General features: G+C 37.7%; 1 protein-coding gene, 2 non-coding genes and 2 pseudogenes across 3 annotated transcripts; 3 read left to right on the forward strand and 2 right to left on the reverse strand.

Annotated features, from left to right (window-relative positions):
* Nucleotides 1–15575: 15575 nt before the first annotated feature.
* LOC147940132 (small nucleolar RNA R71) lies at nucleotides 15576–15682 on the reverse strand. Its single transcript, XR_015564804.1, has one exon. It is a non-coding gene; the product is annotated as a small nucleolar RNA R71 (small nucleolar RNA).
* Nucleotides 15683–35774: 20092 nt separating this feature from the next.
* On the reverse strand, nucleotides 35775–39378 carry LOC104773271 (alkaline/neutral invertase CINV2). The gene is made up of 6 exons (XM_010497848.3): nucleotides 39019–39378; nucleotides 38016–38437; nucleotides 37069–37500; nucleotides 36788–36978; nucleotides 36339–36706; nucleotides 35775–36262 (listed from the first exon to the last, which is right to left on the reverse strand). Exons 2-6 carry the CDS (start codon nucleotides 38406–38408, stop codon nucleotides 35970–35972), a joined length of 1677 nt encoding a protein of 558 aa, XP_010496150.1. The 5' UTR covers nucleotides 38409–38437; nucleotides 39019–39378; the 3' UTR covers nucleotides 35775–35969.
* Nucleotides 39379–43623: 4245 nt separating this feature from the next.
* Nucleotides 43624–44212, forward strand: LOC104773275 (putative acetyltransferase At3g50280; annotated as a pseudogene).
* A 39-nt stretch (nucleotides 44213–44251) lies between these two features.
* LOC147940133 (BAHD acyltransferase DCR-like) lies at nucleotides 44252–45177 on the forward strand (annotated as a pseudogene).
* A 26163-nt stretch (nucleotides 45178–71340) lies between these two features.
* Nucleotides 71341–71447, forward strand: LOC147940134 (small nucleolar RNA R71). The gene has a single exon (XR_015564846.1). It is a non-coding gene; the product is annotated as a small nucleolar RNA R71 (small nucleolar RNA).
* The last annotated feature ends 642 nt before the right edge of the window (nucleotides 71448–72089 follow it).

Raw genomic sequence — 72089 nt, forward strand, 5'->3', positions numbered from 1 at the left:
GATTCGATTATGGTTTTGATACCAACACCGACAAGTTGTCGGAGTTCAATGGTATGACCGATGGATCAACTAATGGTACATCTGGTGCCAAGCTTCGGGAACATGAGTGGTTCAGGAAGTCAATAGCGCAACGGATCACTGTGCAAGGAAGGGACTATAAGTCCCCATCCCTGATGTGTGCAAAGCCTATGGAGTTGATTGGTTGTATGGCTAAGTCACAAAGGGATGGTTCAAGGGTAAAGATTATATTCCGCTGTGTATAAAGGTTTACAAAGCAAGGACACGAGCCAAAGCTAAGTAAACGTGTTAAATCAATGGATGTTCGGCAAGGAATGGGGCCGAACGAAAGCTGTGATTACGGACGACGAGACGTCCGGGTCGGGGTCTTTCAAGTTGGCATCAAAGCATGGTGAGGACGTACGCGATTATGCTATGTGTTCAGACGAAATGGAAATCTCTGATAAGATCGAAAACATGCTTGGGAATGGGAAAATGTTCGCCACGATGCGCTCGTGAATCGAGCGATTGTTCAAAATGTCGAACACATAGCATATCGACAAGAAGGTCGGGAAAACATAGTTTAACGACCAAAGGTCAGAAAAACGTTGACCAAAGGTCGGGAAAAATATCGAACAAGGGTAGGGAAGTGACGACCAAAGGTCGTGAATGACGATCGCGTCTGGGAAGGACCATAGTCGGGAAATTGTCCTAGTTGGGATGGAACTAGGATGGGAAAGACTTGATCTATTCGGAGACTGACCAAGATCAAGGGAAATAGATTGCATCGGAAAAGACGCAAATCAAGAAAAAATGACCAAGTCCCAAAAATACAGAGTTCAACTAATGATATGTCTAGTGCCAAGCTTCGAGAACACGAGTGGTTCGGGAAGTCGATAGCGCAACCAATCATGGTGCACTGAAAGGACTATAAGTCCCTATCCCTGATGTGTGCAAAGCCTATGGAGTTGGTTGGTTGTATGGCTAAGTCACAAAGGGATGGTTCAAGGGTAAAGATTATATTCCGCTGTGTATAAAGGTTTACAAAGCAAGGACACGAGCCAAAGCTAAGTAAACGTGTTAAATCGATGGATGTTCGGCAAGGAATGGGGCCGAACGAAAGCTGTGATCGCCCTTGCCAGTGAGAAGATCCTGAAGATGATCCTTGAGGCTTCCAAGTCCATACCTCGTGAATCCTTTTTAGTGGACTGAGAAAAGAAAAAGTTAAACTGTAAATAGAGAAAATGAAAGATTTGAATATAGATTGTGAAAAGTGTTACTTTACCTAAAGATAGATGGCTCAAGAGCTCCTGAGCTCGTGAAGGATCTGACTCAATCTCAGATATCTTAGCTTGTAATTTTTTCTCATGAGTTGTAATGATCTTCTCGGCCTTTCGATCCACATACATACCATTTGGCTTTGTATGTGTCTCTTTGAAAACCTCACCAAGACTCACCGGTCTCCCCAGTTTGTCTTCCTGTTTCAATAACAAAAAAAGGGTTATGACATAAGTTTAAGGTTGCAAAGGTGTAAGAAAAATACATAAGTTACTCACCAAGCGTTGTTTGACTTGTTGATATGATGTTGGCCCAGATAAGTGCATGTAAGGACTAAGAACATTATGGTCAGACATACGAGCACTAGAATAAATTCTACTCCTTTCCTGTGCTTCTTTAGTATCCCACTGCGCAACCATTGTTTTCCAGAGAGTATCGTTGATCCATTTAGGCCGCAGTCGACTATTCCTAGCATCGCTAACCATGTTTTTCATCCGGCGTTGACATATCTCATAGAAAAACTGTTGCACTGTCTCTGTTATCAAAGGATCCCAAGTGTGTGTTTTTTACCAAAAAAAGGAAAATAGAATTAAGTTATTGAAAAACAACACAAGTAAAACCTATCTATGAAGGATATATGACAGAAAACTATACCGCAAAACTCAAGGAAGTATATTTCTAGTCTCTCCGGAGGCACACATGACCAATAGTATGGACCATCAAATTTGTTTGTAAAAACTTTAGTAATCTTCTGACCCAGTTGTGACTTGACATCACGAGTAAACCTCCAATACACATGAAGTGAATACAGACCTCAAAACATAAAAATCAAGGCATAAGCAAAAATCAAACAAGGTGAAAACCAACAAAAAAAAATGAAATTATACAACAAAAATCAAGCTACTAAATAGAAGACGGTTGTTAAATTAGGACAAAAATCAACATACCAAGTCATTTTAGGCTACGGTTCCGGAGAGAGGACGGTGGTAAAATTATGACGGTCTGGCACCATAAGTATAGCGCTTCGAGCCCTAACATGTCCTCTTGGAGTTCCGGCAACACTGTATCAGACTCGTCGAAGTAGTTACCTTGAGAAGAAGAATGACTTTGAGTGTGAGAGTTCTGAACTGGAGATGAACAAGTTGATTCGATTGAATCGGTGGATTTTTTTGAACTTCTGGTGATGAACAAGTTGGTTTTTCTTCAACTTCTCGATTCACGAAGTTCTGAAATATCATATGTAGTGGTGGATAGTTTCTGAACTGCAGTGCGGCTGATGTTGATAGTTGGGGAGAAATGCGGATTTGTTCTTGAGGTATCTGAGGCGTCTGAGGCATAGGATTTTGAGCCGCTGATGTGAAGTTGTATTGAGCCGGTAGGGGGTTGATTCTTCTCACCTTCACGGGAGGGTTAGAGCTACCGGGTCTCAGAGAAACATTGGGGACAACATTTCTCTTTCGTCTAGGCTTCTTAACTAGAGGCAAAAGAGAGATCGACGATTAAGAGAGAATCGGCGATTGAGAGAGATTGAACGGCGAAGAAGAATGATTATGGTTAGATAATGTTATGGGCTTGTTTTGAACTGCGTCAATGGAATTCCGGGTTTAAGTAACCCAAATATTTTGAATTTACTCGCTTATTAGTCGCTAATTAGCAGGTATATATAAATTCAATTTTATTTGGAAAAGTTGGGCTTGTTTTGGACTCCAACTTTGGACCGCGTAAGTATTCAGTTTAATTAACCCAATTTTTAAAACTTAGTCACTTGTTAGTCGCGAATCAGTAGCCAAAATGAACTTTTTAAAAAACATATAATTTAGATTATATATTTTAAACATATAATTCAGTTTAAATACTATTTAAACATATAAGTGTAATTCAATTACATATTTTTATCGTACAAATTTTACATAAGCATAATTAGCAGGGTTCTTCGTCATCTGGTTATTCATCATCCGAAGATGATAAATTATACAAGAATTCATTTTCAGGTTCACATCTTCGACACCGTAATCAAGATTTATTGGGTTTACTCCCTCTTCCAAATTGTCAAGTACAAGATCTTCAATTGTAGTCATCAATACAGCATCATCATTTTCTGTTTGCAAAGATTCAGCTTTGATTTGTTTTCATATTCTCGAGAAATGTTTCCCCTCGAATTCACTTTTACAACATTGAGCCATATTTGCTTCGGTTTTTTTGTGTATGAGTACGGAATATAACAAACTTGTTTTGCTTTAGAGGTTGCATGTGCACATTATCAACATATAAAAAGTTACACCCACATATCGACATGAATGTTTTATACATATAAATATATTATAGACTTATCTAGAATAAATGGTTCGTATTTTTTTTTTACTTTCTTGATGAAAGAACGTCTACGACGCCACCATTGCTGATCCGAGTGCTTCTACCGATAACAGGGTTATACCATTTGCACTTAAAAAATGTTATTCTCAAATTAACCATCCCCTCATACTAAAGCTCTATGATATCAGTTAAAGTTCCGTAGAAATCCACTGCATCAGATTCATCCGTGTAATTTTCACCCTATAAGTACATGTCTTTCGTCCAGCGCTGTGATTCTATGTATGAAACAAATAGCCTCTTGTAAAATACAATGACCATGTTTTAACCTTGTTCAAAGGTCCATGCACTATCTCTTGAACCCAAGTAAGAAATGGATTTATGGCGTTCCAGTAAGTAACCTGCATATATATATGTATATAGTTATGTTCATTAATATCAATAAGTAAACATGATTACAATATATAGCATAAGTATTGTTGTCAATTACATATTTTTTAACCCATAAATGATATTTGTATGCTCTTTTGGCGGAGAGTTCTTTTTCGGGAAGTCCAGGATATTTTTCTGAAATAAAATCCTCGAACATATTATATATACAAGACAAACACAAATGTATATGAGAAATCATAGCAAATTATATATTAGTAAATATAGAAGGCACTCCAGGCACATGATATACAGGATTTTCACCTTCATCAAATCTTGTTAACTTGACCAAATGATTGAAAATTAAATATTCACATAATATACCACACTTCACCGAATCTTGTTAGCATTTACCTTGATTTTTTTTGTATGTTCGCGGCAAAGTAGTGCTCTGAGAAATATGCAATCTCGTCATTGATAAATGATTCAACAATTGATCTTGCCGCGTATCTTTTGTTCTCTGCTTTTCCTTTCAATTTTTTTTAAAAATCTTTCAAAAGGATACACCTACCTATATTGGACAAGGCCTCCTAATTCAGCTTCGAAGAGGAGATGTATAGGTAGGTTCTCCATCACATCGAAAACAGATGGTGGAAAGATCTTTTCCAAGTTGCATAGGATTAGAACTATTTTTTGTTTTAGAATTTGAAGGCGACTTGTATGCAAAGTTCTCGAACATAAGTCCCAAAAAAATGCTCCAATCCCTACAATATATATTCAGACTTCATCACATTAAGAACTGTATAATTACTTCATAAGTAAATAGAATTTTGATTTATTAATTAATTAGTACCTGATAACACAAGGTGGACGTTCCGGTGTAGGAGTTCTGCAAAGATAAATGGAAGTAACTTCTCCATAAAAATATGGCAGTCATGGCTCTTCATGCCTGAAATCTTTTCATTTTCTATATCAACATAACTAGCTAAGTCTAATGAATAACTATCTGAGAATTTAACTGAGTGTTTCAGACATTTCAATAAGCTTATTTTGGATTTGTCTGTCAATGTATAGGCCGGAAAAGGTGCTTTACCCCTAATATCAAGATGTAAAGGTGGCGAGAACAGAACTTTACTATATCCAATCTTGACATGATGGTATCTTTTGATTTACCCTTCACACGCATAAGAGTATAGATGATGTTGTCAAAACAATTCTTCTCTATATGCATCACATTAATATTATGTCGAAGATTGTGGTCCCTCTAGTATGGCAGCTGTCACAATATGCTTACTTTTTGCCTGTTATGTTGCTTCTCATATCCCGACATCTTTCTTTCATGACCATTTCCACCGACTTCCTTGGTTTTTGGTGGATTTACACCATTCAACCGCTCAGAATAAACTTGTTCACCGATCAAAGACTCAGGTGGATACTCTCTCATAGCATCTTTTCCTTTGAAGAAGTCTTTTTTATTCCTCCTAAGAGGATGACCATGAGGAAGAAATCTCCGGTGACAATCAAACCAACATGTCTTCCTTGCATTAGGTAGATAAAAAGACTTTGTATCTTCCATGCAAACTGGACAAGACAATTTACCATGTGTTGTCCATCCAGATAACATGTCATACGCCGGGAAATCGCTGATCGTCCACATCAGGCCTGCTTTTAGATTAAAATTTTGACTTAAGGACACATCGTACGCATCAACTCCAGTAGACCACAACTATTTTAACTCCTCAATAAGAGATTGGAGAAATATATCGAGACTAGCACACAGATGATTTAGCCCAGAATTCATAATTGTAAGAAACAAGTACTTTGTATTCATGCACATACTAGGAGGTAGATTTTATGGCGTCAAGATCACATGCCATAAAGAATGATTACGAGACATGCCAAATGGATTGAATCCATCAGTACATAATCCAAGATACACGTTACGAGATTCTTTGGCAAACTGAGGATTTTGTTCTCGAACGTACCTCCACTCTGATGCATCAGAAGGATGATTCATTTCTCCCTCCTTTGTTTGGTGCTCGGCATGTCATCTCATTGATGTTTCAGTCTTGTGGCTTTGATACATTATCTTCAATCTATCAGCAATAGATAGATACCACATACGACTATATGGTACTTTGGTTCTACGACGGCCCTCCTTAGGCTTCCATCTCTGTGCACCACAAAATAGACATTTATCTTCCTTTTCGTCATCTTTCCAAAATATCATACAATTGTTAATACAAACATCAATTGTATGATATGGGAGGCCTAAATTGCGCATCAATTTTTCTGTCTCATAATGTGAACCGGAAGCATGGTTTCCTTCTGGTAAATAATCAGTCAACATTTCACAAACCGAATCCACTAACTTCTCACTCATATTATAATGTGTCTTATTTTGCATGACTCTAGAAGCTAAGGATAATTGTGAGTGACCTTCATGACAACCATCATATAATGGATTTTCTGAAACTTCGAACTAGTTGTAGAATTTCTCGGAATGGTTAAATATTGGTTCCTCTATATTTTGATAACTACCATCCTGATGATAGTTATCATCTAAACTTATGTTATAGCGAAATGCAATATCCACATATCTTTCTTCTACCACATTACTCACTTCTTCATTCCCACTTATAAACGTCGGATCAACATAACTCGTTCCTATGCCCATATTGATTTCTTCCCCATGTGTATTCCAGGCATAATAATCTAGCATAAACCCATAACAAAAAAGATGATTCTTAATTGTACCCTCCGGAAGACGCCTACCATTTTTGCACTTATCACAAGGGCAGTGAAACTTACCACCATTATTTTGTGCTTAACGCTGGCTATTTGCAAAAGCCATGAACTCCTACACCCCGGTGATAAACTCTTCCATGAAATTTTCCGTCACTTCATCAAGCCTCTTATACATCCATTCCTGTAAATGACTATAATTATAACTTCCCGACATTATTAAAGACCTCTCACACTCGCTTTTATTTTTCTCTCACCGTCGTTTATTTTTCTTCTTTAAGCTCGTGTTTCTATGAATGGGAGAAGACACGACGTGTTTTGTATATATAGACATATAGGCGACTATTTACCGATTATACAACGACTGCTCAGTGACTACCACTAGCAGTCGCCAAAAAATCGGCTCACCAACACCCCAAAACGAATAAAACATGTTTTCTTTTGGCCAACATATTTACGACTCGCCACATTAGTCGGTGAGTAGTCGCCAAATTACCGATTTACCGCAACAGTCGCACTATAGTCTCCAAATTACCGATTCCCCGCAGTAGTCCCTAGGTAGTCACCAAATTACCAACTCCCCTCAGTAGTCCCTAGGTAGTCGCCAAATTAGTTACTCTTAGGCGACTAAATTAATGTCTTGTCATTTAGTCATAAAATTGTCGCTAATTAACGACTATTGTACCAACTACTGTATTTTGTCGGAAAACAACGTCTGATTTACAACTAAGTTTGAGCAGTTGTAAATTGGTCGTTACGTAATCGGTAAATAATCATTAAATTAGGCAATTATGTATTTAGTCGCCAATTGTAGTTATAAATCTTCTGATTTCTTGGAGTGTCAGTTCACAAAACCAAATATAAAGTAAACAAAAAAAAAATGAAAATTACACTTGGTATTCTTCAATTACAAGTTGTTCCGACAAAGCTCATGCATCTTTTTGGAGGGTATAAATTGTCGGTCAAAGATCTCCTGCTAGTTCAACCCCTAATGTAACGTCTAAGAGCTGATAGAATTACCCAATCAAATGTATTTTTATCAGTACAACTTAAAACTCAAAAACCTAGGAGGATCCGACTGTGTGACTTACTTGGTCACCCCATTTCATACGATTCTCCCAAGGGTTGACATGAGCAATTTCGTCACATAATTCCTCTGTCACTTCTCTAGAGAGGGCATTAATATCATCAGGATTCTCTCATTTTCTCTTGGGGAATAAACCACTGCACAACCCAAAACATAATAAAACTCATTATATTAGCCTTGTTCATGGCAGCGATAGTTCGCTTGACAGTCGTTGGATCTAGCAACCAATTGCAGTGACTAGCGACCAAATTTTTTAGTCGCTTTTTTTCAGCAAATTACAACTTCGTGTGAAACAAATAACCCATCAACTACAAATAAATAGATAAATAATAATAATAATAATAATAATAATAATAATAATAATAATAATAATAATAATAATATAAATAATTATAATATGAATTAAATAATTTAAATTAAAATTAACCAATTAGAAAATTTATTTAACCTCATTAATAAAATAAAATAAAATATATACTAATCATATATAAAAGTAAATTAATTTTTTCTATCAAAAAAAAATAAATTAAATGTGGAAGTCGGGAGCAGAAACGTTTGGAAACGTGAAAGCGGATTTAGAATTAAGCAAGTGGGTATGTATTAGAAGTGTTTATATATATATATAATATAAACATAATTCATACTAAAATAAAATTCTCCAAAAATGCATTACATTGTTTGAACATAAATTCACAAATGCGCTTTGTCATCTACATAGAGTAATAATATTAATGATATATTTATATCATGTATTAAAAGTAAAATATTAAGGAAAAAACAACACAAACAACGCGATGAAAAACAGACTACAATTAGATAATTATTCATAAAACAGATTTGAAGTTATCATGAAGCTCACCGGTCATCTTGGAAAAAAATCAGAAGTTTATTTATAGGAAAGATGAAAAGAGCAAGGAGTGAGTCGTGTGGCTTTTCATTTTTCAGTTTTACTCTTTAGGCTTTTGTTATTGGGCCAAGTGGACCACAAAACAGATTATAAGCCCATGACTGTTTATCTTATTTAGAATTAAGAAACGGGAACATCGAGAACACAAACCACCGTCGATGGTTCCGATCTTCATCATCACTCTTTCATTTCTGAATCGCACGGTTCCACGGCGCTTCCAAACACCATAATTCACGAATCGCGATTCCAAGGCGATTCAGATCGATTCCAAACCCGCTTCCATTTCAGGAGCGAGAAACGTGTCATCACTGGCGATTCTATGCAACTCTTTGGTCATGTGGTTCACCAAGGATTCATTAATGCTTCTACATGTAGTGAATCTAATAAGCTATGAAGGAACTGCCTAGAATAATATGTAATAGATATCATAATTTGCAATCAATAATAAATTCAAACAATTAAAAACAATCTAATTAAATAAACTTAACTTTTAATTTTCTCTCTTTTTTCTCTCTCCACGATTCTGTTCGCCCTAGCCGCCCCCAAAATCCTTAAACCCCCCGGTGACTGGTGTCCGATGGCTTCCACAGCACCGACGCCAGACTGCCTTCCCCTTTCTTCCCTTGTATCTCTTTTCTCTTTTGCTTCTTCTTCTTTCGCGGCAAATTAGTGAGTTCGAGGCGGAGAGATCTCAGATCTGATTTTGTGTAGTCATCGGCTGAAAAAGGATGGCTTCCACAGCACTGACGCCAGTTTGCCTTCCCCTTTCTTCCCTTGTATCTTTTTTCTCTTTTGCTTCTTCTTTCGCGGCAAATTAGTGAGTTCGAGGCGGAGAGATCTCAGATCTGATTTTGTGTTGTCATTGGCTGAAAAAGAGGACATGACAGAGCTTGAAGACGACCCCAGATCTTCTTCTTTTAGCCTTCGGTTTGGGTTTTCCCGGCGCGGTTTTGGTCTGGATGGATCGATTTTACCCCTCTCTGCGGCTCTTCGTGGTGGCAACTTTCTGGTGTGGAGCTTCATGGTGGGGAGTTTCTCAGTAGCTGTTCAGAGCGGCTGCGGCGGTTGTGTTGTGGAGGTTTCAGAGCGGATCCGTTTGAGCCTTTGATGTGGCTATGTTGGTGGCTCAGTTTATGTTGCCTTGTGTGTAGCAGGTTTTTGTTTGTTGTTTTTTTGTTCAGGCTGCGACTTTGGCAAAGTGTGGAGGAGTTAATGAGACATGGTGATTGAAACCATGAAAGACGATTTGCTCGGCCAATTTGGTTTTAGCTTTTGTCTACCCTTGGGGAAGTGTGTAGGGGCGTATGATGTTGTGAGTAAGGTGGAGTCGGCTTATTCATCTCTCGTGCTAGCAGCAACATTGGATTCTGATGAGCATTTCCCAAGCCGTTAGTGTTGTCACTTGATTGATCAATCGTGGTTCTAGTCTATGGTTTTTAAACCAAAGTTTTCGAGTGTTTTCGTGATCAAGAAAGCTGTAGGTACTAGGTTTGAAGACTATCTTGATAGCGTACGCTCGCGGCTGCGCTATGGATTTGTCTTTCTCTATGGTGGTTTCTTTTGTTTCATCTTACCATGATTTGTTGTGTGTGCTTGCTTGTTGTTGTTCTGTTTTTTTTTGCATTGTAGTTTTTTGGTCTTTTTTCTGCTACTTGTATTTCTCTGTAAACTTCTGTCACAAACGAATATCATATATATAAAAGTAAGGTTTCACTCATCCTTATTGGTCCACTTGGCAATGCAATTTTAATAAAAAAATATATTCATAACACAAATTAAAAAAACAATTAATCTTCACATTTTACTCACATAATATAAAACTGAAATCATATAAATTCCCCCTGTAAATTATGCATTAACTTTATTTCTCCACTAAGTTGTATTAATCAATTGTATTATACAAAAAAATAAATTAGAATTGTAATTCTCATTTTTCTAAATGTAATTTTTCATCATTTTTCTTCCTATAAATACTTATTATCTCATTCTCTTAGTCTGTCACTCTTTCATTCTCTCATCTTCTTCCACTATATCTCAAATCTCTTTTTTTGTTTTTGTTTTGTTTTGTTATTGTTGTTGTATGGGTTAAAAAATATCAAATCAAATATCATTGTAAAAGCTTAGTTTTAGAGTTTGTATGATATGTATATCTTATATTGTTTTTTAAAAATTTATTAAAAGGTTTATCTCCATTGTCTATTTTATATTAACATCTTATAAGTCATTATTTTCACACTTTCTTACAATATTCACCACACAATAAGATCATGAAGTTGAAATTATTCATATCTAATTATCTATTATGTCTCTAGTTATCTCACATATTCATGTATCATTTTTAATAATTTATAAAGATCAATATTGTAACATTCGTGTTCGGGGACTAGAATTTGAGATATGTTGAGTAACCAAAAGAGTGGATTTTAATTAATTTTAGTTTAATTAAATCCTGGTTTAATCTAATTAAACCAAAAATCCCTAATCTCTTTCTCAAAATCATGCCTCCTCTCCTGTTTTTGCTATTGTCGACATTGTTATGAGAGAGAGAGAGGAAGAGAAAGGTAGAGAACTCTTGGTTGTTTAGTGTAAAGGAGGAAGAGACGGGATGAAGCTTTTTCTTTAAAGTAATGAGAGAAACAGAACTGTCAGGGTTTGGGAGAAGGAAGATCCAATTACTCAAAACGTTTCGAAAGGTATTGATTTTTGGTAGGGTTGTAGCTAAGAGATTTTCGTACACTCTCCTTTTTCAGAAGTGAATTTGAGTTAATATTCTAGGAGATATTAGTAGTTTCGTGGGGCGTTTTGTCTCAGTCGCGGATTGAGACCATCGGGTGTTTTGGGACCGATTACGGTTTCATCTAAGATCTGATCGTGCTGAAATTTTGTGGGAAGCTTCGGGACGTATAGAACTTGCTTTTCACTGGAGAGATTAGAAAGTTAACGGTTCATGTTGGTTTCGTTGTTTCACTTGTGAGGTTGTTCTTTTCTGATTTTTCTGGCAGTTTGTTTTCAATGTTTGTTTATTGTTGTGATTGGTTGTAGGAGTGTGTTTGGTTGTTCTTGGATATTGGAGAGCCTCTCATTTGGTTGTTGTTATTTTCGTGAATCACTTGTTAAGGTGAGTGTGTGACCATGAGCTTATCCAAGCGATTGAGTTGTATGACTTGTTTTGTGTGATGATGTGTAGGTATGGTGAAAGTGTTATTGGTTGTTCTGTTTAATGGTTGGTTTGTTATATTTTATTTGGAGTTGTACTCTTTAGTTGCTTGTGTGTATAGCTCGTAGATGGGAGGATCGCCTCACTGGGTATTTCTGGTAATACTCACGCATCTCATTGTGTTTGTGGTGCATGTAGAGGGAAAGTGTGACCGTGGGATCATGGCAATGAAGAGGAGAATGTTCTAGTAGCTCACTTGGTTGTTGTCTGGCTTTTGTTAGTTTGCTAGAGTTGAGTCCTAGAATGTTGTTTAGGATTGTTGGTTTTCTGGTTTGTGTTGATTGGATCTTTAGTTTATGGTTTTGGAATTATTACGGTTTATTTGATATTGGTTGTTGGTTTATTGGTTATTTATTGGTTTTATTATTTCCGCTGTTTGGTGTGATCGTGGTTAGGTGGCTAGTGAATATGGGACCACTAGGTTAGATGTTTATTATTATATTATATTTATATATTTATTATTTATTAATTAAAAAAAAAAAAACGGGTCAGGTCGTTTTAGTTTGGTATCAGAGCCCTTACGGTTCTAGGTTTGTGTTCACTAGGCTTTGTGTTGTAGATGTTAGGATTGCATGTCTTGATTGATTATGTGAGTTAGTCAATTGTGTGTGGCATGGAGTCCTAGAACATCCTCTTCGAGCCTTCAGTGAGATTCCACGGTGAGTTATTATTATGTTTCTTTGTGTGGTTTTGTTTTGTTCTATGCCTGTTAGCCTATGTTCTTGGAAGATCAGTGGTTAAGGGTGGTTGAGTTTCTGGTCGTGGACGTGGGCGTTGTCGTGGTCGTGGTCGGGCGAGTTCCCGAGGCCAGCAAGTGTGTGGTCCAGAGTTTCACGAGGAGGTATGTCAAATGGTCGCAAGCGTATCAGGAGGGACCAGAGGGGGTTTCATCCGGTGAGCGTGCCGAATGTGCTGGGAACCCAGGTGTGGGGTTGCAGCAGGTGAGCCCAAGGTTGAGATGATCGCTTGGCGGATCTGTTGGCGTGCTGTTGGAGCGGTTACCGAGAGGGTAACAATGCAGGCTCCTGTTGTAATGCATGTGGCGGGGTGCAGCCGAGGGCTGCGGATGTTGAGGACTTTCCATCTTAGGTTAGGAGGATGGAGCAGTTGTATATGACTGGTGCGAGATTCTTCTCGAGAGGTATCAAGCCTAGAGAGGCGGATAGGTGGATATATGCAGTTGGAGCAGATATTTTGCTGCTTGGTGGTTAATCCAGTTGGATATTAGAAGTTGAGTGGGCAGGTGTAACATTGCAATGTTATACTCGGACCACAGGAGATACTTTTGGTCGGGAGATGTTTATAGTCGTTAAGGGTTGTTGCTCCTGAGGGGATGGCGATTCCCCTGAATACCGATAGCTCAAAGGGCTGAGGGCTCCGAGAGTGGTAGAAGGGATGATGTTCTCCTGAGGGGATGAGTAGTTCCCCTGATACCGAGATCTTGAGGATTGTTGTCCAAGAGTGAGACGGTATAACTCGAAGACGCTGGTCTGAGGACCTTGTACCCTGCAGCCACAGGGTGCAGTTTTTTAGATATTCTCAAACCTAGTATTTTACCCTTTTTGGGAATTTATGCTTTTTGCACTTTTATTTTCTTAGATCTTGTATATCTTTTGAAGGAGAAAACACAAGATTCTTCATACTTGTTTGTTTCATAACTTTCAAAGTATCAAGAATTCGAGTTTGATTCCTTCTCCAATATTGTAGATCTCTGTTTTATCTTTCTAATCATGCAAGTTTCGTGTTTTTCTGGGTTTATGACTTTGCTGTTCATCATGTGTGATTGTGAGTAGTTTCCTTAGCTCTTAGGGATGGTTTAGGTTGGATGCATGTTGTGGTTATTTGATTTGGTCAAGCTTGATTGTTGTAGATCTCTTCTAGGCTAGATGTTCTTAATGTTGATCCTATAACTGAGAGGGTAGGGTTTGGTCTCAAGCTTCTTAGCATCACACCAATGTCTAAGGTGCATAGATAAGGCTAGATCTAGAGATTATCATTAGGCTTGCTAAGAGATTAGAAGTCTTGTTTGATTCTTGACATATTGCTTAATGCTTGCTTGTATATATTCTTTACTTTGTGAGAACAAGTCTAGAAATATATGAGCTTGATTGTTTTTGCCATGAGAGTGGATTAACATGTTCTTAGAGATTAATTTCTAGAGATTAGCTCATGTTGATTGAGGTTTGTTGATCAAGTTAGATAACCACAATCTAAGTTCAGCCCATGAATCCATCCCTAAGACCTTCCTTGTCTATTGATTTCCTAGTATAAATCATGTTGTTTGATCGTTGTTTGATTTACTTTTGTCTTGCTCTGTTTTGTTTGCATTGCTCTGTTTTACGTTTTTGTCCAGCTCGACCCTGCACTCGATCTACACTCGATCGAGTGCTTGCTCGAGTTCATTCCCAGAACTCTTGTTTATGATTTGTGTTTGTCCTGTCTCGTTTCTTATTTCATTCTAGTTGCATTTCTGTTGCATTCATTTAGTTTCCTGTTCATTACTTTCCTTGTATTAGCTCATTACCTGCATTACTATAGTTTGATCTCTGTTCTAGTTTCATTATTGCCATAATCATTATGTTCCATTACATTTAGTATCTTGTCCATTCAGCTTTTACATTCTGCATTTTACATTCTGCTATAGGTTGTTAGTGACAAACACCCTCTATAATTGGCTTAACTTAAACAAGTATTGCACACCTTGATTGCTTCCATTCACTCATTTAGGATTGATACCTCTTATACTACAATTGCATAAGGGGAATTGAAACACCCTGCCTTCACCATTGTTCATCATCATCATCACATCATTCATTCACATTCCATTTCACACACACACATGGAAGGAACTCGTTTCAATTTGGCGTCGTTGCCCATTTGAGTGTTTATTTGTGACAATTAGGGTCAATATTTGACTAAGATTAAGTTCTTTCAATCACTTGTTCATTACTAATCTCGAATTTTTCTTCTGCTTCTCTGTGTTGCATTTCAGGTACCACTCGACCATCAACTCGAGCTCACACCCGACCGAGTGCTGATCGAGTGAGTGATTGAGCCACGTCCCGAGTATATTTGCACGTCTCCTTTCAGTTAGCTCGATCCTGTGCTCAACCGAATGCCTATCCGAGTTGCCAATCTGGTTGTTGATGCAAACAAGGTCAAAGGGTAATCACAATCTCCAAAGACTTCTTGACAACATCAACAGGCCACCAAGGGGTTTGAGACATCAGAGAAGAAGAGTAGTACAAGAACAGGAGGATCAAGTAATCATGGAGCAACAAGATAACCATGATTAAAGACCTAGACACATTGGTGCTGGGGATGCACCTAACACACACAACCAAAGAGCTGGTATTGTGCCTCCTACTGTGGCCAATAATAATTATGAAATCAAGAGTGGATTGATCTCTATGATACAAGCCAACAAATTTCATGGGTTGCCAATGGAGGATCCTCTAGATCACCTTGATGAGTTTGACAGGATATGTGGACTCACAAAAATCAATGGAGTGAGTGAAGATGGCTTCAAGTTAAGGTTATTCCCATTTTCCCTTGGAGACAAAGCTCATCTCTGGGAGAAGACTCTTCCTACTGGAGCAATAACCACATGGGATACTTGCAAGAAAGCTTTTCTGGCCAAGTTCTTCTCCAATGCAAGGACTGCTAGGTTGAGGAATGAAATCTCAGGTTTTGCACAGAGAAATAATGAAAGCTTTTGTGAGGCATGGGAGAGATTTAAAGGATTCCAAACTCAGTGTCCTCACCATGGATTCAGCAATGAGTCTTTGCTCAGCACTTTGTACAGAGGAGTTCTACCTAAAATTAGAATGCTCCTTGATACAGTCTCCAATGGAAACTTTCTCAACAAGAATGTGGAAGAAGGGTGGGAGTTGGTAGAGAATCTTGCTCAATCAGATGGTAATTATAATGAAGATTATGATAGAACCATAAGGATCACCTCCACTGATCAAGAGGACAAATACAAGAAGGATTTAAAGATGGTCAATGAGAAGCTTGACAAGATTCTCCTAAGCCAATCAAAGACCATTCACTTCATTGGTGAAGAAGAAGCTCCAGTCCAAGAAAGAGATAGGGAGTTTGCTGAGTTGTGCTACATGCAAAACCAGGGAGGATTCAAAGGTTACAACCAAGGAGGATTCAAGAATAACAATCTCTCTTATAGGAGTAACAATGTGGCTAACCCACAAGATCAATTCTACCCTCCTCAACAGCCTCAACAGCCTCAACAGCAACAAAACTATATACCCAAGCAGCAACAACAGGTGTTCCAGCCCCAATTGTGTCCCCCACCAGGGTTTCAAACTAACCAAGGCCAAGAACAAGACTTAAGAGCTATGATGCAACAATTGTTGGTTGGGCAAGCCAATGGGAAGATTGACGCAGCAAACAGATTTGCTGAGCTAAACAAGAGGATAGAAGATATTTACAGTGACCTTCATGCCAAGTTTGACACACTGACTTCCAGGATTATGACTATCGAAAATCAACAAGCTTCTGCCCCAAAGCATGACCATCACAAGGGCAAAGCTATTGAGCAATCTACTGAATTTGCCAATGCTATCAATCTTCACAGTGGAAGAGTCTTACCAACACGACTAGGAGCACATCCCAACACTGAGGACAGTGGAATTCAAGAAGGGGAGGGTTTTCAACAAGAAGAGACTCAGAATGAAAACACCGTTGAATTCGACGCACCACTCGACCACACACTCGACCGATTGAGTGATCGAGTACCCGATCGAGCACCTTCTCAGGAGAAAACCAAGCCAATTACCTCCAAAGAAAAAGAAGTTCGGTTCATTCCTCCTCCTTACAAGCCTCCACTACCTTTCCCAGGAAGATTTAAGAAACAGATGGTTGAAAAATACAAGGCATTGTTTGACAAACAAGTTAGAGAGATTGAGCTTAGGATGCCTCTAATAGATGCCTTTGTGATGATCCCTCCTTACCAAAATTTCTTGAAAGATGCTGTGATGGAAAGGATCAAAGAAGTTCAAGGGATGGTGATTCTCAGCCATGAGTGTAGTGCCATAATCCAAAAGCAAGTGAACCCTCAAAAGTTAAGAGATCTTGGTTCCTTTACTCTACCTTGCTCTATAGGGCCCTTAACCTTCAATAGATGCCTCTGTGATTTGGGAGCCTCAGTAAGCCTAATGCCTCTATCAGTTGCTAAACGCCTAGGGTTTACAAGGTATAAGCCATGCAACATATCCCTGATCTTAGCTGATAGATCAATAAGGTTACCACATGGTGTTTTGGAAGATCTACCAGTTAGAGTTGGAGCAGTGGAAGTCCCAACAGACTTTGTAGTCTTGGAAATGGATGAAGAACCAAAAGATCCTTTGATCTTGGGGAGACCTTTCCTGGCTACAGCAGGAGCAATAATTGATGTGAGACAAGGGAAGATTGATCTCAACTTGGGAGAGGACCTCAAAATGACATTTGACATTGTAGAGGCTATGAAGAAACCAACAATTGGAGGACAAGTCTTTTGGGTTGAAGAGTTAGACAAATTATCGGGAGAGTTGATGGAAGAGCTAGCAGAACAAGATCACCTTAGAACTGTTTTGACCAAAAGTGGAGAGGAAGGGTTCATCCATAAAGAAACCAAGGCCTATGAAGATATACTGGACTCTTGTAGAGAATCATACCATCCAGAGGTTTTTGAGGGGTTACCAGCATTAAGGGAGGAAGTCTGGTCAGTTCAAACAGCAAATACAGAGAGCTCGACAACCTACTCGAGCATACACTCGACCGAGCACCAAAACCACTCGACCGAGTGCACTACCGAGTCCTCCACAGATGACTGGTCTGAACTGAAAGCACCAAAAGTAGAGCTAAAACCTCTCCCATCTGGGCTAAGGTACGTTTTTTTAGGTGAGAACTCTACTTATCCTGTGATAGTAAATGCTAACTTGAGTAGGGAAGAGCTTGATTTGCTAGTTGTTGAGCTAAGGAAGTTTAGAAAAGCTATTGGTTATACTTTGGATGACATTAAAGGAATTTCACCTAGTCTCTGCATGCATAGAATCCACCTTGAAAATGAATCCTACTCTAGTATTGAACCTCAAAGAAGGCTTAACCCCAACCTAAAGGAAGTAGTCAAAAAAGAGATTCTAAAATTGCTTGGAGCTGGTGTGATCTATCCTATTTCTGATAGTTCTTGGGTCTCACCAGTCCACTGTGTCCCTAAAAAAGGAGGAATCACTGTAATAAAGAATGATCGTGATGAGTTAATTCCCACTAGAACCATAACAGGACATAGAATGTGCATTGATTATAGGAAGCTTAATTCTGCTACTAGGAAAGATCATTTTCCTCTTCCATTTATTGATCAAATGTTGGAAAGATTAGCCAATCATACCCATTACTGTTTCTTGGATGGATATTCTGGATTTTTCCAAATTCCTATTCATCCCAATGATCAAGAGAAGACAACATTCACATGTCCATTTGGTACCTTTGTATATAGGAGGATGCCATTTGGATTATGTAATGCTCCAGCTACCTTTCAAAGGTGCATGATGTCAATCTTCTCTGATCTTATTGAGGATGTGGTTGAAGTTTTTATGGATGACTTCTCTGTCTATAGAGATTCCTTTTCTTCTTGTCTTGCTAATCTATGCAGGGTTTTAAAGAGATGTGAGGAGACAAATCTAGTCTTGAAATTGGAAAAGTGTCACTTCATGGTTGAAGAAGGGATAGTTCTTGGTCATAAGATTTCAGAGAAGGGTATTGAAGTTGACAAAGCAAAAATTGAAGTCATGGTTCAACTTCAACCACCAATAACAGTCAAGGACATAAGAAGCTTTCTTGGTCATGCTGGGTTTTATAGAAGGTTCATCAAGGATTTCTCAAAGATAGCTAGGCCATTGACAAGATTGCTTTGTAAGGAGATTGAGTTCAACTTTGATGAAGATTGCTTGAAGGCTTTCAAGGAGATCAAGGCTGCTTTGATATCAGCTCCAATAGTCCAAGCTCCAAACTGGGATCTTCCATTTGAGATTATGTGCGATGCTTCAGACTTTGCAGTAGGAGCAGTTCTGGGATAGAAGAAAGATAAGAAGCTGCATGTTATTCACTATACAAGTAGGACCTTGGATGAAACTCAAGGAAGATATTCAACAACAGAGAAAGAGCTTCTAGCAGTGGTCTTTTCCTTTGAAAAATTCAAAAGTTACTTAGTAGGGTCCAAGGTAATTGTGTACACTGATCATGCTGCTTTGAGGCACATCTACTCAAAGAAGGACACAAAATCAAGGTTGTTGAGATGGATTTTGCTTCTCCAAGAGTTTTACATGGAAATAGTTGATAAGAAAGGGATAGAGAATGGAGTAGCTGATCATTTGTCCAGAATGAGTATAGAGGAGGAGATTCCAATTGATGATTCAATGCCTGAGGAGAAACTGATGCAAATTGGGACAACTCGGCCTCCAACTCGCCCAACTACTCGAACAAGCACTCGACCGAGTATGTTTGGGCACTCGACCGAGCAGGATGAGATGGAGGAGTGGATGGCACTTGAAAGTGAAGATCTACCTTGGTATGCTGACATAGTCAATTACAACGTGTGTGTAGAAATCCCAGCAGACATGGACCCTTATAAGAAGAAAAAGCTCCTCAAGGACATCAATGGATACTATTGGGATGAACCTTACTTATACAAAAAGGGATCAGATGGGCTGTTTAGGAGGTGCATAGCAGAAAATGAAGTTGAAGGAGTGATAGGGCATTGTCATGGTTCTGCTTATGGAGGCCATTTTGCAACTTTCAAGACAGCCCAGAAAGTCCTACAAGCTGGTTTATGGTGGCCTACATTATTCAAGGACACTCACAAGTTCATCACAAAGTGTGATGCTTGCCAAAGAATGGGGAATATCACAAGAAGGAATGAGATGCCCCAAAATCCAATTCTTGAAGTTGAGATATTTGATGTATGGGGAATTGATTTCATGGGACCTTTTAATCCTCCTTCAAATGGGAATGTCTACATATTAGTAGCAGTGGACTATGTCTCCAAGTGGGTAGAGGCTATTGCCAGCCCTACTAATGATCACAAAGTGGTTCTTAAACTTTTTAAGACCATAATCTTTCTAAGGTATGGAATTCCAAGGGCTGTGATTAGTGATGGAGGAACACACTTCATCAACAAGATCTTTGAAGGAATGCTAAGGAAGTATGGAGTTAAGCACAAGGTGTCTACAGCCTATCACCCCCAAAAAAGTGGGCAAGTTGAAGTGTCAAACAAACAAATCAAGGTCATTCTATCAAGAATAGTAGGAGCAACAAGAAAGGATTGGTCTAGTAAACTTGATGAAACACTTTGGGCATATAGAACAGCTTTCAAGACACCTATAAGAAGAACCCCATTCCAATTTGTCTATGGAAAGTCTTGTCATCTCCCAGTTGAAGTTGAGTACAAAGCCCTATGGGCAATCAAACTTTTGAACTTGGATCTAGAGATAGCACAAGCTAAGAGAAGTCTTGAATTGCATGAGCTTGAGGAAATCAGATTGGAAGCTTATGAAAACTCCAAAATCTACAAGGAAAGAACTAAAGCCTTCCATGATAAGAAGATTCTCATCAAGGACCTAAAGGCTGGAGACCAAGCTTAGCTTTACAATTCAAGACTCAAGTTATTCCCTGGGAAGTTGAAAAGTAGATGGGGAGGTCCTTTTGAAATAAAGGAGATCCTACCATTTGGAGCTGTCACACTTCTCAACAAGGATGGTAGTGAGTTCACAGTCAATGGTCAGAGAGTTAAGAAGTATTTGGGAGAAAAGGAAACACCTGAGAAGTACACAATGCTTCTTCAGGATGCTCCTCAAGCCTAAAAAGGCATCTAAAGTCAAGCTTAGTGACTTTAAACAAGCTCACTAGGGAGGAAGTCCCTAAGGTATCTCTGTTTATATTGCTTAGGATTTTTGGTATTTTGATTTGTGTTTTGGTGTTTTCATGGTCAGGGAAGCAAGGGAGTCTAATTAGAAGAAGAAAAAAAAAGATTCACAGCCCAACTCGACCCCCCCACTCGACCATGCACTCGACCGAGTGCCAGTCGATTGCCATCGTCGAGTTGCCTCCATCTCCCCCTCAAAGTCACCAACCAGACCTCAACTACACTTATGAGAGCATGAATGAGGATGTGGACAGATTCTTCCAGAATCAATGAGGTACCACTATCACCTTCCTTGTAAATACCATTGCATTTGATGTTGTGTTTTGTTTTTAGTCTTGAATCCTCTAACAAATTTCTTTCCCACAGAGGACTGTGTGATTTAAGTTTGGGGGAGGGTTTGAGATAGCATTTGATGTTGTGTTTTGTTTTCTTATTTCAAATTTTTAGCATCATCATGTTAGTATTTGCATAGCATCTAAAGCATAGAAAACCCCTACAAATTTGAAAAATTTTGCAAAAATCTTTATAAAAAGAGTGTTCATGTAGTTTGCATTGCATAATAGCATCTTGTTTAGCATGTTTCATGTAGGACTGTTAATTATTTGCATTAGGGAACTATGATGAGTTTTGCCTTGTTAGCTTGTTTAATTCACTAAACTAGGATCAATGCCCAAGTTAATAGTACTTTGATGTTAGTTGAGTAGTTAGAAGCATAAGATTGAACCAAGCCTTGAATTCCTGCATTGCATTTGGTCTAAATTGAAGCATGTTGTGATTTGATGCCATTTCCTATTTATATGAACCTAATATTGACTTGTAATTATCAGTTTGTGCATTGCTTTAAACTCATGGATACTATATACATATTTGGATCATCTTTCTCCTTTTTACCACTCTTGTTGATCCAAGTAGCTGATTGAATCATTAAAATCAGTTTCCAATACCCTTAACCAACCCTTCTTTCAAGCCACGTTTATTCTTGAGTGTGTAAGGCCTATTTTGGGATTGAGCTTTGTAGAAAGTTTTAGGTTTGAACTGACAAGAATATTGCCTTGTGAAGTTCTAGTTTGCAATTTTCAAACTAGATAGGACTAGGTGGTTTAATTGTTGGGTTTGGGACTAGGTGTTGATCGACACCAAATTGTGCGTTGCGTTTAATTGTTGGGTTTCCTGGTTGGTTGTGTTTATTTGTGGTTTGTTAAACATTGGATCTCAGTTGCTAGTGTGTATAGCCCAGTAGATGGGAGGATTGCTGATGTTCATATATTTTACCCTGTTTTCCCTTAATATATTCACATCTTTTTCATCCTTTGCTGTCCTTTTTGACCATTATTGCATAGTTTTAGGATTGTTCTTGCATTAGAGTGTAGTTGCATTGCATTTTCATCTTTTCTTGCATAAACAGGTGATTTTGGAGCCTAAGGAGCATGGAAGCAATGCTGAGGAGAAGTGAAGCAATCATGAGGAGAAAGCAAAGGAGTTAAGGCTGGAGAACCAAGGTCCGGAGTCCCACTCGACTGCCCACTCGACCAGACACTCGACCGTGTGCTGAGAGTGACTCGACCGAGTGGAAGGAGCACAAGAAAACCCAACTCGACCGGTCACTCGACCGAGCACTAGATCGAGTTGGCCGAGCCGCCTGGCTATTTTGTCTTTTAGCATTTTTAGGGCTTCCCCTCCTTTTTCCTATTTAAGGACCTTGTACCCTGCAGCCACAGGGTGCAGTTTTTTAGATATTCTCAAACCTAGTATTTTACCCTTTTTGGGAATTTATGCTTTTTGCACTTTTATTTTCTTAGATCTTGTATATCTTTTGAAGGAGAAAACACAAGATTCTTCATACTTGTTTGTTTCATAACTTTCAAAGTATCAAGAATTCGAGTTTGATTCCTTCTCCAATATTGTAGATCTCTGTTTTATCTTTCTAATCATGCAAGTTTCGTGTTTTTCTGGGTTAATGACTTTGCTGTTCATTATGTGTGATTGTGAGTAGTTTCCTTAGCTCTTAGGGATGGTTTAGGCTAGATGTTCTTAATGTTGATCCTATAACTGAGAGGGTAGGGTTTGGTCTCAAGCTTCTTAGCATCACACCAATGTCTAAGGTGCATAGATAAGGCTAGATCTAGAGATTATCATTAGGCTTGCTAAGAGATTAGAAGTCTTGTTTGATTCTTGACATATTGATTAATGCTTGCTTGTATAGATTCTTTACTTTGTGAGAACAAGTCTAGAAATATATGAGCTTGATTGTTTTTGCCATGAGAGTGGATTAACATGTTCTTAGAGATTAATGTCTAGAGATTAGCTCATGTTGATTGAGGTTTGTTGATCAAGTTAGATAACCACAATCTAAGTTCAGCCCATGAATCCATCCCTAAGACCTTCCTTGTCTATTGATTTCCTAGTATAAATCATGTTGTTTGATCGTTGTTTGATTTACTTTTGTCTTGCTCTGTTTTGTTTGCATTGCTCTGTTTTACGTTTTTGTCCAGCTCGACCCTGCACTCGATCTACACTCGATCGAGTGCTTGCTCGAGTTCATTCCCAGAACTCTTGTTTATGATTTGTGTCTGTCCTGTCTCGTTTCTTATTTCATTCTAGTTGCATTTCTGTTGCATTCATTTAGTTTCCTGTTCATTACTTTCCTTGCATTAGCTCATTACCTGCATTACTATAGTTTGATCTCTGTTCTAGTTTCATTATTGCCATAATCATTCTGTTCCATTACATTTAGTATCTTGTCCTTTCAGCTTTTACATTCTGCATTTTACATTCTGCAATAGGTTGTTAGTGACAAACACCCTCTATAATTGGCTTAACTTAGACAAGTATTGCACACCTTGATTGCTTGCATTCACTCATTTAGGATTGATACCTCTTATACTACAATTGCATAAGGGGAATTGAAACACCCTGCCTTCACCATTGTTCATCATCATTATCACATCATTCATTCACATTCCATTTCACACACACACAAGGAAGGAACTCGTTTCAATTGCCTCACTAAGTATTTGTGATAATACTTACGCATCTCAATTGTTGTTTGTGGTGTGCAGGTATGTGACGTGGAATCATGGCGATGAGGAGGAGGATGATCTAGGGTCTCGTTCATGTTATGTTGTTGGATAGAATGGTTAGGAATATTATTGTATTGATGTTATATCAGTTTGTATTTTTGGTATGTTTCCGCTGTGTGTATTGGTTATTGCTGGTTTAATGTTGTATTGTGGTTTAGGTCAGTTTAATTAAGTAGTATGGGATGCTTAATTATATATTGTATTCGTTATTATTATTTAAAAAAAAACGGATCGGGTCGTTTCAGTTAGGTATCAGAACCTTTACGGTTCTAGGAAGGTTAAGGGGATGGTTAGAGCGGGTAGGAATTTAATTGGATGAATTACTTTCCTTTTGCTTGATGCATGATGTTGTGTGATGGAATTGCTCATGAATAGTTTAGTCAATTTGCATGTGGTGTAGTCCTAGTATCATCCTCTTCGAGCCTTCAATGAGATTCCACGATAAGATGTGTGTTTGTGTGCGGTTTTGAATTATGTGCTTAGCTTTCTGTTCTGGGTAGTGCAGATGGTTAAGGGTGGAGCAGTTACTGGTCGTGGACGCGGACATGGTCGGGGACGCGGACGTGGTCAGGGACGCGGTCGTGGTCGTGGTAGAGGCAGAGTCCCAACATGGACGTTATTTGTCCATGCTCAAGGAGATGAAAGGTCTCATGACCGTGCAGTTTTCGGGTGGTACAGATCCTACTACTGCAGATGCGTGGAGGACGAGTGTGGAACGTAACTTCCATACTCTGAGATGTCCTGAGGAGTTTTGGGTGGACATAGGGGTCCACCATTTGATTGGTGATGCTGAGTTGTGGTGGAGATCAGTGGCTGCTAGGAGAGTGCTGAGGGAGATGACTTGAGCTGACTTTGTGGAGGAGTTCAACCGCAAGTATTTCCCGAGAGAGGCGTTAGACCGATTGGAGGTGCAGTTTCTTCAGCTATCTCAGGGGACTCGGTCAGTGCGGGAGCTGGACTTAGAGTTCAGTCGACTTCTGTCTTATGGGGGTCGAGCGATGAAGTCCGAGGTGGCTCAGATCAGGAGGTACATGATGGCGCTTCGTGAGGACTTGAGGGTCCACTGCAGAGGGAGGAGTTATGCTACGAGGGCGGAGCTGGTGGAGACTACAGCAGAGATAGTGGTGGTCAGTCCAGCAGTTCAGACAGAGGAGACTTTGGAGCATAACAAGGATAACAAGTCAGAGCAAAGGCATAAGAGGAAGCGGGAAGACACGTCAGGTATGCAGCAAGGTGGTCGAGGGTGCTTTGGATGTGGAAGCAGGAACCATAGGTTGGCAGACTGTCCCAAGAAAGGTGATCCACAAAAATATCGTCGATCGTGTTACCATTGTGGGGAGGAGGGGCACATCAGGCCTTTCTGTCCTAAGTGGAGGCAGACGATGGAGGGTGCGGCCCAACCGAAGGGAGGACCGGGTGCTCAACCCGGAGTTTAGTTGGCTTCTGTTTCTTTTTATTTCAGCTATGTATTTTTGCTTGGATTTCGTAATGTTTATTTCACTTGAGGATTTAATAAAATGGAATTATTTGGCTTTTTGGAATTTGTGGATTTTTTGGAAAAGGGAATCACTCGGGGTTCTACAAATGGAAAGTTGTCATAAATAGAAAGTTTCTAAAAATGGAAAGTTACTAAAAATGGAAAGTTTTATGAACAGTTAGGACTTGTCTATTTTTGGAAAGGGGATGTGAAATGCTTGGAGTGGCGGGATTGTGTAGAGGTTGACCTGAGGAGTGGTCACAGTTGAAATGATAAGTTCTCAAGAATTTTGGTTTTGATTGGTGGTGTCACGGTGTTAAGAGAATATGAGGGTTCTAAAAATAGGAAGTTTTATGAATAGTTATGACCGTTTGCTAGAGGGACGGGGGGTCCTGAATAACTCATGAGGAGATGGGGGTTCGCCTGAGGGGATCGGGGGTTCCCTAGATACTGATAGCTCGAAGGACTACGGTCCTGAGGGTGGCAGTGGAGATGGGGGTTCTCCTGGTACGGAGATCTCGAGGGTGACGATCCGAGGGTGAGACGGTATAGCTCGAAGATGGGGAGTCTGAGAGCGTGATCGGTATGGCTTGAAGGTTGCGACCTAAGAGCACATGAGTTGGTAGCAAAAGTGTCAAGGACGTGGGGACAAGCGTGGTAACCGGATGTGGAATTATGAGATTGAAGGGGGTTCAATCTCAGGCTTACGGTTGAGATCGGATGCGGATCTCGGGGTTGATGGGGGTTCAATCTTGGGGTTTTCTATTGTGTTGACCGGGAGGGTCAAGTGTATGCTGGTCGGGGGGACCAGAGTGGTGATGATTGGGAGAGTATGGTTTGGATTGACCGGGGGATCAGGACTTTGTTGACCGGTGGGGTCAGGATTGTGTGGACTAGTGGTGGCATGCTTGCGGCAGACCAGATGGTTAAATGGTGCGAACCGTTGCGGCGGTGGTTGGATGAGTTTTGCGGTCTAGTAGCGGTGTGTTGCAGATTCGAGGACGAATCTTTTGTTAGAGGGGAGAATTGTAACACCCGCAAACCAATTTCTCGTTATTGGGCAGGGGTGTCGATCGACACCAAGGGGAGTGTCGATCGACACCAAGGGGAGTGTCGATCGACACCATCAATGTTTGGTTCGACCAGGTTGTTTTTAATTGTCGTTTCTGGTTTTGTTTGATTTAATTGGGTTGTCTAAACCATGTATATAAGGGAAAACTCAACCTAGGTCGTGAAAGGAGTTTGTCTTGGCCGTTTTTTGAGAAAAGAGAGAAGAGAGAAGAGAGAGTGTTCTTGAGGGATTTTGGAGATTCTAAGCTAGATTGGTGAGATTTGTTCTTGTGGAGTGGAGATCTGGTGCTAGAAACGAAGGGGAAGCCTTCTAGGGTGCTGGATTCGTCAGTTTGGGTCAGAAACTTCCTGCAAAAGAGGTGAGTGCATGACCATGGCTTATCTAAGTCTGAGAATCCTTTTTTTGATTGATTTGTTGTGTTTTGTGGTGTTGTTCTTGCTTGTGGAAGTTGTGTTATGCTTCTTATAGGTTCCTGAAGCTTTTGGGTGAGTTTTGGACGGATTGGAGATGATTGGAAACGGAGATTCGTTGATCGGCTTCGAGTAGAGCGCATTTGCGGGGTCGGTGTCTATCGACACCAAGTGGGTGTCGGTCGACACCATTCTGGTCCTAGTGTCGATCGACACCATTATGGGCCTAGTGTCGGTCGACACCAAATTGTGTGTTGCGTGTGGTTTCCTGGTTGGTTGTGTTTATTTGTGGTTTGTTAAACATTGGATCTCATTTGCTTGTGTGTATAGCCCAGTAGATGGGAGGATTGCCTCACTAAGTATTGGATCTCATTTGCTTGTGTGCATTGGATCTCATTTACGAATCTCAATTGTTGTTTGTGGTGTGCAGGTATGTGACGTGGAAACATGGCGATGAGGAGGAGGATGATCTAGGGTCTCGTTTGTGTGTTGTTGGTTATTTTGTGTATGTTGGAACCTTGGTTAGCAGCATGTTAGGTTGTTGGATTGAATGATTAGGAATATTATTGTATTGATGTTATATTGGTTTGTATTTTTAGTATGTTTTCGCTGTGTGTATTGGTTATTGTTGGTTTAATGTTGTATTGTGGTTTAGGTCGGTTTAATTAAGTAGTATAGGATGCTTAATTATATATTGTATTTGTTATTATTATTTAAAAAAAAAAACGGGTCGGGTCGTTTCAGGACAGATGTGACGGTCCTCTTTAGGACATTTGTTTGGCCTTGGTGGCGGTCCTGTTTAGGACATTTTTTTGGTCTTGGTGGCGGTCTTGTTTAGGATATTTGTTTGGCCTTTGTGGCGGCCCTAGTGGCAGTGAGATGATCCATGTGTGGTCATGAGGTATCCTAGTGAGGGGATATGTGGTTGGTAGGACATTGTGATGTCTTACGCGAGCCACGAGAAGGAAGCCTGGATAGGGATAGGACTCAGAAATGTTCAGAATTGTTAGCTCGCGACTCTTGGGAGACTTAGGTTCTCCTAGTAATGCCATATTCTGAGACTTTGTGGCTTGGGAGTATGGTTGCTATATCGACTTCGGATGACGATCCGGGGGCACGCTGTAGGGTGGCTACCCGAGAGACGAGTATTGGAATTTCCTTATATATTATGGCATGGGGGCTTAGGCCCGATTAGGAGCCAACATTATGGCATGCAGGCTTAGGCCTGATGAGGAGCCAATAAAAACTCAAGGTTTAGGCCTAAGAGTAAAGGAAAGTCCAAAAATCGAGAGCAAATAATGCCTAGAGCATGAGTCTATCGCCTAGAGGTAACCTTCGTAGGTCGGTTGGAGAAAGTGTGGGCCGTGGAGACGGTTGCACTGTAGTTCTTGGCATACGATTATTCGAGATTCGAGGACGAATCTATGTTGGTGGGGGAGAATTGTAACATCCGTGTTCCGGGAATAGAATTTGAGATATGTTGAGTAAACCAAAATAGTGGATTTTAATTAATTTTGGTTTAATTAAATCCTAGTTTAATCTAATTAAACCAAAAACTCCTAATCTCTTTCTCAAAGTCACGCCTCCTCTCCTGTTTTTGCTATTGTCGACATTGTTATGAGAGAGAGAGGGAGAGAAAGGGAGAGTACTCTTGGTTGTTTAGTGTAAAGGAGGAAGAGAAGGGATGAAGCTTTTTCTTTAAAGTAATGAGAGAAACAGAACTGTGAGGGTTTGGGAAAGGGAAGATCCGATTACTCAAAACGTTTCGAAAGGTATTGATTTTTTGTAGGGTTGTAGCTAAGAGAATTTTGTACACTCTCCGTTTTACAGAAGTGAATTTGAGTTAATATTCTAGGAGATATTGGCAGTTTCGTGGGGCGTTTTGTCTCAGTCACGGATTGAGACCAGCGGGTGTTTTGGGACCGATTGCGATTTCAAATGAGATCTGATCGTGCTGAAATTTTGTAGGACGCCTCGGGACGTATAGAAAGTGCTTTTCACTAGAGAGATTAGAAAGTTAACGGTTCATTTTGATTTCGTGGTTTCACTTGTGAGATTGTTCTTTTCTGATTTTTCTGGCAGTTTCTTTTTAATATTTGTTTATTGTTGTGATTGGTTGTAGGAGCGAGTTTGGTTGTTCTTGGATATTGGAGAGCCTCTCATTTGGTTGTTGTTATTTTCGTGAATCTCTTGTTAAGGTGAGTGCGTGACCATGAGCTTATCTAAGCGATTGGGTTATATGACTTGTTTTGTGTGATGATGTGTAGGTGTGGTGAAAGTGTTATTGGTTGTTCTGTTTAATGGTTGGTTTGTTATATTTTATTTGGAGTTGTACTCTTGATTTGCTTGTGTGAATAGCTCGTAGATGGGAGGATCGCCTCACTGGGTATTTCTGGTAATACTCACGCATCTCATTGTGTTTGTGGTGCAGGTAGAGGCAAAGTGTGACCGTGGGATCATGGCTATGAAGAGGAGGATGTTCTCGTGGCTCGCTTGGTTGTTGTCTGGCTTTTGTTAGTTTGCTAGAGTTGAGTCCTAGAATGTTGTTTAGGATTGCTGGTTTTCTAGTTTGTGTTGATTGGATCTTTAGTTTATGGTTTTAGAATTATTACGGTTTATTTGATATTGGTTATTGGTTAATTGGTTATTTATTAGTTTTATTATTTTCGCTGTTTGGTGTGATCGTGGTTAGGTGGCTAGTGAGTATGGGACCACTAGCTTAGATGTTTATTATTATATTATATTTATATATTTATTATTTATTAATTAAAAAAAACGGGTCAGGTCGTTTCAAATATAATTTCTAAAGATGAATATAATTATCCATTTATAAAGTCTATTTTGTTTTGTAAAGTCTATCAACTCTATTTATAAAGTCTTTGTTTTTGTGATCCAATAGATAAATCTGCAAAGATCAATATAATATTTATTTTATTTATGATATGAGGTTTTTGAAAACAAAAAGAACATAATTAAAAAAATGGTATTTGTGTTTTTATCAAAATAAAAAATGATCCTAAAAAGAAATGATATTTAACTGGAAATGAAATATAAAAAAGAATATAATTTTAAAAATATCATTTAACTAAATTCTCTAAAGATGAAACATTAGTATGAAATCTAACACTATAAATTAAATTGATGAGTAAAAAACAAATACAAAAAAACCAAAAAGATATAAGTTATCCTTGGGGTTTTAAAAATTATTGAGATTGAAGTTCATATAATTTTATATAAAAAATAATTTAGTTTGTCACTTCAAAAGTAATATTTTTCATTTTGAAATATTATGTGTGTGTTGAGTTTATATCAACAAACAACCAAATCATGTGAATTTTGATTGGGCCACTTGGTATTCTTTTTATTTTAAGTTATAACAAATTAAAATATCTATTTATAATTAACTCACTTTTAAAGGCATTTAACTGTACACTTAACTCAAATGTAATTCCTATCCAATAATTCTACATTAATTCATTCCTCCTACTAACTTATTTATCTTTCAAGAGAAAATGTTTTTGGTCAAATTTTAATATATTTAGATTATTTTGTTTAGCTAAAATTATAGTCATATATATGGGACGACGGTCTATTTACCCATGACAACTATTGTATCGAGCCAGATAGAGCCCGTTCTTTACCCTCGGTCTATTGCTTTAAACTTTAAACTTTGAAAATGAGAAATATTTTATACACAATAATTTTATATGTAGTTACTAAATTTTACAATGACATTAAGAAAAACTCTTTAAATCAGTTATTAACCACTATAAAACATGATAAACATAGATTCACTCATATTACGAATTTTTTTAAATTTCTATATTAATATTATATATATATATATATATATATATATATATATATCAATTTGTAATAATTCTTTTTAATATTTATTAATTTCGGTATAATAAATAACCATACCAAAAAATGTTGACACAAGTGTAGGGTTTAACTTGCACATCATTTCTATAAGAAATTTAAGCTTCATATTTTAGTAGGAAAAGACAAAAATCATTCTTTGATGTTATTGTTAATAAAAAAATTAAAGAACAATATTTTATTTTAACTAATTTCAGAAATATAATAAAAACTATTATGCATACAACCACGCATTGCGTGTACTAATACCTAGTGGTATAAAACTTAACTTTTTACCAAAAAAAAACATAACTTTTAATTTAATAATATTGTAAATTTTATTTTGACAAAAACAATTAGTTTTTTTTAGGGTTTGTTAGATTTTTAGTACATTTTTAGTAAAGTAGTACATACACTATATAAATTTGGAAAGAGAGGAAGTGTGAGATAGAAGGTGATACAGATAGAAAATTTTGTGGGACAGATGGTTTTGGGGAAATTTACTTATCAACCCTGGACGATTGTTTTGCGGAAGAAAGAATAGAGAGGGAAAATTAGAGAATGTTTATATATTTTTTTATTTACACACACTCTCTACTATCTTCTCGTCTCTCATGTTGACATTTTATTTTGTCTTTTTTATTTTTTTTTATTTCTTTATTTGAAAATATATATAAACCAACAGTATAAAAAAAATAATTATTTTTATTATTTTATTTTTTTCTTGTGTCATCACATTCCCCTCATGTTAAGTTAAACAAATCTTTGGTAATACAAATTTTTTTTTCAAAATTTTTCAAGCCAAAAAAAATCTATGTGTTTTTCTCTATCTTCTGATATACATTTTATATAATAATTTTTAAAAATATTATATATATCTTTTGTATTTGTACACCTTATTAAATGTATATATGTGATTTGTACACATTATTAAGTGTACAAATGTAATTTACATAATCGTTGTGTACACCACAACTATTGTGCTGAATAATTATGTATACCACAACCATTATACAGAAGAACTAATTTGTTCAGCACCAACACTATACACTTAATAATGTGTACAGAACAATTCCGTACACCACACCTGTTGTACAGAATAATCTTGTACACCACAACCATTGTGTCTAGCACCACTACATCCAATAATTACATCTGTACACTTTGTTAAGTGTACAGATAATCTATACACTTAAATAAGGTGTACAAATACAAAACTTATAAAAAATATTTAATATTAACAAATAAAATCATCAAATAAAATGGATGTCAAAATGTAGAAAAAATAAACATAGATATTTTGTGTCTGAAAAAACTTTCAAAAATTTTTTTTTTACCAAATATTTGAATATAAGTAGATAGGATAGGGTGTGATTGTAAAAGCAAAAGAAAAAAATAAAAAATAAAATATTTTTTTTTTGACTTTCTCTCATGTAAAAAAATCGGATACCCTTATGTAATTAACCAATTTTTCCTCATATTTCTATCTCACAACTAATCTATCTCACAAATGGGTCTCATTGACTATTTCTCAAATTGTAAATAGTGAATGTATTACCCATGGTGTCGATCGAAAAAACGCATAGTTTTGGTTCACGGATGTTACACTTTTTGTTATTTTCCTTTTCTTTGTAAAACTTCAATTTACATCATAAGCATTCTCCATTCGGTTCCTCTCTCTCAACAATCTGAAACATATTAGCCTAATATGCCCAACAATACAACAATGATGGCAAACAGGTCAAAAAAATTTTCTAGGTGCATTTTGCAATTCAGAAATTCTTTTACCATGCTCTTTCACAAATACAGTCTCTGAAGCAGTCTTTGAAGCGGTCTCTGTTACCGTTGCAGTTCCTGATGCAGACGTGATTTTTCCACTTGAAACAAACACCAGACTTCATTTTGAAGATTTTCCTATAAATCCAAGGCTACATTGATCTGTTTTGCCAATACTCAGAATGTGATCCAACTTCTTTGTAACATTATTAAGCATTCTCAAATTCTTTTGAGTTTCTTCACTTGCACTTTAGCTTTTAATGCTTATTATCCCTTCTTTGTTGCATGTTTCTCTGCTTCAACGACTTTAGCCTTTAATTCGAGCTTCTCCTTAATCAAAACTGAATTATCATCAACTACCTTAAGCCAATGTGCATACAACTTCTCATAACTCTTACCAAGTTCTTCATAATTCATATCCTCTGCATCACTATCACTATCAGATCATGTTCAGATGCAGTTGCAGGTTTTGCTGCAGATTTAGAAGCAGTTGCAGACACTGATGCACACGATGATGCAGAACTATCTTCAAAAGTTGTAAACGCCACAAAATTCTTCAGATCTTCTTCTTCATCTGAATCAGTTTCAGAATCACTAGTAACAACATTCATAGCCTTCTTCTTATGCTTGTGTAAATTGACACATTCAGACCGTACATGTCCATACCTTTTGCATTCAAAACACTGAACATCCTTTGATGAACTTCTCACTTCATCATCCATTTTATTCTTTTTCTCTTTTCCCCTAAGCTTCAAATATCTAGCAAATCCTTTTGATAGCATAGCCATTAAATCTTCATAAGATGATACCTTAAGAGTTACTCCAATTTCAACTTCCTTCTTTATTGCTTCCTTAACTTCATCATCTTTCTTCTTTACTCCGTCAGCTTCATATGCTTTGCTTAATTCAAAAGCTTTAAGAATCCCAACAAACTCATCAAAAGCTTTAAGAATCCCAACAAACTCATCAAAAGCCATCTCATCTAAATTATGAGCTTCTTCAACTGCAGAAATTTTTGACTCAAATTTTGCAGGCAATTATCGCTTCAACTTCTTCACAAGCTTTTTGTCTTTGTACTGCTTTCCAAGAGCGAAAGCCTCATTAGATATATCACATAACTTAGCACTGAACTCAGCCACAGTTTCTTTTTTATTCATCCTTAGATTCTCAAATTGTTATGCCAACATATCCAGCTTTGTTCTCTTAACACTTGAAGTACCCTCAAACATATTCTCCAATGACTTCCGCGCTTTCTGAGCTTATACACATTGAGAAATTAACTTGAAGTGGCTTGAATCAATGGCATTGTAAATCGCTGTCTTGGCTATAGAATTGCAACTTGATAGCTTTTTCTATGCAGTAGTCCACTTATGTCTGGGCTTACGACTCTCAACTCGTTTATCATCCACAACTTTAGGAGGCTCCAAACCAAGCTCAATCGAATTCAACAATATTCATCAAGGTTACTAATAAACACTTGCATACGAACCTTCCAATATCTGTAATTCGATGAATCAAGCAGCGGTGGTCCTTTCATAGATGTGCCTTCTCTGTATGAATTCATCACAACTGATTCAAAGCTCTGTCTTACTTCCTGAACTACCCTCACCCTTGATCTACCCGAAACTAGACTGAATCTCTATCAAGAACCCGCTCTGATACCACGTGTAAGTGCGGATGAGGTGCAAATAATAAAGTGCAGAAAGTAAATAACACAAGAGCTTTGTTAACGAGGTTTGGTTTTTCCTACTCCCTAGGACCACGTCCAGATTTCGATTTCATTAGAACAAGAAAGAAAATACAACCTATTCGCAAACGCGTAAGTCAAGCACAACCCTCTTAATTCACTGATCCGTTCTATAACATGAAATCTTAAGGATAAATCTTTACCCTTAACTAAACTCACACCGAGCCTAGATTCAAACCAAGATAACCTAACATTGGGCTAAACTCCCCCTAAGCCTAGATGTAATGCCTCGACCGCCACCTTTCAGTGGGCCCCATGTCCAATCCCAGTCCATGGGCCCACCTTCCTTAATGGGCCTCACGTCCTCTCACTAAGCCCATGAGCCCATCCATATCCGACGGCCAGTTTGCTACGTCTGGGAGGTTTTTAAAGACTTGTTACCGTCCCTACAAATCACCACATGATCTTTTCCTGTGTTGTGTCCTCACTCACACAGTTCCGACAGTCACTTCCCGAAAGGTTACCCAACCTGAGACTACTCCAGCATAAGCACGTTCAACTGTGGAGTTCTCTCATGAACCTTGACCGAAAAGATAAGTGCACTTTGGTAACATAGGTGGCCAAATAAATTCTTTTTAAACCTCTCCGCAAGTCCCGGGGTGTCACACTAGACTTCAGATTTTCAACTCTCTTGAGCAACATTCACACACACGTCACACCGACGAACAAATAAGCTTGAACAACACAAGCACCAAAACGCGAAACTAAGCCGTACACAAAAAAAAAGCTCTCTAGGGTTTTTATCTTTATCTTTCAGCTTTCTTGTCTCTCTAGGACGTGTCCAACACCTCCTTATATCCATCAGGACTTCCTAATCACCATAGGAGAAGATGTCCAAATTTCATAAGAAAAAGCTTTTTTTTTTCTTTTTGCTATTTTCCCTTTCTTTGTAAAACTCCAATTTAATCAACCAAAGAAATAGTAGTTTTCCTCTTCAATTTATCCTCAAACGTCCTTCAATATTGTCTTCTCAAACCTTTTAGAAACTTCTCAGACACATAAAACAACAGCAATCATTTATCTTCTTGTATCACACATACACTATTTCAGACAAACCAATACATCTTCAAAGTAGTAGTTTCTTCCGTAGTGAAACACACATACTTTCAACGAGCTAGAGCTCGATTCGGGAAGTTACTGTGAAGAACTGTATAGGAAGCTTTAGGCGAAGAAGTGGCACTGGTGGAGTAGTAGTTTCTTCGGTCATGACTTTAGCAACTCCTTCGCAAGAATCTGGCTATACAAATGAGCAGCTTGTGAAGTGTACTTAGCCTCAATATTGCCACCGTTGGTCCATCTATATTGCATGAAGAACCCCTGAGCAGCGCGGTAGTTGCCAGTTGCCACCAAGCATCATATTCTAGAGCTGTTCAGGGTTCAATGAGTCTATAATTGTTGACCTATACAAAAACGTTGGGAATGTATTTGGTATAATGGGGAAGTAATGATCGTGTGTGCATGGGAAAAAAGCATTAAAATAGTGGGAGACCAAAACAATGGAGCTGCTCTAATCCCATTAAAACATTTTTCAATAGTTAATGTTTATAAACTAAATGAGCCATTCATAAGTAATGTTCAAGTTGGCTTCAAAAACGTATGTCAAGTTTTTGTTTAAATAGGCCAATACAAAACAGAGCGATGACTCGATAAGATCTCTTGATAAAATTATAATACAAAACAAAAGCAAAGGAAAAAAAAAAAAAAGTAAGACAACAAAAATCAACAAGTCCATGAAGCAGATCTCTTGATAACAGGTTTCATCTGTTTGTCTTCAAGAGAGATCATTCCAATATGGGAAGGATCTTCAAGCATCATCTTCGCAACCAAGTACCCCGCGATTGACCAAGTCTGGTACTTCCTAGCCTGTTTTCCAACGTACCTTCCTTGTTTACCATCGTAGTATTCAGGCCAGCAGTCTCGGTGTATCCGTGACTCAATTAGATCAATCGCACGTCTCGCGATTTGAGGCCGGCCTGTCTTGATGCATGCAGCCGTCAGCGTCCACAGCAATACTGCACACAAAAAGATAGCGGTAAGGACCAAGCGTTTCACATGATGTCTTTAGTTTAGGACAAAAAGAATGCTAACCTGGCCAAGATCCACCGTTGTGGTAACTCCACCTAGTGTTCTTAGGATCACAACCAGTAACGATCCGCCACTCATGGCCTTCAATACAAGGATAACATATCTTGAGCGGCATCTCACCAACTAGTTCCTCCCAACGGTGCTCAAGGAGATCCATAATAGCCATTGACTGATCCGGAGTTGCCAAGGAAGAGAGGATGGAGACACAATTCCCTAAAGAAAACCACCTGAAATCCATACGGGCCGGGCTTACATTGCCCACAAAGTACCCTCCACGGAGAGGCATGAAGTCGAAAACCCACTCTGGTATCGAGTCCGGCATCACATTGAACTTGTTCACGGCTGTGTGTGAGTACTCCTCTGTCTTGTACCTTAACAAAGAAATTAACATTTTAGTTACGATTGAATCATAAATAATCTATACTTGGATCATTTTGACTTGAGCATGTTACCTGTAGATATCGTTGAGTTGCTGGAAGTCGAGCCAAAAGTAGTTGCGCATATGGAAACTCAAGGCGTGAAGTCTCTTCACAATCCTTTCTATGAACTCTCTACCTTCCTCGTCAGGTTTAAGCATCGACAAGGCACATCTCAGCGACATGAAAAACAGAGCTTGAATCTCTATAGGATATCCATAAACACCCTACAAAGCACAAGTCAAGATTTGGTTTTTAGTGTGAAGAATCTAAAAAGGTGTTTGCTCGTTTACACTAGAAGGTACGTTCTTAATTACCATTCTCCTATCAACCATAGAACAACCATCAGCACAAAGCAGCGTAGGGAAAGTGTCAAACCCTTCGGACAAGCAGAGTGAGAGTATGAGCCTCATTCCTTTCTGACACTCTGGTGACTCAGACAAAGTCAAATCTCCAGTAGATTTTGTGTAAGCACGGAGAAGTATGATCCACCAGAATCCTGAATCCACCGGTGCTACTCTTCCTATAGCGCTTTCCCCAAAATCTGCTACGATTGTGTCGGTTTTACGGACTGGATCATGAAGCACCTTGAAGCTTGCTGGCATAACACCTTCCCCGAGCTTGAACCGGTCAACCCTCTTCTCCCAACCTTGAAGCTGAAGCGTCTTGAGCAAGAAGTTTTTCACTATATCTGGCTCTCCATTCATTAGAAACGCCAGTGCACTCGGTACAAAGTCTCGTACGAACACCTACACAAAAATAAAATAAAAGTTGTAAGATATTATATTACTAGAAAGTTACCCACGCCATGCTCTGGATTATGTGCTCTGGATTCAAATGCTCTAACCAATATAAAAACTAACGTGACCTTTATTTTATGAAATACCAAGACATTACTAGTTTGTTACTAAACTCAAATAATATGACCGTTACTTTATAAAATACCAAGAGCATTACTAAGTTTGTCCTTTATTTTATAAAATACCAAGAGCGTTACTAAATAGTGTTTTTAAGTTTGACTACTCAAAATCAAGAAGATTAGGGGACGAGTACGATTTAGAAAAGTTTGTGTCGTTTATACCTTTTATATATTAGCTAAGTCTTTGACCACATTTCTATGTACCATAGCCATTGAGTGATTGAGAATAAAAACGTAAAATAAGCTTCTAACTAAGAGAACTTTGCTCATTTTTTAGAATTATTCCACGATTAGGTCTCTGTTTTTTGCTAATCGCGTGTATTTATTATGGAATCATTTAGTTACCTGATCGTAGTTCAAGACCTCCTCGGAGGCATGGTCATAAGCTGCAATGGTACCAACAGGTTGACCACGGAAGAACACCATTGACCTTCTCAAAGCTTCCCAAGCCTCAGCAATTATCGGATGAGGCTCAAACGAGTTCCTTACAGAGAGAGGAGTGTCCAATATTGACCTACTTCCAGGAGAATGAGCCATGTCTAAAAAGCTGTCCTGTCTTACATAGCCATTCGATAACTCGCTCATTGATCTCTCGTCTAATGATCTCTTCCGTTCGATCTTTAGCTGCCTCGGCTTCTCCAAAGCCCGAGTCAGATGGAAATCATCCATCTCTGATAATGAACAATTTGTGTGTGATCCTTCAACTCTTACCCTCAATGGTTCTTTATGACCTTCCATTTCTTTCGTTTTAATTGATAGAACAAGATCTACAGATTCATTCATAAAATAAAATAAAAAGACACAAAATCAGTTATTTAGATAAAATTGTTAAACTGATTTTGTTTCTATCTGGAAATGAAACTATGTTCATTTTGTAACAACAATGGATTTTTTTCTTTTTTAGAAATAAATTGTGTTTATTTTAAGATTTTTTTTAAAAACCTTTTAACAGATTCTTTTTTCTTGTTTAATTACTTATCCAAAGTTCCAAAGGGTTGAACAAAAAAAACAAAAAAACTTATCCAAATAAATTGTGTCTAATTATATTATAATTTGTTTTTCCTCTTACTCTCTTTTATCGTATTTAATTACTTATCCAAATAATTAACCAAAAAAACTCTTGCGTCGTTGAGTCACGCGAGATTACCCTTACTTAAGTCCATAACAAACTATACATGAGAAATCAAAACTTATCGAATGATAATAGTTCCAAACAATAATACAAGATTAGTACTGTTAATAACAAAAAATATTAATCAAGATCCCCATGAGAACCAGATCTACATCTAGATTTAAATACATAATGGTTCTAACATAAGTGAGATATATTATAAGAAAGAAACCAAACCTGAGAAGACGACGGAAGCGTCAACAACTCGTACCAAAAACCTGCGATATCGCCGGAGAGTGAGAGAGGAAGGGGCAAGAAAGTAAGAAAAGTGGAAAAAAGAGTCATGAAGAGTGAAGCTGTTGTTTTATAGATTAGATTAGAACAAGAAGGAAGAAGAAGACAAAACAGGACTTGTTAAAAAAACCGAAACAAAACAAAACGGGGTCTGGTAAGGGAAACATGTCGACGAAAGGGACGGAGTTTACCGGTAGTTACCGGTAAAGATACGGTCAAGTTGTGTTATTGGTTGTAAAGATACGGTCAAGTTGGCGTAACCGGTAATGTACTGAACCAGTAAGTGAATCTCATTGTCTGATTGGTTATTGGACTTTTCGCTTCGGATACTTATTTAGTTATTTTATCGGTTTCCCAGTCACTTTTTATCTTTATTGTTATTATTGATTTTTGTTTTTGACATATAAACCAACATACAGTGGTGGACTGGTAGCTTGCTAGTGTGTTAGGTAGGCAATATAATAATAATTAATAAGTATATATCACATTTATGTAATGTTTTTTTTTTAGTAGAATGATGAGAGCTTTAATATAATAATTCTTTTTTTTTGTCCGGGTGCTCGGGTTGGACCTAGAACACAAAAACTGCATACTTTTGATGATGATTCAGTTTTTAGACAATTTTATTTGCCTCAAGGCTCAGTAAGACTTTTATGAACTTACAGCTTGTTGGTCTGACAACAAAGACGAAGCAGAGTTTGGCTGACGAGCTGTTAAGAGTTAAGACTAACTCTTGCTTCTCAACTCAACCTTTGTGAACAATGTGGACGGGAACCGAAGAACCAAACTGAACCGATTAGGAAAATGAAAACCGAACCTAATTGTACTCGAATCCAAATAATTTTATTATATTAATTTGTAATAATTTTACTATCAAATTAATTGTAAGAAATAGAATAAATTACGTAATCATTAATATATGTGAGATTTTATATATTTAACTGGAAACTACAAAATAAAATTTTAAAAAAGAATTGTACAATCATGATTTAGTGGATAATTGCTGAATCAAGTTTTAAAAAAAAAATTGGCAATATTATTGATAATGTTAAATATTTAGCAAAATGTTTGGTGATTGACAATTTAACATTACTAATATGTGTAATAAATGTTAGTAATAAGTTTAAAATGTATCAATTTTATAATTTAAAATTTTATAAGTTTATAAAAACTATAATAACGAATAACTCAGCAATTTAACAATATATTATTCCTAAATTATAATGTTTGTGGTATAACATACATATCTTTTTATTCTTACGAATTTAATATGTTTTCCCGTACATACTATGCTAAAATTTAATCAAACCAACCATATATTTAATCATAAAAAGTAAAGATTTTAAATCACAAAAATATGCATTTAAAGATTCAATTATAATATAAAAATATTAGCCAAATTATTAAAGATAAGTTGAATATTGTCTGAAAATAATACTATGGAAAACATTATTATAATTTATATCACATATGATTTATCTTAATATGATACATCCGTAAAATTTAGGTACATTTTATAAAATTTTAAAATGATTATTAGTATTGTACTTTAATATTTTGGAATTGGTTTTATGAATGGTTTAGGTATAACGCTGAGAATAACACAAGTAAAAAACAAAATCATAGAATTTTACTTTAATCAAAAATATATGAGAAAAATATGTAATATATATGTACATATATATATATAAATTAATTTAAATTTTAAACCTTCATCTCAATTTATATACTCTAGAGAAAGAATCATAGATCTTTGTGACAGCGTCTATATACATTATTTGTTTACAAGTAGTCTTGTACCTCAGTTGGTTAGAGAGTTGGTCTTATGAGCCGAAGGTCGCGGATTCGAGCCCCGCCGGAATTATTTGTCTTAATTCAATTTAAGTAATATATTTTTTTCAACAAAAAGATTCATAGATCTGAAAACAATTAGATTTTATAAAACTGAAATACTAAGAAATCTGCTTTTAAGGTATTAACAATTCCAAAACAACATATCTAAAAAAGCCTCCCTTAAAATACCTTTTTACTATGAATTATCTTTAAATTTAGTTATACTTATTCTAAGTTATTAATATTTATCTCCGGTATTCTTTAATATTGATATGTAGAGATGTGATTTACTCATCTTCTTTTATTTGTGTTCCTTTTTTCAAGAAAAGAAAATGATATGCATATTTTAAGTATAAATAAGATTAAAAAAAGTTACTTCATTTTTTCAGCAGGAAAAAAGAACTTTGATTCCTTTTTGAATTAATATATATCAACAAAAAAACCAGGGTAGAATCAGATTAATAATTAGATAAATTAGAAATTATTTTAAAAATATTTAAAATATATTAACAAAATTTTTTTAATTATGTATAGTTTACTTTTTATGATAGATTTAAAAATTAATATTTTTATTTTAAATGTAAATATAGAATTGACATGTGTTAACATCTAATCTATACAATTCACATGTGTCACAATCATGTAGAATTTGGCAATATATTTGATAATGGTTAATATTTAGTAAAACTCTTGGTGATTAACAATTTATCATCATTAGATTTTGTAATATATATGAATAAATATATATATATATATATATACACATAGATGTAAATTACTTTATTCATACAAAAAGGTAAATAACTCTATTTACTAAATGAAAATACTCTTTACTTTTCCTCAAAAAGTATTAAAAAAATGCTATCATTTTCCTACAATATATTTTTAATATAAATTTTATTAAAACTAAATAACTCATCTATCTGTTAGTAATCCCCTATATATTAATAAAAAAGCACTCTTGAAAAAATGTTGATGTGTCATCGCCAGAGAGTTCGAAGCACATTTTAGGAAATAAACCCTATTAATTAATCATAATTACATCTATGCCATTACAGATTTAAATACAAATTCATTAAATAAATTAAATAGTTTGTAGTCATTTAATTTGAAACTATATTATACTTCTTTAAAAAACAACAAATTAATTTCTTTTAAAACTTTAATAATTATTCATGTTTTATGAAAATAAATGTCATACAAATTTTTTCACCACGTTACAATTATTATTTACTTTCAAATATTTCATGGTTGAAACATATTTTTATATAAAATAAACCGAAAAATATTAATAAAACAAAAAAAAAATTATTTACATATTTTATTTTGCACAAACAAGTATCAAATCCCAAATAATAATTTTATTTGAATTGATTTATCCGCACTATGTGCGAGTTGTTACCTGGTTTAGTATTATATTAAAAACAAAGGAATGTATATAAAGAAAATTTCACCAAACACTCCAAATAAAAAATTTCTTTCATAGTTTGCCAAAGTGAAAGAGAGTTTCCACAGATTAGCCACCTCTTAAAAAAAAAGAGAATTATATTCTTTTAACTGGCCAATTACAGTTCTTTTTTGTAACCCAACCGATGCACTGTTACAATTAATTAAAAATATTAACCATCCGATGCACTGTTCAACTAATTTAAAAGGTAAAAAAATAAACTAAAAAGCAGTGTTCAAAAAATCGGCATCAGTGGCCGTTGAGCCGGCGAGTATATGTTGGGCAGTGGTTCACCGCCGCGAGTTGGTGGTAATCGGCCAAATAAATCGGCTAAATTTTTTTCTTTCTAAAACTCATATTTTTGTATCGTATTACATGGATGAAAGGTAAACTTGTGTTATTCTAGTTAAGATATGTGTGAAAATGGTGAAAATAGACACAAAAACCGAAAACATGAGAAGAAAAATCGCAGGAACCATGGTGGTCTTAGAGTTTTTTGAGGAAGAAGATGAACACAATGAAATGACAAATTTGTCCTTCTCATTTAAGTGAAAAATTATTTTTTTTTCCTCTTCTAGCATCGAACCGTGTTCTGGACACTATTTAAAATTCTTTTAACCACTACACTACTTTAACTTTCAATGTATATATGTAATTTTAAGAGTATATAACCTAATTATCGTTGTGACGAATTCATTTTCATTTTTTGAAACTTTATTTTAGGATGATTCAAGTACGGTGACTTCAATTTTCTTTTTTAGTATTTTGTTCAACATACGGCTAAAGATATTTACTATGTACATAGGTTGGCATTATGTACGTACATAGTGTGCATACAATGTCAGCAGAAATATACCTATATAGAGTAAGTATCTTTGAAGGGAAGATCGAATCGGACAATGTACGTACATGTAACTACATAGTCTGTGCAAGAACACACATGGGTTACATGTACGTACATAGTCTGCATTACCGAATAGTTGTACGTACATGAATATGAAATTCTAAATTACATGGTACTGGGATATATTTGTCAAAAAATAACCTTCTGCCTATTCAATGAAAACTACATTTTACTTTGCCAAAATATGATCAATAAACATTATATTTTGTTATTCTATGTAATTTACCCATGTATGTAAAAACTAAAAAGGAAAGGTCTGACCAATCAAAAAAAAAATGGAAAGGCTTAAGAAAATATAAGGGAAGCAAATGAAACAAACAAAAGAAGCTTGATCAAAAAAAAAAAAAAAAAGCATATCTCAAAAATGATTGTTCCTTCTTCTTTTCCTTCTTCTTCTTCGATATCATCGAAAGTAAAGATTATCTCAAAATGATTCGTCAAACCCAAAACCCTCCCTGAAAAATGGAAAGAACAATACCAATTTTCACCATTAGATCATTTCATTCTCTCAATCCATTACATCCAAAAGGGTCTTCTCTTTCTCAAACCACCGTTTTCTGAATCTGACGATGCAAAAGAGTTCATGGAGACTTTTTTTCAGAACCTCAAAGACTCGCTTGCCACAACACTTGTCCATTTCTATCTTCTCGTTGGTCCCCTCTCGACTTTATATTCCAACAATCAAAGTCAAATATCTCACTCACTGTTTGTGGATTGTAATAACAGTCCTGGTGCTGGATTTATCCATGCTGAATCAGATCTAAGTGTATCAGACATTGTTGGGTCTAAGTATGTTCCTTTGGTTGTTCAATCTTTCTTTGATCACTACAAAGCACTGAACCGCGATGGTTACACCATGAGTCTCTTATCAGTCAAGATATGTTTTACTCATTCTTGTATATAGCTATCTCAAAAATCATATTATTCAAATATATATAAACAGAGTTGTAGTATTGTGTTATATAGGTAGCAGAATTAGTATAGGATTGTCGATGAATCATTCGATTGGAGATGGATCTTCCTTCTGGCATTTCTTCAACTCTTTTTCCGATATCTTTAACACCACCATTGATAGTATCGACAACAAATTGCTCTGTCTTCAGAATCCTCCAATCTTTCATAAAGTTTCCGGTCCAACATACAGCGTTCCTTTCAGTGAACCTGATGATGAGTCCTTAAGTCTTTACAAAACTCTGGTTTTGAAGGAGAGAATGTTCAGTTTCTCATCAGAAACAGTAACGTTGCGGAAATCAAAGGCGAATCAAGAATGCGGAACGACAGAGATCTCTTCTTTCCAGTCGCTAACCGCATTCATATGGAGAAGCATAACAATAGCAAGAAAACTACCGAATGATCAAGAAACCACTTGTAGGTTTGCTGCTGGAAATAGATCAAGAACGAATCCACCACTACAACCCGATTGTTTTGGTAATTTCATTTCTCTTGTGAAAACGACTACTAAAGTTGGTGATTAATTGGAGAATGACTTCAGATGGGCTGCTTTGAAGCTGCATCAAGATGTATTCGAACACACTATCGAAAAGATCTCTGTCGAGATAAATAGATGGTTAAAGTCTCCTTTACAGATGCAAGTATATCGGCTTTCAAGTTCGAACATTGTTCACATGGGAAGCTCTCCAAGGTTTAACAAGTATGGATGCGAGTTTGGGATGGGGAAAGCAGTGACGGTTAGAAGTGGTTATGGCGGTAAGTATGACGGGAAGGTTTCAGCTTATCCAGGAAGAGAAGGAGGAGCAAGCATAGATTTGGAAGTATGTCTACTTCCCGAGTTTATCGAAGCTTTGGAGTCAGATCAAGAGTTCATGTCTCTTGTCTCTTCTTCTTCTTCCTGATCCTACTGTCTTTGCTTGTTACTATCACAGTATTCTGCAGAAGTTAAATCTTTCAACTTCATTAAGATCAGAATAAACATATTGAAATCTATGTTTGACTTTAAAGCAACAAATTCATGACGAGCTTAGTTATGAACAGAGTTCAGAGTTCTGGCTACTTTTTCTTCCGGTTCAATTGGTTGACTCTGTAGTTAAGCTCCTCAACATCTTTGTGAAGATGATCATATAGAATTCAAAGAAAATTAAGAAGACAAGTATAAGAATAACTCTCTTATTGCTTATGAAAATAGTTCAAAACTTAAGCTCTTCACAATCTCTCAAAACTCTCTCAAAAACCGATGTGTTATGTCATGCCTTGACAACTCCTTTTATAATCAACACCAATCCTAATCCTATTAGAAAACCTCTATACTTAGATAACTCCTAAACATAATTGATCCTTAACTCTTAAACCATAACTCGGTTTAGGATTAGGATATCTTCCTTCTCAAGTTATCTTCAAGCTTGAACCAACATTCTCCCTCATAAGCTTGAAGTCATTTCCAACCAAGTCTTCTACATGAATGAGTTCCCTCATCACCTTAAATTTAATCCTTCCGAGAGCTTTAGTCAAGATGTCCGACTTTTTTTTTTCCCCTGGAACATGCTCAACCTCTATCAGTCCTTTCTCAGCACATTCTCTTATGAAGTGGTACCTTGTATGAATGTGTTTACTTCGACCATGAAACATAGGGTTCTTGGAAAGAGCAATCGCAGACTGATTATCAATAAGTATGACCACCTTCTCTCTCGGTGACTCAATGATCTCACTGAGCAAGTCTTGAAGCCATATCTCCTGTCTTGCTGCTTCGGTTTCGGCCATAAATTCAGCTTCACAAGAAGATAATACAACCGTTTCTTGTTTCTGCGAGCACCATGTTATAGGACTCCCTCCTAAAAAGAATATATGACCGATCGTGCTTTTTACCATCAGCTGGGTCTACATTGTAGCTACTATCACTGTAACCAATCAATCTTGCGGACATAGATACTGGTGAACGCTCAAACCTGAGTCCAAGTGTGTTAGTGTCTTTAAGATACCTTAAACACTGCTTTATCGCTGCTCCATGTGTTTCTTTGGGGTTTTGCATGTAACGACTAAGTACCCCAACACAATATGATAGATCAGGTCTTGTGTGGAGGAGATAGCGAAGACATCCAATGATCTTTCTATAATAAGTTCCATCGATATCCTTTAGCTTCTCAGATTTTGATAACTGCAAACCCTCCTCCATTGGTGTATGAACTGGGTTGCAGTCTTTCATACATGCCTCTTCTAAAATCTTTAAAGCATAGCGGTCTTGACTCAAGCGGATTCCGTCTTTATCTTCACATACCTCGATTCCAAGATAGTAAGTTAATTTTCCTAAGTCACTCATCTCAAACTTCGAAGACATCTCCTTTTTGAATCCCTCAATGATCTTTATGTTTGATTCTAAAACAAATAAGTCATCAACGTAAACTGCAACAAGAATGATGTCTTGATTTAACCGTTTCCGATAAACCGTTTCCTTGTAAACGGAAGCTCCTTTAGAATCTGATTTAGCTTATCGTTCCACGCCCTTGGAGTCTGCCTTAGACCGTACAAAGCTTTATTAAGTTTGTAGACTTTATCTTCATATCCCTTTACATCGAAACCTTCTGGTTGCTTGACATAGACTACTTCTGTAACTCCCTTTAATGCCCCGACCGCCACCTGTCAGTGGTCCCATGTCCAATCCCAGTCCATGGGCCTCATGTCCTCTCACTAGGTCCGTGAGCCCATTCATATCCGACGGTTGGTTTGCTACGTCCGGAGGGTTTTAAAAACTTGCTACCGTCCCTACAAATCGCCACATGATCTTTCCCTGTGTTTTGTTCTCACTTGCACAGTTCCAACAGTCACTTCCCGGAAGGTCACCCATCCTGAGACTACTCCAGCTCAAGCATGCTTAACTCTAGAGTTCTCTCAGGACCCTTGACCGAAAAGATAAGTGCACTTTGGTGACATAGGTGGTCATCTCAATTCTTTTAAACCTCTCCGCAAGTCTCTGAAACCGGGGTGTCACAATTTACCCCCCCCTCCACTAACTGATCGCAACGTCCTCGTTGCGCACCAAGACCGTCACCCCCGACGTTGTGAACCCACTCGACTCCACACTCGTCTGGGTTCGGCTCTAATACCACTTGTAATGCCCTGACCGCCACCTATCAGTGGACCCCATGTCCAATCTCAGTCCATGGGCCTCACGTCCTCTCACTAGGCCCATGAGCCCATTCATATCCGACGGTCGGTTTGCTGCGTCCGGAAGGTTTTAAAGACTTGTTACAGTCCCTGCAAATCACCACATGATCTTTCCCTGTGTTTTGTCCTCACTCGCACAGTTCCGACAGTCTCTTCCCGGAAGGTCACCCATCCTGAAACTACTTCAGCTCAAGCACGCTTAACTCTATAGTTCTCTCAGGACCCTTGACCGAAAAGATAAGTGCATTTTGGTGACATAGGTGGCCAAATCAATTCTTTTAAACCTCTCCGCAAGTCTCTGAATCCGGGATGTCACAATTCAACTGAAACAACTCATCCCGTTTTTTTTTAATAATAAATACAATATAGAATTATGTATCTCATACTACTTAATTAAACCAACCCAAACCACAACTCATCATTAAACCAGCAATAACCATTATACACAGCGGAAACGTACCAACAAATACAAAACCAATACATCATCAATACCCTAACATCCCTAACCATTCTATCCATCAACCTAACATAACTTTATCCAAGGTTCCAATAACATAACCATACATAACTAACATCACACAAACGAGACCCTAGATCATCCTCCTCCTCATCGCCATGATTCCACGTCACATACCTGCACACCACAAACAACAATTGAGATGTGGACGTATTATCAAAAATACTTAGTGATCCAATCCTCCTATCTACTGGGCTATACACACAAGCAACTGAGATTCTAATGTTTAACAAACAACAAACAAAACAGAACAAACCAGGAAACCTACCCCGCATACGCGTTCTGCTCGAAGTCGATCGTTGAATTTCCCTTCCAATCTATCTCCAATCCATCTCCAATCCATCCAGAACTCATTCAAATGTCACATGGACCATTAGAGACCTTAAAGCAATCACAACCAACAAGGAAAAACACCAAAACAACACCACACAAGCAAAACATAAGAGATCTTAGGCTTAGATCAGCCATGGTCCTGCACTCACCTCTTTTCCAGAAAGTTCTGTCCCAACAACGACGAATCCAACCTTTAGAAGATTTCTCCCTTGCTCCTATCACAAGATCTACACTCGAAGGCAACATATCACCCAAACAAGCCAAAGATCTCTTCAAAAGCCTCCAAACTCTCAAGAACGGTGACTCACAACCAAAACTCATGTCCCTAGGTTGATTTTTTTTCCATTAAATACTCGGGTTATAAGGTTTCCTTCAACCAAACCGACCCATAACGACAATTAAAACAAATTTGTCAAACAAAAAATTGCTGGTATCGATCGACACTATCTGGTGTCGATCGACACCCATCCCCAAAATCCTTAATTTTGGTTTGCGGATGCTACAATTCTCCCCCACCAACATGGATTCGTCCTCGAATCCCGCAAAATCGACCATCTACCAAGGATCTCCATGCAACCATCACCACGGCCCACAGATCCTCCGACTGAACTGAACATCGTCAGCCAAGTTTTTTCGTGCAACTGTCGCAACAGCCTGCACATCCGCGCGACCAAACGGTCCACACAACCCTGACCCCACTAGTCAGCACAACACAAAACAACCACGAGATCAATCCTGACCTCCGAGGCCTACATCCAGTCACTATGCTCATACCCACGTTCTAGACATTGTTTGCTCTCTCACTCATACATTCTCAGGTCGCAACCTTCAAACCTGCACCGCCTGCACTCTCAGACCGTTGTCCTCGAGCCATATCGTCTCACTCTCGAATCGTCACCCTCTAGATCTCATTACCATGGGAACTACTCATCCCCTCTGGGGAACTAATCATCCCCTCCGGGGAACTAATCATCCCCTAGGAGAACTAATCATCTCCTCTGCCGCTCTCAGGGTCGCAACCCGTAAAGCCTGCGGTGCACTAGGGGAACTAATCATCACCCCATGAGAACTAATCATCTCCTCCGGAGAACTAATCATCTCCCCAGGAGAACTAATCATCTCCTCATGAGCAAACAAGTCCTAACGTCTATAAGCATCTACCGACCGGAACTACCTCCTGTGGTTTGCGTAAAACATCGCAATGTCCTACCAACCACCATATTCCCTCACTGGAATATCAACACCATCATGACCACTAATCAGGCCAACTCTAAAACATCCCAAACAGTCGGGTGTGTACACACACCTTTTTTCCAGAAATAGACAAGTTTTAACTATTCATAGAGCTTTCTATTTGTTTGCAACCAAAATTTCCTTAATAGGCCAAGCTTTAACTATTCATAAAACTTCCCATTCTAGAAGCCGCTTATCCCGTAGCACCGTGACATCACCAATCAAAAATCCATGAGAACTGCTCATCTCATCTGTGACCACTCTTCAGGTCAACCTGTAAACATTCCCGCCACTCCAGGCATTTCATATCCCCTTTCCAAAAATAGACAAGTCCTAAATATTCATAGAACTTTCTATTTATGGAAGCTTTCTTTTTTTTGGAACTTCCTATTTAAGAAAACTTTCCATTCCCACAATTGCACAATCCCTTAATCCATTCCACATCAATATTTAATAAGAACTAATCATCTTATTAAATCCTCTCCAACAACATTGTCAGTAAATCCGCAATAAAATCATCTTAGTCTGAGCAAAACCTGTTACCACACTCACAGCACCCGCTGAACCTCCAGCAACACCAGTAAGTACATTGGCCACACAATGTCTTAGAAGACCCCCACACACGGGCACACACTGACTTAAAAATCCACCACGATGACCACACAAGCCCCTCCAATGCTCACAACCGCTAAAAATGGTCAAATTCTAACTCCCATAACACTTTCCATTTTTAGAACTCTCCTCTTTGGGAAAATTTCCATTTATATAAACTTCTATTTTAGGAAAATTTCCATTTCTGGAACTTCCTATTTATGGAAACTTTCCATTTCACGAATTGCATAAACATTCGTCCACTACGCATCAAAATTCCATAGAACTAATCATCTTATTAAATTCTCAAATGCAACAAACGTTTACAATTCCAAAACACAAAACTTAACAAAAACCAACAAAACAGAAAGAATCTAAACTCCGGGATTGGTGCCCGGACCCTCCTTCAGTGCACCCCTCCCACTCTCAACTGCTGCAAATTCAGACATTGAGGCCTGATATGCCCCACCTCCTTGCAGTAAAAGCACACTCGAATATTCCCTTGCGTTCCGCTCCTCTTGGGACAGCTTGCCAACCTATGATCCGTGCTCCCGCACCCATAGCATCCCTGACCGCCTTAGTTTGTCACCGACGTGTCCTCCCGCTTCCTCTTTTAACCTTGTTCCGGCTTGCTGCCTTTGACAGAAACGATCTTCTCCAGTGTCTCCTCTGCCCGAACTGTTGTGTTAACCGCCACGATCTGCTCTCTCAGATCTTCCTCGATCTCAGCTGCGGTCTCCAGTAGCTCCGCCCTTGTAGCATAACTCCGTCCCCTACAGTGAACCCTAAAGTCATCACGAAGGGCCCTCATAAACCTCCTGATCTGAGCCACCTCAGACTCCATCGCCCGACCCCCATACATCAGAAGTTGACTTAACTCTAAGTCCAGCTCCCGCATTGACCGTGTCCCCTGAGATAACTGAAGGAACTGCACCTCTAACCGGTCCAAAGCCTCTCTCGGAAAGTACTTGTGGTTGAACTCCTCCACGAAGTCAGCCCAAGTCATCTCCCTCTGCACTCTCCTCGCAGCCACTGATCTCCACCACACCTGAGCATCACCAATCCAATTGTGGACTCCTATGTCCACCCAAAACTCTTCAGGATATCTCAGAGTCTGGAAGTTACGTTCCACACTCGTCCTCCACGCATCTACAACAGTAGGATTCGTACCACCCGAAAACTGCGCAGTATCAATGTTATGCATCTCCCTCAGCATAGACACATAACGAGCATGAGCTCTCACATCCGCAACCACTGGGTGCTGCTCCTCTGCCACCACTGGTGGCACCACCTGAGCTTGAGCCAGACCCACTCTCGGTATCCGCTCCAACAGCTATGTCAACAAGCCCGCCAGGTCAATGCCTCCTCCAGGGGCTCCACCTGCTGGGACTCCCACACCTGGAACCCTAGCATCACCAGGTCAATGCCTCCTCCAGGGACCCCTCCTGGAAGCCCTGCGACTCGCCAACACCTTCAGCTTTCACACTTTGATCTACGCTATCACTAACCGTTGGGACTCTGCCCCTACCTCGATCGCCTCTACTTCCACGACAACGTCCGCATCCACGACCAGCAACAACACCTCCTCAAACCATGTGCACTACCCATAATAGAAGGCTAAGCACACAAAGCACACATCTTACCGTGGAATCTCACTGAAGGATCGAAGAGGATGATACTAGGACTCCATACCACAAACAAATTGACTAACTACTCATAATAATTTCTATCACACAACAACATGCATCCAATAAAAGGAAAATAATGCAACCAAATAAATTCCTAAACCGCTCTAAACCATCAACTTAACCATCCTAGAACCGTAAGGGTTCTGATACCAAACTGAAACAACCTGTCCCGTTTTTTTTTTAATAATAAATACAATATAAAATTAAGTATCCCATACTAGTTAATTAAACCAATCCAAACCACAACTCATCATTAAACCAGTAATAACCATTATACGCAGCGGAAACGTACCAACAATACAAAACCAATACATCATCAATACCATAACATCCCTAACCATTCTATCCATCAACTAACATAACTCTATCCAAGGTTCCAATAACATAACCATACATAACTAACATCACACAAACAAGACCCTAGATCATCCTCCTCCTCATCGCCATGATTCCACATCACATACCTGCACACCACAAACAACAATTGAGATGCATAAGTATTATCACAAATAATTAGTGGGAAGTCCTCCCATCTACTAGGCTATACACACAAGCAACTGAGATTCTAATGGTTAACAAACAACAAACAAAACAGAATAAACCAGTAAACCGCAACACACAAGTTGGTGTCGACCGACACTAGAGAGGTGTCGATCGACACTGGCCACAACATGGTGTCGATCGACACTGACCCTGCAGACGCTTTATGCTCGAATTCGATCGTCGAATCTCCCTTCCAATCCATCTCCAATCCATCCAGAACTCATCCAAATATCACAGGGACCATTAGAGACCTTAAAGCAATCACAACCAACAAGGAAAAACACCAAAACAACACCACACAAGTAAAACATAAGAGACCTCAGGCTTAGATCAGCCATGGTTCTGCACTCACCTCTTTTGCAGAAAGTTCTGAACCAACAACAACGAATCCAACCTTTAGAAGCCTTCTCCCTTGCTCATATCACAAGATCTACACACCACAGCAACAGCTCTCCCAAACAAGCCAAGGATCTCTCCAAAAGCCTTCAAACTCTCAATAACACCTTTCTCCCTCTGGTTTATCTCTAGAACGGCGACTCACAACCAAAACTCACGACCCTCGGTCGATTTTTTTTTCCATTAAATACTCAAGTTATAAGGTTTCCGTAAACCAAACCGACCCAAAATGACAATTAAAACAAATTTGTTTAACCAAAAATTGCTGGTGTCGATCGACACTACCCTAGTGTCGATCGACACCCATCCCCAAAATCCCTAATTTTGGTTTGCGGATGTTACACTCCCCGGCCGCCACCTCTTAGTGGGCTCCATGTCCAATCTCACTCCATGGGCCCACCTTAATTAATGGGCCTCACGTCCTCTCACTAGGTTCGTGAGCCCATCTAAATCCGACAGTCGGTTTGCTATGTCCGGGAGGTTTTAAAGACTTGTTACCGTCCCTACAGATCACCACATGATCTTTTCCTGTGTTTTGTCCTCCCTCACACAGTGTCGACAGTCACTTCCCGGAAGGTCACCCATCCTAAGACTACTCTAGCATAAGCATACTTAACTGTGGAGTTCTCTCAGGACCCTTGACCGAAAAGATAAGTTCACTTTTAAACCTCTCCGCAAGTCTCTGAAACCGGGGTGTCACACCAACAGATCGAGCTATCGAGGCCATGGTTTTGCTTGCAATTTCCAATTTGTTAAACCAGAGAATGTATGAGTATTAAGAAAGGAACACTAAATAATGAAGTTCAAAGTAATCTTATATAATTTTAGTATAATATTATTATAACTGACAACATATATAATTTTTGTTGTAATATAGTATTTTTTATTTCATAAGTAAAAAACACAACAAAATTTGAAAACTAATGAGTTTATAAAACATATTTTTTTGATTACTAAATGATCATATTAGTATCGTTTTACATTTTTTATCTTATTGATTTTGTTAAACAAAAATAAAAATGAAAAGGATGAGAAACCTAATTAGAAACCAGTTCTTTTGGAGAAAAAGTTTGGTTTTTTTTTTTCTGTTTTTCCTTCTTAAGAGAGAAGTCTAAAAATATGAGAAATTAATAAGGGGAGGTGGTTCCTTTTATAAGGAGAAGAAGATTTGAAGTAGGTAAGAGCTAGGATTTTGTCCCAAAAGAAAAAGAAAAAACCACCGGATATATTCTAGGAGGTTTGAGACTTACAACAGGAATGATAGTATGCAAACCTTCATAGCCACGACTAAGTCGGTGGTGTCGTACGCTAGAGACGAAATGGCCGACGTCAGCATGATTAGGGAGCTTCATGCCTTCATAGTCCCACAGATCCAGCCCGAGGTACTGAAACCAACAAAATAAAGAAACATTATCACATTATCATATCAATATTGTTTTCAGCTGAACAACAAATTAACCAACTTACGTTATTGTTTCTCAGTGGATACATGAGATTGTATGTACCCCGGTGCCTCCTTCGATTCATATTGAGATTCATCATCATCACTATCGTCATCATCATCATCATCATCATGCTTTTTTTTTTAGTGAAATGAAGACGGCTGAGGAACAGTAGATAGAAATTTCTATCTTGAGAAGCAATATATAGTTAGGGTTGGTAGGCCTATTAATACCTAGCCATCAAAAAAAAAATTAGGAAATGGGCCAATTATATCAAACTTTTATGTTAGAAAACTATTTATTCTTTTTTTAAAAAAAACTTAAAGATTCCTTACATTCTTCTTCGTAAAAAAATTTGAATGATGACCTATCTTTCTCTCAAATCCTTCTCTAGAGATTGTTGACAAGTAAGTTATTTAATGGAGGAAGTGGATAATCACCGGTTAAGAGAGAAAAAAATTAGAAAAGTTTTGTTAATATATTTATCTTAGGATGAGAAAGGTTTTGTTAAACAAAAATAAAAATAAAAAGGATGAGAAACCTAATTAGAAACCATTTCTTTTGGAGAAGAAGTTTTTCTTTTTCTTTCTTAGGAGAGAAGTCTACAAATATAAAAAATTAACAATGGGAGGTGGTTCCTTTTATAAAGAGAAGAAGATTTGAAGTAGGTAAAAGCTAGGATTTTGTCCCAAAAGAAAAAGAAGAAACCACCGGATATATTTTAGAAGGTTTGAGACTGACAACAGGAATGATAGTATGCAAACCTTCATAGCCACGACTAAGTCAGTGGTGTCGTACGCTAGAGACGAAACGGCCGAAGTCAGCATGATTAGGGAGCTTCATGCCTTCATAGTCCCACAGATCCAACCCGAGGTACTGAAGCCAACAAAAGAAAGAAACATTATCACATTATCATATCAATATTGTTTTGAGCTGAACAACAAATTAACCAACTTACGTTATTGTTTCTCGGTGGATACATGAGATTGTATGTACCTCGGTGCCTCCTTCGATTCTATCTTGAGAAGCCATATATAATTAGGGTTGGTAGGCCTATTAATACCTAGCCCATCAAGAAAAAGAAATTAGGAAATGGGCCAATTATATCAAACTTTTATGTTAGAAAACAATTTTTTTTTTAAACTTAAAGATTCCTTACATTCTTCTTCGTAAACAAATTTGAATGATGATCTATCTTTCTCCCAAATCATTCTCTAGAGATTGTTGGCAAGTAAGTTATTGGGTGGAGGAAGTGGATGTTCACCAGTTAGGAGAGAAAAAATTAGAAAAGTTTTGTTAATATATTTATCTTAGGATGAGAAAGGTTTTGTTAAACAAAAATAAAAATAAAAAGGATGAGAAACCTAATTAGAAACCATTTCTTTTGGAGAAGAAGTTTTTTTTTTCCTTCTTAGGAGAGAAGTCTACAAATATGAAAAATTAACAAGGGGAGGTGGTTCTTTTTATAAAGAGAAGAAGATTTGAAGTAGGTAAAAGCTAGGATTTTGTCCCATAAGAAAAAGAAAAAACCACCGGATATATTTTAGAAGGTTTGAGACTTACAACAGGAATGATAGTATGCAAACCTTCATAGCCACGACTAAGTCGGTGGTGTTGTACGCTAGAGACGAAACGACCGAAGTCAGCATGATTAGGGAGCTTCATGCCTTCATTGTTCCACAGATCCAGCCCGAGGTACTGAAGCCAACCAAAGAAAGAAACATTATCATATTATCATATTAATATTGTTTTGAGAACAACAAATTAACCAACTTACGTTTTTGTTTCTCGGTGGATACAAGAGATTGTGTGTACCCCGGTGCCTTCTTTGATTCTTATTGAGATTCATCATCATCATCATCATCATCATCATCATTATCATGCTTTCTTTTTTAATGAAATGAAGACAACAGAGGAACAATAGATCAAAATTTTCATCTTGAGAAGCATTATATAGTTAGGATTGGCAGACCCATTAATACCTAGCCCATCAAGAAAAAGAAATTAGGAAATGGGCCAATTATATCAAACTTTTATGTTAGAAAACAATTTTTTTTTAAAACTTAAAGATTCCTTACATTCTTCTTCGTAAACAAATTTGAATGATGATCTATCTTTCTCCCAAATCATTCTCTAGAGATTGTTGGCAAGTAAGTTATTGGGTGGAGGAAGTGGATGTTCACCAGTTAGGAGAGAAAAAATTAGAAAAGTTTTGTTAATATATTTATCTTAGGATGAGAAAGGTTTTGTTAAACAAAAATAAAAATAAAAAGGATGAGAAACCTAATTAGAAACCATTTCTTTTGGAGAAGAAGTTTTTTTTTTCCTTCTTAGGAGAGAAGTCTACAAATATGAAAAATTAACAAGGGGAGGTGGTTCTTTTTATAAAGAGAAGAAGATTTGAAGTAGGTAAAAGCTAGGATTTTGTCCCATAAGAAAAAGAAAAAACCACCGGATATATTTTAGAAGGTTTGAGACTTACAACAGGAATGATAGTATGCAAACCTTCATAGCCACGACTAAGTCGGTGGTGTTGTACGCTAGAGACGAAACGACCGAAGTCAGCATGATTAGGGAGCTTCATGCCTTCATTGTTCCACAGATCCAGCCCGAGGTACTGAAGCCAACCAAAGAAAGAAACATTATCATATTATCATATTAATATTGTTTTGAGAACAACAAATTAACCAACTTACGTTTTTGTTTCTCGGTGGATACAAGAGATTGTATGTACCCCGGTGCCTTCTTTGATTCTTATTGAGATTCATCATCATCATCATCATCATCATCATCATTATCATGCTTTCTTTTTTAATGAAATGAAGACAACAGAGGAACAATAGATCAAAATTTTCATCTTGAGAAGCATTATATAGTTAGGATTGGCAGGCCCATTAATACCTAGCCCATCAAGAAAAAGAAATTAGGAAATGGGCCAATTATATCAAACTTTTATGTTAGAAAACAATTTTTTTTTAAAACTTAAAGATTCCTTACATTCTTCTTCGTAAAAAAATTTGAATGATGATCTATCTTTCTCCCAAATCATTCTCTAGAGATTGTTGGCAAGTAAGTTATTGGGTGGAGGAAGTGGATGTTCACCAGTTAGGAGAGAAAAAATTAGAAAAGTTTTGTTAATATATTTATCTTAGGATGAGAAAGGTTTTGTTAAACAAAAATAAAATAAAAAGCATGAATAACCTAATTAGAAACCAATTCTTTTCAAGAAGTTTTTTTTTTCCTTCTTAGGAGAGAAGTCTACAAATACGAAAAATTAACAAGTGGAGGTGGTTCTTTTTGTAAAGAGAAGAAGATTTGAAGTAGATAAGAGTTAGGATTTTGTCCCAAAAGAAAAAAGAAAAAACCACCGGAGATATTCTAGAAGGTTTGAGACTTACAACAGGAATGATAGTATGCAAACCTTCATAGCCACGACTAAGTCAGTGGTGTCGTACGCTAGAGACAAAACGGCCGAAGTCAGCATGATTAGGGAGCTTCATGCCTTCATAGTCCCACAGATCCAGCCCGAGGTACTGAAGCCAACCAAAGAATGAAACATTATCACATTATCATATCAATATTGTTTTGAGCTGAACAACAAATTAACCAACTTACGTTATTGTTTCTCGGTGGATACATGAAATTGTATGTACCTCGGTGCCTCCTTCGATTCTATCTTGAGAAGCCATATATAGTTAGGGTTGTTAGGCTTATTAATACCTAGCCCATCAAGAAAAAAAAATTAGGAAATGGGCCAATTATATCAAACTTTTATGTTTGAAAACTATTTTTTTTTTAAAACGTAAAAATTCCTTAAATTCTTCTTCGTAAAAAATTTTGAATGATGAAATATCTTTCTCCCAAATCCTTCTCTAGAGATTGGTTGCAAGTAAGTTATTGGGTGAAGGAAATGGATGTTCACCAGTTAAGAGAGAAAAAATTGAAAAGTTTTGTTAATATATTTATCTTAGGATGAGAAAGGTTTTGTTAAACAAAAATAAAAATAAAAAGGATGAGAAACCTAATTAGAAACCATTTCTTTTGGAGAAGAAGTTTTTTTTTTTCTTCTTAGGAGAGAAGTCTACAAATATGAAAAATTAACAAGGGGAGGTGGTTCTTTTTATAAAGAGAAGAAGATTTGAAGTAGGTAAAAGCTAGGATTTTGTCCCATAAGAAAAAGAAAAAACCACCGGATATATTTTAGAAGGTTTGAGACTTACAACATGAATGATAGTATGCAAACCTTCATAGCCACGACTAAGTCGGTGGTGTCGTACGCTAGAGACGAAACGACCGAAGTCAGCATGATTAGGGAGCTTCATGCCTTCATTGTTTCACAGATCCAGCCCGAGGTACTGAAGCCAACCAAAGAAAGAAACATTATCATATTATCATATTAATATTGTTTTGAGAACAACAAATTAACCAACTTACGTTTTTGTTTCTCGGTGGATACAAGAGATTGTATGTACCCCGGTGCCTTCTTTGATTCTTATTGAGATTCATCATCATCATCATCATCATCATCATCATTATCATGCTTTCTTTTTTAATGAAATGAAGACAACAGAGGAACAATAGATCAAAATTTTCATCTTGAGAAGCATTATATAGTTAGGATTGGCAGGCCCATTAATATCTAGCCCATCAAGAAAAAGAAATTAGGAAATGGGCCAATTATTTCAAACTTTTATGTTAGAAAACTATATTTTTTTTTAAACTTAAAGATTCCTTACATTCTTCTTCGTAAAAAATTTGAATGATGACGTATCTTTCTCCCAAATCATTCTCTAGAGATTGTTGGCAAGTAAGTTATTGGGTGGAGGAAGTGGATGTTCACCAGTTAGGAGAGAAAAAATTAGAAAAGTTTTGTTAATATATTTATCTTAGGATGAGAAAGGTTTTGTTAAACAAAAATAAAATAAAAAGCATGAGTAACCTAATTAGAAACCAATTCTTTTCGAGAAGTTTTTTTTTCCTTCTTAGGAGAGAAGTCTACAAATATGAAAAATTAACAAGTGGAGGTGGTTCTTTTTATAAAGAGAAGAAGATTTGAAGTAGATAAGAGCTAGGATTTTGTCCCAAAAGAAAAAGAAAAAACCACCGGAGATATTCTAGAAGGTTTGAGACTTACAACAGGAATGATAGTATGCAAACCTTCATAGCCACGACTAAGTCGGTGGTGTCGTACGCTAGAGACGATACGGTCGAAGTCAGCTTGATTAGGGAGCTTCGTGCCTTCATAGTCCCACAGATCCAGCCCGAGGTAGTGAAGCCAACCAAAGAAAGAAACATTATCACATTATCATATCAATATTGTTTTGAGCGGAACAACAAATTAACCAACTTACGTTATTGTTTCTCAGTGGATAAATGCGATTGTATATACCCCGATGCCTCATTCAATTCACATTAAGATTCATCATCATCATCATCATCCTCGTGCTTTCTTTTTTAGTGAAATGAACACGGCGGAGGAACAGTAGATCGAGATTTCTATATTGAGAAGCCATATATAGTTAGGGTTGCCAGGCCTATTAATACCTGGCCCATCAAGAAAAAAAATTAGGAAATTGGCCATTTATATCAAACTTTTATGTTAGAAAACTGTTTATTTTATACTTTTTAAAAAACTTAAAGATTCCTTACATGCTTCTTCGTAAAAAAAAATGAATGATGACCTATCTTTCTCCCAAATCCTTCTCTAGAGATTGTTGGCAAGTAAGTTACTGAATAGAGGAAGTGGATGTTCACCGGTTAAGAGAGAAAAAAATTGAAAAGTTTTGTTAATATATTTATCTTAGGATGAGAAATGTTTTGTTAGACAAAAATAAAAATAAAAAGCATGAGAACCCTAATTAGAAACCATTTCTTTTGGAGAAAAAGAATGTAAGGAATCTTTAAGTTTAAAAAAAAAAAAAAAATAGTTTTCTAACATAAAAGTTTGATGAGAAAGGTTTTGTTAAAATAATATAAAAATAAAAAGCATGAGAACCCTAATTAACCAACTTACGCTATAGTTTCTCGGTGGATACATGAGATTGTGGTTACCTCGGTGCCTCCTTTCACATTGCGATTCATCATCATCATCATCATCATCATCATCATCATCATCAACATCATGATGCTCTTTTTAGTGAAATGAAGACGGCTGAGGAACAGTAGATCAAGATTTCTATCTTGAAAAGCCATATATTGTTAGGGTTGGTAGGCCTATTAATACCTAGCCCATCAAGAAAAAAAATTAGGAAATGGGCCAATTATATCAAAATTTTGTGTTAGAAAACTATTTATTTAAAAAAAAAAAAAACTTAAAGATTCCTTACATTCTTCTTCGTAAAAAAATTTGAAAAATTACCTGAGATTTTACGTACCCCAGTGCCTCCTTCGATTCACATTAAGATTCATGATCATCATCATCATCATCATCATCATCATCATCATCATCATCATGCTTTCTTTTTTAGTGAAATAAAGACGGCTGAGGAACAGTAGATCGAGATTTCTATCTTGAGAAGCCATATATAGTTAGGGTTGGTAGGCCTATTAATACCTAGCCGATCAAGAAAAAAATTAGGAAATGGGCCAATTATATCAAACTTTTATGTTAGAAAACTATTTATTTAAAAAAAAAAACTTAAAGATTCCTTACATTCTTCTTCGTATAAAAATTTGAATGATGACCTATCTTTCTCCCAAATCCTTCTCTAGAGGTTGTTGGCAAGTAAGTTATTGGGTAGAGGAATTGGATGTTCATCGGTTAAGATAGACAAAATTTGAAAAGTTTTGTTAATATATTTATCTTAGGATGAGAAAGGATTGGTTAAACAAAAATAAAAATAAAAAGGATGAGAAACCTAATTAGAAACCATTTCTTTTGGAGAAGAAGTTTTTTTTTCTTAGGAGAGAAGTCTACAAATATGAAAAATTAACAAGGGGAGGTGATTCCTTTTATAAAGAGAAGAAGATTTGAAGTAGGTAAAAGCAAGGATTTTGTCCCAAGAAAAAAGATAAAACCACCGGAGATATTCTAGAAGGTTTGAGACTTACAACATGAATGATAGTATGCAAACCTTCATAGCCACGACTAAGTCGGTGGTGTCGTACGCTAGAGACGAAACGACCGAAGTCAGCATGATTAGGGAGCTTCATGCCTTCATAGTCCAACAGATCCAGCCCGAGGTACTGAAGCCAACAAAAGAAAGAAACATTATCACATTATCATATCAATATTGTTTTGAGCTGAACAACAAATTAACAAACTTAAGTTATTGTTTCTTGGTGGATACATGAGATTTTACGTACCCCAGTGCCTCCTTCGATTCACATTAGGATTCATGATCATGATCATCATCATCATCATCATCATCATCATGCTTTCTTTTTTAGTGAAATAAAGACGGCTGAGGAACAGTAGATCGAGATTTCTATCTTGAGAAGCCATATATAGTTAGGGTTGGTAGGCCTATTAATACCTAGCCGATCAAGAAAAAAATTAGGAAATGGGCCAATTATATCAAACTTTTATGTTAGAAAACTATTTATTTAAAAAAAAAAAACTTAAAGATTCCTTACATTCTTCTTCGTATAAAAATTTGAATGATGACCTATCTTTCTCCCAAATCCTTCTCTAGAGGTTGTTGGCAAGTAAGTTATTGGGTAGAGGAATTGGATGTTCATCGGTTAAGATAGACAAAATTTGAAAATTTTTGTTAATATATTTATCTTAGGATGAGAAAGGATTGGTTAAACAAAAATAAAAATAAAAAGGATGAGAAACCTAATTAGAAACCATTTCTTTTGGAGAAGAAGTTTTTTTTTTCTTAGGAGAGAAGTCTACAAATATGAAAAATTAACAAGGGCAGGTGGTTCCTTTTATAAAGAGAAGAAGATTTGAAGTAGGTAAAAGCAAGGATTTTGTCCCAAGAAAAAAGATAAAACCACCGGAGATATTCTAGAAGGTTTGAGACTTACAACATGAATGATAGTATGCAAACCTTCATAGCCACGACTAAGTCGGTGGTGTCGTACGCTAGAGACGAAACGACCGAAGTCAGCATGATTAGGGAGCTTCATGCCTTCATAGTCCAACAGATCCAGCCCGAGGTACTGAAGCCAACAAAAGAAAGAAACATTATCACATTATCATATCAATATTGTTTTGAGCTGAACAACAAATTAACCAACTTAAGTTATTGTTTTTTGGTGGATACATGAGATTTTACGTACCCCAGTGCCTCCTTCGATTCACATTAAGATTCATGATCATCATCATCATCATCATCATGCTTTCTTTTTTAGTGAAATAAAGACGGCTGAGGAACAGTAGATCAAGATTTCTATCTTGAGAAGCCATATATAGTTAGGGTTGGTAGGCCTATTAATACCTAGCCGATCAAGAAAAAAATTAGGAAATGGGCCAATTATCTCAAACTTTTATGTTAGAAACTATTTATTTAAAAAAAAAAACTTAAAGATTCCTTACATTCTTCTTCGTAATTTTTTTTGAAAAATTACCTATATTTCTCCCAAATCCTTCTCTAGAGGTTGTTGGCAAGTAAGTTATTGGGTCGAGGAAGTGGATGTTCACCGGTTAAGAGAGAAAAAATTTGAAAAGTTTTGTTAATATATTTATTGGGTAGAGCTAGGATTTTGTCCAAAAAAAAAAACCACCGTAGATATTCTAGAAGGTTTGAGACTTACAATAGAAATTATATTATGCAAACATTTATAGCCACGACTAAGTCGGTGGTGTCGTACGCTAGAGACGAAATGGCTGATATCAACATGATTAGGGAGCTTCATGCCTTCATAGTCCCACAGATTCAGCCCGAGGTACTGAAGCCAACCAAAGAAAGAAACATTATCACATTATCATATCAATATTGTTTTGAGCTGAACAACAAATCAACCAACTTATGTTATTGTTTCTCGGTGGATACATGAGATTGTATGTACCCTGGTGCCTCCTTTGATTCACATTGAGATTGAAACGAGTTCCTTCTTGTGTGTGTGTGAAATGGAATGTGAATGAATGAGGTGATGATGATGATGAACAATGGTGAAAGCAGTGTGTATCAATTCCCCTTATGCAATTGTAGTATAAGAGGTATCAATCCTAAATGAGTGAATGCAAGCAATCAAGGTGTGCAATACTTGTCTAAGTTAAGCCAATTATAGAGGGTGTTTGTCACTAACAACCTATTGCAGAATGTAAAAGCTGAATCGACAAGATACTAAATGTAATGGAACAGAATGATTATGGCAATAATGAAACTAGAAAAGAGATCAAACTATAGTAATGCAGGTAATGAACTAATGCAAGGAAAGTAATGAACAAGAAACTTAAATGAATGCAACAGAAATGCAACTAGAATGAAATAAGAAACAAGACAGGACAGACACAAATCATAAACAAGAGTTCTGGGAATGAACTCGAGCAAGCACTCGATCGAGTGCAGGGTCGATCTGGACAAAAACGTAAAATAGAGCAATGCATACAAAACAGAGCAAGAGAAAAGTAAATCAAACAACGATCAAACAACAGGATTTAGACTAAGAAATCAATAGACAAGGAAGGTCTTAGGGATGGATTCATGGGCTGAACTTAGATTGTGGTCATCTAACTTGATCAACAAACCTCAATCAACATGAGCTAATCTCGAGACATTAATCTCTAAGAACATGTTAATCCACTCTCATGGCAAAAACAATCAAGCTCATATATTTCTAGACTTGTTCTCACAAAGTAAAGAATCTATACAAGCAAGCATTAAACAATATGTCAAGAATCAAACAAGACTTCTAATCTCTTAGCAAGCCTAATGATAATCTCTAGATCTAGCCTTAGACATTGGTGTGATGCTAAGAAGCTTGAGATCAAACCCTACCCTCTCAGTTATAGGATCAGCATTAAGAACATCTAGCCTAGAAGAGATCTACAACAATCAAGCTTGACCAAATCAAATAACCACAACATCCATCCAGCCTAAACCATCCCTAAGAGCTAAGGAAACTACTCACAATCACACATGATGAACAGCAAAGTCATAAACCCAGAAAAACACGAAACTTGCATGATTAGAAAGATAAAACAGAGATCTACAATATTGGAGAAGGAATCAAACTCGAATTCTTGATACTTTGAAAGTTATGAAACAAACAAGTATGAAGAAACTTGTGTTTTTTCCTTCAAAAGAGGTACAAGATCTAAGAAAATAAAAGTGCAAAAAGCATAAATTTCCAAAAGGGGTAAAATACTAGGTTTGAGAATATATAAAAAGCTGCCCCTGGTGGTTGCAGCGTACAAGGTCCTTAAATAGGAAAAAGGAGGGGAAGCCCTAAAAATGCTAAAAGACAAAATAGCCAGGCGGCTCGGCCAACTTGACCCGGTGCTCAGTCGAGCGACCGGTTGAGTTGGGTTTTCTTGTGCTCCTTCCTCTCGGTCGAGTCTCTCTCAGCACACGGTCGAGTGTCTGGTCGAGTGGGCAGTCGAGTGGGACTCCGGACCTTGGTTCTCCAGCCTTAACTCCTTTGCTTTCTCCTCATGATTGCTTCACTTCTCCTCAACATTGCTTCCATGCTCCTTAGGCTCCAAAATCACCTGTTTATGCAAGAAAAGATGCAAATGCAATGCAACTACACTCTAATGCAAGAACAATCCTAAAACTATGCAATAATGGTCAAAAAGGATAGCAAAGGATGCAAAAGATGTGAATATATTAAGGGAAAACAGGGTAAAATATATGAACATCAACACCCCCAAACTTAGTCTTTGTTTGCCCTCAAGCAAATAAGCAAGACATAAGAAGGTAGGTGAGGGTTGAAAGTGGGATCTCAGCTCCTCAAGCTTGCAAATAAACCAGCTAGAATCAATGTCCAAGTTACTAGTACTATGATGCAAGTTGAATGAGCGGTACTTAAAGATTTTAGACAAACCTATCATGACCTTTACTGATTTGAGCCTTAGATGTCCACATGCATTCAAATCAACCATTTCCATTAACATTAATTTAATCAAGAACATGGATCAATCTTATCCATTGCTTTAAACTCATTTGGCTTGGAAATAAAGGTTTAGAGACAATGATAGTCTCTGTTTAGAGTGGGGCTTATCAATATCAAGGTTCTCTCATAAAAAATGGATTGAGCTTTAGAAGAATGCTAAAGGTAAGAACACTTAGACACATACAAGAACAAAACCTTGTCTACCCAAAAGTAACCCAAGTGTTTGATCCTATCATTCTAAACCTAAATGATCCTAGTTCTACCCTTTATCTTCTTCTCTTCTCAAATACCCTTTTCTCTTTTGTTTTCAAGCCTTAGGAGAGGTTTCTTATTTGAATCAACTAGTGGAATGGGGCTTTCTTTCTTATTGCTATGGTTCCCTTTTCTTCTTATTTCTTAAGACATAAAAGCATTTTGCTATACTCCTCTTTTCTTTCTTTCTTTTCTTTGACTAGAACCATTTTTTCACAAATCTTATACTTCCCATTCTTTCACTAGAACTTTACTTAAACACATTCCCTCCTAACGACTTTAACCTTTTCTTTCTTTCTTTCTTTTTTTTTTTTTTTCTTCTTTTCTTTTTCACAACAGCCAAGTCCCAAACCCAACAATTAAACCACCTAGTCCTATCTAGTTTGGAAATTGCAAACTAGAACTACACAAAGCAATATTCTTGTCACTTCAAACCTAACACTTTCTACCAAGCTCAATCCCAAAATAGGTCTTACACACTCAAGAATAAACATGCCTTGAAAGAAGGGTTGGTTAAGGGTATTGGAAACTGATTTTAATGATTCAATCAGCTACTTGGATCAACAAGAGTGGTAAAAAGGAGAAAGATGATCCAAATATGTATATGGTATCCATGAGTTTAAAGCAATGCACAAACTGATAATTACAAGTCAATATTAGGTTCTTATAAATAGGAAATGGCATCAAATCACAACATGCTTCAATTTAGACCAAATGCAATGCATGAATTCAAGGCTTGGTTCAATCTTATGATTCTAACTACTCAACTAGCATCAAAGTACTATTAACTTGGGCATTGATCCTAGTTTAGTGAATTAAACAAGCTAACAAGGTAAATCTCATCATAGATCCCTAATGCAAATAATTAACAGTCCTAAATGAAACATGTTAAACAAGATGCTATTATGCAATGCAAACTACATGAACACTCTTTTTATAAATATTTTTGCAAATTTTTCAAATTTTTAGGGTTTTTCTATGCCTTAGATGCTATGCAAATACTAACATAATGATGCTAAAAATTTGAAATAAGAAAACAAAACACAACATCAAATACTATCTCAAACCCTCCCCCAAACTTAAATCACACAGTCCTCTGTGTGAAAGAAATTTGTTAGAGGATTCAAGACTAAAAACAAAACACAACATCAAATGCAATGGTATTTACAAGGAAGGTGATAGTGGTACCTCATGGATTCTGGAAGAAGCTGTCCACATCCTCATTCATGCTCTCATAAGTGTAGTTGAGGTCTGGTTGGTGACTTTGAGGGGGAGATGGAGGCAACTCGACGATGGCAATCGACTGGCACTCGATCGAGTGGGGGGGGGGTCGAGTTGGACTACGAGTCCCAAAATGTTGACCTTGCTGCTGGTAGAACTGCTGCATGAGTGCTGGATCCATGAAGTACTGAGTTGGGATGGGTGGGTAACTTGGATAGCCTGGAAATGCTACTGGAACTGGGAAGCCATGAGAAGTTCTGGGTTGGGACTCGGTCGAGTGCCTCTGGGGTGCTCGGTCGAGTGGGTGCTCGAGTGAACCGGTCGAGTGCCTCGCAAATGGTTGTTCTCGGCTACTTGCACTTCTCTTCCTCTGAATTGGCTCGTACATTGAAGCTCTAGCTGGTTCCACAGGGTTCTCAGCTCTTGAAAGTGCTCTAGTTGAGCTACACCTCCTCAAAGGGCTAGATGGTGTTGGTGAAGAATTCCCACTCTTCAACTCAGCAATCTCCTTCTTTAAACACTTGATTGACTTGGCCATATTGTCCACCTTCTTCTTTAGCTTCTCAAATTTCTTCCCATGCCATTTGTTCCACTTTTTTAGGAGTGTCAATCTCTTGCTAGTTTCTCTCACTCCTCTACTATCTCTTGGGTTAGGTTCATAATCCTCAAAGTAAAACTGCTTCTCCCCATCAGTCATTTGTACATCTCCAGCTTCATCAACTCTAACTTGAGCTGTCCCATCAAAGAAGTGCTCCTCAGCTGGCCAAAAGTCAATGTTTGCTCCTTCTTGTATGGTGGTGAGCTGTTGATTGGGTAGGACAAGTTGTCTTTTCCCAATTGTTGGAAGCTCAAAGTTGAAAATGTGATTTCCTTGATGCATCTCCTTAGCTAGTATGAGAGTGGAGGTGAGGTAGTTTGCATCTATCCATCTTGGCAAGACCTTCTCTCCTCTAAGTGGGACCTTAGCAGCTTGTAGTATTGGAGTAATGATGCCTCCAATGGTTAGGGCCCCTCTTGAACCTTTGTTTTGTAGCTTTCCTACCCAACTTCTCAAGTAGATCATGTGGTCAATGAGCACCATTGCAAGATCAGTGCCTTCTTTGCTCCCAAGGATGATGCTTCCATCCCTTGCTTCAAGAATTATACTATTAAGTGCCACATCAATCATCTTCATTCAAGTTTCCAGTTTCTTTCCTAGCAAAGAAGGTGTTTGCTAAGGCCTTGTGGAAGTACCTTAGGACTAGGCTCCTTATCTTGGAACTCTTGGTCTTTGAAGATGAGTAATTGACATTGTCACCAATGGTTTCCCAAATGGCATAGAGCTCTTCTCTTGGTATCTCCATGCTCCTCTCACTACCAACTTCAAAGCCCAAGATGTTAGCTATCTTCTTCAATGAAAGCTCATACTTCTTCCCCTTGATAGTGAAAGCAACATGACCAGGTCCAAACTCCTTGTCCTTCCTTGAATAGCAATGCATCTTGACTGTGGCTAGAAACTCACAACTTTCTTCTTTATACCCCTCCATGCAAAGCCCCATAAACTTGGTTAGGCTGCACTTCTCAAAGAGATATTCTACATCTTCATCAATGCCTAGCTTTTCCATGGTTTCCTTGTGAGGGTATCTAGACCCCAAGAACTGCATCCTCAAGAAGGCTTCATAAAGCTACCTCTTAGTCAAACCACAAGATTCTGCTTCACCATCATCTTCTCCCTCTTCTTCTTCATCTTCTTCTTCACTCTCACTTTCAACCTCCTCTTGTTCAACCGCTGGCCTCTTCCCCTTAGCCTTGTGTCTCCTTATGTGCTCCCTAAGAGGTAAATCCATCTCTTATTCACTCTCAGTTCGCTCAGGGTCCTCCTCAGCTGCTCGAGTGGTTGGTCGAGTGGTTCTTCCAGCTTCTCCTTTTGAAACAAGGCGAGCATCACGACGATCCAGGGAGCTTTCAGCCGCTTGTTGAGACTTCCTAGTAATTTTTGAAGACATTTTCGAATAGAACTGAAAGGAATAGACTCAAAGCTTAAAGTTAATAGGTTAGTGACCCAAAAACTAAAAGAGCTAAGCTTGAGCAAAAAGATGAACTTTGAGAGAGATTTTAAACTTGATTTTAACTTGTTTTAAGCAATGAGAGAGTGTGAGAGATACATGATCGAATCAAACTCTATTTAAAGAAGCTAAGGGGACAAGGAGACAAGGGTGGAGCGTCTATACCATTCAAATTTGAAATGGGAATCTTTGACCTGCTTTTTGCTGCCACTGGACCCCACACTCGACTGCAAGTGGTTGAGCTCTTTGACTAAATTTTGAAATTTCAAAATTTTTCTTCTTTTTCTCCCTCCACTCGATCATTAAAGAGAAATGGGAATCGAGTGGGCCTTGGTTGCTTGTCAGCTCGGTCGAGTACCTCTCGTGGGCTGGTCGAGTGGGCTTGCGAGCCTATTTTCCCAAGTCCAAATCTCTCCATACCCATCTACACTTTCTTTGAAAAGCCTGCCCAACACAAACATAAAAGAAAACAAATCAAAATTACAAGGAAAATAATGCATATGTACAATGACCTTAGGGACTTCCTCCCTAATGAGCTTGTTTAGAGTCACTAAGCTTGACTTTTGATGCCTTTTCAGGCTTGGTTTAGATACCAAGGAGGTGATGAAATCCTCCCTGGCACCTCTTGATCACTGAGAAGTTGATTCTTGATCACTGAGAAGTTGATTCTTGATCACTTCACCCTTAACACACAAACCATATTTCTTCTTAATTTTGAGCCTTGGTCTTGCCTTCCTCAAAGACCTCTTTTTTAGCTTGACTTGGAGATCCTTCACCAATTCAGTCAGCTTTTGAACTGAACCCTTGAGCTTTTCCATTGATTCCTCTTGTAAAGAGAGCTTAGCCCTTGGAGTTGCCACTTCACTTAAAACTTCATGACCTCCTTTGTCCTTGATAGTGAAAGGTTGATCATCAATGGTGGGTAGGTTGGTTGGGTTATAGATGTTAAACTTCATGGTTATCCCCTCAGCAATGTTCAAGGTCACAAGACCTTCCTTAACATCTATAACAGCTCCAACAGTGGCTAAGAACGGCCTCCCTAGAATGATAGGATCTTCAGGCTCCTTATCCATCTCTAGAACCACAAAATCTGTATGAATTCTTGCCTTTCCTATCTTGACTGGAATGTTTTCCAGCTTACCAACCACATCCTTGTTTGACCAATCAGCTAGGCATATGTGAAGGTTGGTGGACTTGAAGTCAGTGTGCCCAAGCTTTTGTGCTATAGAGTAGGGCATCACACTGATAGTTGCTCCCAAGTCACATAAACACTGGTTGTAGTGAAGATAGCTAAGTGAGCAAGGCAGATAGAATGGACCTGGATCCTCAAATTTAATTGGGATGATAACCCCTCCAAGGTCCTCAAGATCCTTCTCATCCTGAGCATGAGCCTTCTTCTTTGACAATTCAAGCAAAAAATCCTTATTGAGAGGATATGGATCATACTGTTCCAAGGCAGGTCCTCTCTGTTCTTCTTGGTAAGCAATGATAACCTCTTTTATGGCCATCACTTCCTTTTTCTCAATCACAACTTCTTCCTTCAAAGCTTTCACTTTCTCTTGTTGCAAAGCCATCATTTCTTTTTTCTCAATGATCTCCCTTAGTTCCTTAAGCTTCTGTGCCTTGAAACGCCCTGGGAATGGTAGTGGAGGCTTGTAAGGAGGAGGAATGAACTTAATGGGCTTATCAGCTTCAGAGACTTCAGCTCGATCAGCCACTTGATCACCCACTCGATCGTGTGTGTGTTCGAGTGGTGGGTCGAGTTCACTGCCGGATTTAGTTTGCTTTACAAATACTTCACTCTGGGCTTCAACAAATGATGAATCCTCCCCAGCTTGGACTTCACTGTCCTCAGTGACAGTTTCCTCATAAACTTTAATGGCTTTGGCTGTGAACTCCCTTGGATTTTGAACAGCTTTTCCAGGGAGTTGGGTGGGTTTTGGAGCTGAAATAGATGTTATATTGCTCTCCATATACTTCACTCTTGAGTTCAGACCTTCAAACTTCATATTGAGATCATTATACTGTGATGTTAACCTTTGATTCAACTCAGCAAATTGTTTAGCCTCCTCAAGCTTTCCATTGGCTTGCCCAACCAACAATTGTTGCATCATAGCTCTTAAGTCTTGTTCTTGGCCTTGGTTAGTTTGAAACCCTGGTGGGGGACACAATTGGGGCTGGAACACCTGTTGTTGCTGCTTGGGTATATAGTTTTGTTGCTGTTGAGGCTGTTGAGGCTGTTGAGGAGGGTAGAATTGATCTTGTGGGTTAGCCACATTGTTACTCCTATAAGAGAGATTGTTATTCTTGAATCCTCCTTGGTTGTAACCTTTGAATCCTCCCTGGTTTTACATGTAGCACAACTCAGCAAACTCCCTATCTCCTTCTTGGACTGGAGCTTCTTCTTCACCAATGAAGTGAATGGTCTTTGATTGGCTTAGGAGAATCTTGTCAAGCTTCTCATTGACCATCTTTAAATCCTGCTTGTATTTGTCCTCTTGATCAGTGGAGGTGATCCTTATGGTTCTATCATAATCTTCATTATAATTATCATCTGATTGAGCAAGATTCTCTACCAACTCCCAGCCTTCTTCCACATTCTTGTTGAGAAAGTTTCCATTGGAGGTTGTATCAAGTAGCATTCTAATCTTGGGTAGAATTCCTCTGTACAAAGTGCTGAGCAAAGACTCATTGCTGAATCAATGGTGGGGACACCGAGTATGGAATCCTTTAAATCTCTCCCATGCCTCACAAAAGCTTTCATTATTTCTCTGTGCAAAACTTGAGATTTCATTCCTCAACCTAGCAGTTCTTGCATTGGAGAAGAACTTGGCCAGAAAAGCTTTTTTGCAAGCATCCCATGTGGTTATTGCTCCACTAGGAAGAGTCTTCTCCCATAGATGAGTTTTGTCTCCAAGGGAAAATGGGAATAGCCTTAACTTGAAACCATCTTCACTCACTCCATTGATTTTTGTGAGTCCACATATTCTGTCAAACTCATCAAGGTGATCTAGAGGATCCTTCATTGGCAACCCATGAAATTTGTTGGCTTGTATCATGGAGATCAATCCACTCTTGATCTCATAATTATTATTGGCCACAGCAGGAGGCACAATACCAGCTCTTTGGTTGTGTGTGTTAGGTGCATCCCCGGCACCAATGTTCCTTGCCCTTGGAGCTTGTTGATCTTGTTGCTCCATTAGCACTTGTTGTTCTTGTTCCTGATTGATTCTTGTTCTCTGCTGTCTCAGGTCCCTTGGTGGTTGGTTGATGTGATCAAGGAGTCTCTGAAGATTGTGATGACCCTTGGATCTTGTTTGCATCAACAAATTCGAGTACAGACTCGGACATGTACTCGGTCGAGCGCAGGCTCGAGTGGATGGTCGAGTATGAAGAATTCGAGTTTGATTCCTTCTCCAATATTGTAAATCTCTGTTTTATCTTTC

The sequence above is a fragment of the Camelina sativa genome, chromosome 8 (genome assembly GCF_030686135.1).
Source record: "Camelina sativa cultivar CO46 ecotype springtype chromosome 8, ASM3068613v1".
Classification (NCBI taxonomy): Eukaryota; Viridiplantae; Streptophyta; class Magnoliopsida; order Brassicales; family Brassicaceae; genus Camelina; species Camelina sativa.

Excerpts from the sequence above, each read along its gene's own strand:
- LOC104773271 (XM_010497848.3), bottom strand. The coding sequence starts at position 38,408 with ATGGAAGGTCATAAAGAACCATTGAGGGTAAGAGTTGAAGGATCACAC. Across the intron at positions 37,501-38,015 it reads AGGTCTTGAACTACGATCAG|GTGTTCGTACGAGACTTTGT; the intron begins GTAACTAAATGA and ends ATTTTTGTGTAG. Across the intron at positions 36,707-36,787 it reads CAACTCAACGATATCTACAG|GTACAAGACAGAGGAGTACT; the intron begins GTAACATGCTCA and ends TTCTTTGTTAAG.